The sequence below is a fragment of the Solanum stenotomum genome, chromosome 7 (genome assembly GCF_019186545.1).
Source record: "Solanum stenotomum isolate F172 chromosome 7, ASM1918654v1, whole genome shotgun sequence".
NCBI lineage: Eukaryota > Viridiplantae > Streptophyta > Magnoliopsida > Solanales > Solanaceae > Solanum > Solanum stenotomum.
The window spans coordinates 45,967,909-46,039,997 of record NC_064288.1 but is presented as its reverse complement, the minus strand read 5'-3'; the positions used below and the strand labels follow the sequence as shown (position 1 = coordinate 46,039,997).

Genomic DNA, 72,089 nt, shown 5'->3' with positions numbered 1-72,089 from the left:
CATCATTCCATTTATTCTATTCACCCTGGTTCGACGAAGATGTACCATGATATTAAGGAGATCTATTGGTGGCAGGGGATGAAGAAGGACGTTGCTGAGTTTGTGGCGCAGTGTATAAACTGCCAACAGGTGAAGGTTGAGCACCAAAAGCCCGCTGGGCTAGTTCAGGAGATAGCCATTCCTTTGTGGAAGTGGGAAGCAATTAATATGGATTTTATTACAGGATTACCTCGATCTCATCGCAAGTTTGACTCTATTTGGGTAATTGTTGATAGACTAACAAAATTAGCCCATTTCTTACCAGGCAAGGCTACTTTTTCGGTCGAAAACTATGGAGGGCTCTATATTAGAGAGATTGTTAGGCTACACGGTGTCCCAGTATCTATTATCTTTGATAGAGGAGCACAATTTACCGCCAATTTCTGGAAGTCCTTCTAGAAAGGATTAGGGACACAAGTTAATCTTAGTACCGCCTTTCACCCTCAAACAGATGGCCAGGCTGAACGAACAATTTTGACACTTGAAGATATGTTACGGGCGTGCGCGCTAGACTTCAAGGGAAATTGGGATGACCACTTGCCTCTTATTGAGTTTGCATATAATAATAGTTATCATTCTAACATCAGGATGGCACCTTATGAGGCTTTGTATGGGAGAAAATGTAGATCCCCCATTGGATGGTTTGAGGTAGGTGACTCAGGGTTGATTGGACCCGGTCTAGTCCAGCAGACAGTGGAGAAAGTTAAGCTCATTCGTGAGAGGTTGCTAATAGCTCAAAGCCGACAAAAGTCATACTCAGATGTACGACAAAGGGACTTAGAGTTTTGTGCCGATGATTGGGTATTCCTAAAAGTCTCGCCTATGAAGGGTGTTATGCGATTTGGCAAAAAGGGTAAGCTTAGTCCAAGATTCATTGGGCCATACCAGATCCTTCGGAGGGTAGGACGTGTGGCTTATGAGTTAGAATTGCCTTCAGGGCTAAAATCTGTTCATCCAGTTTTTCATGTATCAATGTTACGGAAGTGTGTAGGAGACCCTTCTCGGGTTGTCCCAATTGAGGATGTTTAGATCACAGAGGAGTTATCCTACGAGGAGACTCCAGTTGCTATATTAGATTGGCAGGTCCGTAAATTGAGGACCAAAGAGGTGGCTTTGGTTAAACTATTGTGGAGGAATAAAAATAGAGAAGAGGTGACCTGGGAGGCTGAGGATGGCATGAGGTCCAAATATCCTCACTTATTTCATACCCCAGGGTGATGTCATATCAGTTTATATTAGGGCAGTAAGGTAAGATACCTATATATATATATATATATATACTATTGCTTATTATTATTGTGGTTGTCGTTGTATGTCTGCTCGCACTGTTGTGGTGGAGCTATAACGCTTAGCTATTTATGTTGTCATGTGAGACGCCTAGGTTAGAAATTTTGCATTTCAGGTTCCTGGATAGTGACATTTACAAAGGATAAACTGCCTAAATTCTGGCAAGTCCTAAGGACTGAACAGTGTGCCTCAGATTTTTCATTCAAGGACGAATGTTTCTAAGGGGGGAGGAATGTAACACCCCGACTTTTCAAAATGTCTAAATTAACTCATATCTTCGTGGAAAGACAAGGAGGGTGACTAATAAATTAAGAATGATGTGGTATGTCCTATTTTAAGTGTTCAAGTGTTGCATCTCAAGTTTTGAAGTTAGGTAAGTGGCAAAATAAAAGTTGGCGGAAGTTATCGTAAGTTCCTTCTTAAAGATTTCTCTAAAATTTGGGTCAAATGTCTTGGAGGTTTTCTCCCAACTTCCTTGATCGATCTTGATGAATTTTCCCTTTTCTCCTTCTTCGTTTCTCTTCTCCTTTCTCCTTAGCCCTAGCGTGAAATCCCAAATTCTAAAACTAACTAAAATATGATTTGACCCATATTAAACTCCTAAAAACGGATTAAATTAATAGGGCAACGAAAAGACTAAAATACCCCTTAAAATTCCGTATTGGACATTTCCTCAATCCAACAACCCAACTTTCAAAGGGCATAACTCACTCATACTAACTTGGAATCACGTAAACTTGGCGGCGTTGGATAGATCATTCCAATATCTTTCCAACCATATCTGGCACTACACCTAACTCATCCTGATCTTGGAGTTATGATCGTTTGAAGTTGACCAAAAACTCACTTTTCCTAACTTAAACAATTTTCCAGATTTTTCATTCTTTCCAAAAATGACTATTTCCAATTATTGGCTTCTTTCTAGTTATTTCAATTTGCGAGATGTTACAATATCTCCCCCTTGGGAACATTAGTCCTTGAATGAGATTTCTCTCACTAAGCTAAGGGTGTAACATCAAGTTCAAACACCCAACAACAAATGCAAACAAAGAACATGCTCACTCATAATTTAAAGAGTACTAATAAGAGAATTAGTACCTTGGTCTGCATTTTCCCCGAACTCAAAGAGATGTGGATATCTCCTCTTCAGCTTCCCAAGTAGCTTCTTCAACAAATTGCTTCCTCCAAAGGACCTTGACTGATGCTACCTCTTTAGTTCTCAACTTCCAAACTTGGCGATCTAGAATCTGGACAAGAATCTCCTCAAAAGATAAGCCATCCTTGATCTCAATATTTTCAGTTGGTATGATCAATGAAGGATCGCCCATACACTTCTTCAACATGAAGATGTGAAACATCGGATGAACCATTGCTAGCTCATGTGGCAGCTCCAACTCATAAGCTACATTGCCAATCCTCTTGGTTATGCGATAAGGTCCAATATACCAGGGACTAAGATTCCCTTCTTACCAAACCTCATAACACTCTTCATGGGTGAAACTTTCAAATATATCCAATCATCTACTACGAACTCTAATGCCCTTCTCCTAACATCAGTGTAGGATTTCTGACGACTCTGTGCTGTTTTCAACCTCTCTTGAATAACTTTCACCTTCTCCATAACTTGATGGACTAAATCTGGTCCTATCAACCCTGCTTCACCAACTTCAAACCATCCAATAGGAGATATGCATCTTCTCCCATAAAGAGCTTCATATGGAGCCATCTGGATGCTAAAGTGGTAACTATTATTGTACGCAAATTCAATAAGGGGTAGGTGATCATCCCAATTACTTTTCAAATAGATCACACAAGCCCTCAATATATCTTCTAATGTCTGAATAGTGCGCTCTGCTTGCCCATATGTCTGAGGATGAAAAATAGTGCTTAGTTTCACCTTTGAACCCAAACTTTTCTGAAAAGATTTTCAGAACTGTGCAGTAAATTGTGCCCCTCTGTCCGAAATTATGGATACTGGCACTCCATGAAGTCTTACCACCTCCTGAATATATAACCTAGTATAATCTTCTGCTGAATGGGTAGTCTTTACCGGCAGAAAATGGGCTGCTTTTGTCATTTTGTCGACAATCACTCAAATAGAATCATGCTGCCTGCGAGACCTTGGTAAACCTGTGATGAAATCCATATTAATCATCTCTCACTTCCATTTTGGAAGTTCTATATTCTGTGCCAAACCACCGGGCCTTTGGTGCTCAACTTTCACTTGCTGGTAATTTGGACACTTAACAACAAATTATGCATTTCCCTTCTTCATGCTATTCCACCAATACACTTCTTTCAAATCACGATACATCTTGGTGGAACTCGGATGAATGGAATATCTGGAGCTATGAGCTTCCTCCATAATCCTCTCTTGGAGTCCATCCACCATAGGTACACACAATCTACCTTGATATCTCAATACACCATCTGCTTCTTGTTCAAAAGCTAATACTTTTGCTTATGAACATTTGCCTTCAATTCAAACAAAATGGGATCTTGGTCTTGCTTTTCTTTTACTTCTGACACTAACGATGACTCAACCCCATTCATCACCACTATTCCTCCTTCTGTAGAATCCATTAGTCTGACTCCCAGGCGTGCAAGTCTATGCACATCTTTCGCTAACTCTCTCTCTTTTCTTCCTCAACATGGGCGGTACTACTCATAGACAACCTTCTTAAGGCATCAACAACAACATTAGCCTTACCTGGGTGATAAAGAATACTCATGTCATAATCCTTTAGTAATTCCATCCATCTCCTTTGTCTGAGATTAAGCTTTTTCTGAGTGAACACATATTGAAGGCTCTTGTGATTAGTGAACACATCAACATGAACACCATACAAATAATGATGCCATATCTTCACAGCGAATACCACAACAGCCAACTCTAAGTCATGGGTTGGGTAGTTCTTCTCATGAAATTTCAACTGTCTGGAGGCATAAGTATAACCTTGACATTCTGCATTATTACACAACCCAAACCAACTCTAGATGCAACACAATACACCACAAAACCTTGAGTACCTTCTAGTAAGGTTAAAACTGGGGCAGTAGTCAACCTCTTCTTCAATTCCCGAAAGCTTTTCTCGAAAGCTTCAGACCATTGAAATTTCACTGTTCTCTGAGTCAACTTCTTCAAAGGAGACGAAAGGGATGAAAAACCCTCTACAATCCTTCTATAATAGCCAGCCAAACTCAAGAAACTCCTAATATCAGTTGGAGATGTGGGTCTAGGCCAATTCTGCACTGCCTCAATTTTTGAGTATCAACTTTAATTCCCTCTCCAGACACAATACGACCTAAGAATGCCACAGACTCAAGCCAAAATTCACACTTAGAGAATTTATCATATAACTCCTTATCTCTCGAAGTCTGAAGAACTATTCTGAGATGACTAACATGATCTTCTTCATTCCTTGAATAGATTAGGATGTCACCAATGAAGATGATAACAAACATATCTAAATAAGGTTTGAAAACTCTATTAATAAGATCCATGAATGCTGCTGGTGTATTAGTCAAACTAAAGGACATGACCAAAACCTCATAATGACCATATCGGGTTCTGAACACTATCTTTGGGATATCACATTACCTTACTCTTAACTGATGATAGCCTGATCTGAGGTCAATTTTCGAGAAACAGGAAGCACCCTGAAGCTGATCGAAAAGATCATCAATTCTCAGAAGAGGATACTTATTCTTGATGGTAATCTTGTGCCACTGACGCTAATCTATACATATCCTAAGGGAACCATATTTCTTTCTCACAAATAAGACCGGAGCACCCCAAGGTGAGACACCTCGTCGAATAAAGCCCTTATCTAAAAGATCCTTTAACTACTCTTTCAACTCTGCTGGTGCCATTCTGTATGGCGGAATAGATATAGGACGAGTATCTGGAAGAAGATCTATACCGAAGTCTATCTCTCTCAGGAGGGACTCCAAGAAGATCATCAAGAAAGACTTCTGGGAACTCTTTTACTACTAGAACTGACTGAATAGGAGGCATCTCAACACTTGAGTCATTAACTTAGACTAAGTGATAGACACACCCCTTAGAAACTAACTTCATTGCCTTAAGGTACGAAATGAAACGACCCTTATGCACCGCTGAACTGCTTTTCTTCTCTAAGACTGGCTCATTTGGAAACTGAAACTTGACTACTCGATTTCTATAATCAACTGAGGCATAAAAAGCGTGAAACCAGTCCATACCAAGATTAACATCAAAGTCTACCATGTCTAATTCGATTAAATTAGTCATGGTACTCTTGTGATTGACGAAAATGGGACAATCACGATAGACTCTCTCTGCTAGAATAGACTCACCAACAAGCGTAAAGACACTGAATGGTTCACTAAGTTGCTCAGGATTAACATCAAAGTTCATAGCAACATAAGGAGTTACAAAAGATAAACTTGTTCCTGGATCTAGCAAGGCATAAACAGTAAAGTCAAAGACTTGAATCATACCAGCGACAACATCTGGTGAATCCTCTTGCTTTTGGCAACTGTTGTTAGCATACAAGCGGTTTGTTCCTCCGCCAGTACCAGAAGTAGCCCCTCTAGGTGCAGCTCTGTCTGGTGGAGCAACTGATGAAGAATGGGACCTATTACCCCCATTACTATTTCCCAGCTTGTTCTTTGGACACTCTCGCATGAAATGCCCAGTCTAACCACACTTGAAACAACTAGTGGAGCCCTCACGACAAATACCTGAGTGGTTCCTACCACATTTGGTGCATGCAGGAGGGTTACTACCCCCTTGCGCCACACTACCTTGAGAATAGGCAGGCTTAGCTTTGGAATTCTAATCATTGTACTCACCTTTGTTCCTAGGTGCAGGTGCACTAGCAGATGATGGAGTAAGTCCCTTCTGTTTTTGTTGGAAGGATGACTGATTGACATTACTCTTCTGCTGCCCGGACTCATTCCCTATCTTAACCCTATTGTTCTTGAATTCCTCTCTATCCCCCAGCTTCTTTTCCTCTACTTGTTGTGCATAGACCATCAACCTCGAAATGTCCATGTCCCCAATAAGCATTGCTGCCCAACCCTCTTTTCTTTATAGACGGAACAACCCAGCAATAAACAGACTCATCTTACTTCTCATGTCCGCAACCTTTTTCGGAGCATATCGGGATAGTTGGGTGAACTTCAACCCATATTCATGAACGCTGAGAGAAACCTGCTTAAGTTTGTGGAACTCACGTACCTTAGCCTCCTTGAGTTCTCGGGGAAAGAAACACCCCAAGAAAGCCTCTTCAAAACATGCCCAACTCACAGGTGGTGCGTCTTTAGTTCAACCCCCTATCCACTGATCAAACCAAGTCCTAACAATTTTTTTCATCTGTTATGTAGCTAGCTCAACTCTCACAGAATCAGTAACATGCATCACAGCAAACACCTTTTTCAGTTCCTCAATGAAGTTCTCTAGATCCTTTGCATTGCTCGAACCAGTAAAACTTGGGGGATTTATCCTCAAGAACTCACGAATCCTTGAAGTGTCAGCCTCTTCTTGTTGAGCTCCTCTCTGCTGCCCAGCTTGCTTAGTCACAACTTGACTGAGCATCCTTATAGCCTCTCTGAACTCAGCATTAGTAACTTCTCCTTGCGGTTGCACTTCAAGCGCATTGGGTAACTCTTGTTCCTCGACATTCCTCTTAGCTGGACGACCTCTAACTGCTCTTCGTGGAGGCATGATTATCTGAAACACGCGCATGCACGAATTAGAGGGAAACTTTTTAAAGGTAAACTCTAACGTAAGAAATGAGTGTGAAAGAAGTGATGGAATTCCTAAATATTGCAGCCTCCTAATTATAGATATGGCGCGCTTCACACTGATAACCCTTGGTCTGGCTTACATAACTCAGCGGAAGACAATATTCATACTTATAATGATCAATAACACTTAACTTAACTGAATAATAAGATAACTAAGAATGTTAAAGGTTAAACATTCAACTTGGCCAAAAGTGGCAACCCAAGTCTTAACAATAAGAAATGATAATGAAAAGACTCAAAGGACTAACATCTAACTGTCTATAAAGCCTCGAAAACAACTAAGATGGATGTTGGGACAAACCCTACAACATCCTAATGAACTAACTAGAAAGCAATGAAAATAGATCCTTCGGGATGTAAGGAGGCTCACCGATTGAATCTGAATTGCTCACTGGATCAACGGTGTACTGGAATTCCAATCCTAGTTACCTGCATCTGCATCATAAGACGATGCAGGCCAACTAGCATCAGTATATTGAATGTACGAGTATGCAAGTTGGAATGCTACAAACAACATAGGCTTGAAAGGGAATCTGAAAGAAACACTTACCTTGGCTCTTCTCAACTCATAAACACTTAAATGAACTCATTTCAATATAAAAACAGTTTAAAACAAGTGCAATACAAAGAAAAGTTATTTAAAACATGATGTCAACTTTGTGTATATACAAGGATACAACATAACTCTGAAATGTATGTAAAAATACAATAAACTGATGTATATAAAAATACAATAACTTCTGTGGGACTTTCTTTAACCGACAACCATCACATAAGAGTTATAGTGATGATACAACAATCTACCTCACGCTGCCAGCGCATCCTATACCCGGCCAAAGGTATAGGACTTGAACTACTAAGTGGATCCACTAGTCTATTGTGAAAAGGATTCATCTAAAAAGTATGACCCATTTCTACACATGGTGGCTACATAGTTTTATGGAGACGTGAGTTATCTAAAATCATGCTCGCCCCCAATTTGGTGCTCAATACTACTCTCAAAATATACTAGCTCTTATGTTTTTAAAAACATACTTCTTCTGTGATTTGAGATTAGTGCTCAAAACTTAGCTCAAAGGCTATCTTGGAAATCTTAGTTTCCCTTCTTGCTTCATTTAAAAAGTTATTACTCTTTTCTGAAAACTAGCCCGAAGTATCTTTGGAATTTTCAGTTTTCGTACTTATTAGAATGTGAAAACATTTTAAAATATCTTTGGGAATACATAGTCCCCATATACTTCTTTGAAGAGAAGATCTTCAACTTTACATCTTTACTGAACTCAAACTTATGTCTTAAAACAAAGTTAAAACATTTGTGAAAGACTTTTGAAAACTTTAAGAACTTATATTAACTTGACTCTTGACTTCTCTTGACTTTGACCTTAACTGCTCTTGACTTGACTCTTAACTTATCCTTGAATTGAATTATGGATTCAAGGATTTTGATTTGTGATTGGAAATATCTCATATTGTTTAGGAATGATTTTAGATAGCTAAGCATGAGAAAAGACCGAAAATCAAAATACGAAGGTGGGTCCGCGACGTGGAGGTATAATTAAATTTTGGTTTTGAAAATGACTTTTGAGGAAGAACACCTCATGTCAACTCCGCGACGCGGAGCAGAATTTTTCAAAACTGGGCACTAGGCGCGTGACGCACGACCACCCTCTAATTTCATCTGACGAAATTTCTTCTTCGCTTTCCAACCCCAATTCACCCAAACTCGATTCTTTTTCTCAAATTACTTTTAGATACAGACCCAACAAATGTACCTAAGAACTTAACTCGAAACTACTCTATGATGCGATGTAATGAACTCAGAAACTTCCCAACTCAATCAAATTCAAGAACATTATATGAATCCAAGAATTGATATCAAGATCATCAATACTCAAATGCTTTTAGGACGAATCCAAACTAAAATTAATATGCTTGGTACGTGGGAGAACGATCCCAACGTTATGAGAGCCTCACATACCTGATAGAAGTAAATCCTTGGTGAAACACCAATTTCCTTGATCGATCTTCATAAATTTGCACTTTTCTCCTTCTTCTTTTCTCTTCTCCTTTCTCCTTAGCCCTTGCGTGAAATCCCAAATTCTAAAACTGACTAAAATATGATTTGACCCATATTAAACTCCTAAAAATGGGTTAAATTGATAGGGCAATGAAAAGACTAAAATACCCCTTAAAATTCTGGATTGGACATTTCCTTAATCCAACAACCAACTTCCAAAGGGCATAACTCACTCATACAAACTCGGAATTGCGCAAACTTTGCGGTGTTGGAAAGATCTTTCCAAACATATCTAAACCTACACCTAACTCATCTTGATCTAGGAGTTATGATCATTTGAAGTTGACCAAAAACTCATTTTTCTTAACTTGAACAATTTTTTCCAGATTTTTCATTCTTTCCAAAAATGATTATTTCCAATTATTGGCTTCTTTCTAGTTATTTGAATTTGCGAGATGTTACAACAATATTAGTATACAACCACAGTGTACTGGTAGGATCACACGGCTATCCCAATAAGTGAAACACATGCAAGTCACCACAACATTATAAAACAGGCATATACCGAACATATACAATATTAATCATCTTTTCAGGATCAAAGTAGCATTCCACGTTCTCAATAATACACATTGGTTATCATTTTTAGAGAAACAAATGGCCTTTCAACCTCAATCACCATTAAATATGAACGTAATAATCACAAGTAGATACACAACACAATTCAATGGCTCTCTCACGGAACCAAATTCAATGGTCCTTGATGATTCCATAATTTGGACTCATTCAGGGCTATATTTTTAAAAAAATTATGTCCTCAAATGCTTATTTTATCTCAATATCTGATGAAAACCCTTAAGTTTCAGGTATTTGAAGTTTTAAGGAAAGCATGGACACTACGTCGCAAAAAGGAACGAAAAGGCTAAAAAGAACGAAGAAATGAAGGCCTGAGGATCGTCAAGTCCATTTGGCGAGTCGCCAAAGGGTTTTACTTCGCCTTTTGTTCCAGTGTGCTGAGCTATGAAGGAAAGGATCAAGTCGGCAGAAAAAAGGGAGCAGAGAAGCAGTACCATGTCACCCAATGACCCAGAGCACGACGATGTTGAGGGTTGGTGTAGGATGGCGAAGAACTACACCAAAGGGCGAATTGCCGAGTTGATCGGCAATTTCGACTAACGACGCCGAATGATCCGCTGCAACACAAATCTGTGAAAACTATAAATACTAGTTAGAGTTGTAGTTTTAGGTGTGGAACAATTATTATAATTTTCACTTAGAGTGGAACAATCATTATAATTTTCATATAGAATATTAGATTTTCATATTTTTGCTCTGAGTTTGAGAGGGTTTTAAAGACTTGAAGAAGAAAAGGGTTTCATCTCCAAGGTCTCTTGGATTCTTCATATTTGGCCTGTAACAAGACATAAATTTTCATCCCTATTTGAATGCAAGCTCATTTAGGTATAAATTTTTATCTTTTGATGTGTGGGTAAAAACTGCAATTCTTGGGGTGTGATTTAGCGAATATGGTTTAAGATAATTGTTGGATCTTGCTTGTTGATATATTAAATGTAGTTTAATGGTGATTTCGTCTAGTAGTTGTGGTTCAATCTAATGGATTTGTAGTTGCATATACAACTTCACTCACGTGTTTTCGGCTTGCTCGAGAGAGAAGTCGCGAAAGACCACTAGATTGATGGCCTAAGAAGTGGGTGGAAATGAGGCTCAGCCCGAGTTAGAATTCTCATTACCTATCAAATCAAAGGTATACGAGTCTAGTTTCCAATGCACTAAACTGCTCGTCCATACAATATTAGAGTAGACAGTTATGCACATTTTGGTGAGATGCAAAGCAGGCAGCTCTAAGTGGGCCCCCTAACTCTAAGTCGATGGTCTTTTTAAAAGAACACCTCCTTCGTCATTTTTTTAAAAAAAAAACTGTGGAAAACCTAGATAAAATGATAAAAACCTTCTTCCAATACTCCTTCGATGCTTGGATTCTTAACTCGGATGTTTAACAGAAGTTGTTCTCGTGTTGTGGTATAATTTTCTTGTCCATTTAGGCTTCATTCGTTGTTGTTGCAAGGAGGCAGAATTTTCATAGTATTATTTCAAAATTTTGGTTGAGGTAATTTTATTTTTACTCTCCTCATTTGTAATTCCATATCCTAGTATCATTTTTATAGATTTTTTAGCTTCGTGGTGGTATTTTTGATGGTGTGGTTGTGGATAGCCTCTTTTTCTTGTTCAATTGGTTGTTATTATTGTTTAGTGATGGTGTTAAAGTTCTTAAGGTAATTAGTGGATTAGTGTGATTTTTATTAGAGTCGCATACAATGGTTGTTGGATTGAACAGCATGAAATACACCTAGTTATGTTGCCTCGGGTGCTTGTCGCTCCTTTGAGATGTGGTTGGAATGCCTTCAATGAAGTTATCTTTTGATTGTTGTTGTTATCTGCCTCACTTTGTGGGTTGGACTTGGCTGATCACGAGTGTGGCAATAGCATCTTATTGATTAGTCATGGCTTGTTCTTGTAGCCTCACTAATTTCCGCATTGTTGCATTACTTTTGTTGGGAAAGCTTCATCGAGACACTTCTTGGGCTTTGGTTTGAAGGTATGTTAAGGCTATTATTTCTCTTATGGCATGATCCGAATGGCCTATGTCGTGACCCGAACCTACACCCTGGATGTGGCCGACACTCAAGAACCATTGATGGTCCCCAAGCGAACCCTCATCTTGGCTGACTACAAGCGGAAGACTAACTTAAGCATGCAAAAGCTTAAAAACTGAATATAATTCATGAAACTTACAAATATTTAACTCAAATGAATAAATCTGAATAAAAAATAAAATATTCAACTAGCCAACAATAGGCAACTCAAGTCTTTCATACATTTAATAAGATAAATGAAACAGACTTCTCAAACTCTACTATCTATCTATGAAGCCTCTAACTGACAAAGATGGAAGTCAAGACAAGACCCACGACATCCTAACAACTGATATAACTGAAAAGTAAATGAAATCCTACGAAAGCAAGGTGGCTCACCATAGCTAACTAGAACTCCATGCGGTATCAACGAAGCTCCTGTTGATGATCCCCCAATACCTGAATCTGCATCATGAAAGGATACAGGCCAAATGGCTCAGTACATGGAATGCACGAGCATGTAAGGGAAATTCTAGAGCATAACATAAGCTTGAATCTTGATAAAAAGGGGAACATACTTACCTCTTCTCAAACTTACTCAACTCAAGGAATACTCAAAACTATTCAAACTTACTCAACTAATAAGTACTCAAGGATAAGATACTCAACTTAGTAATAAGGTTCTCAACTAAGTGAAACTCAACAATAAGGTACTCTACACAATGAATCATAGATCAACTCAAGATACTCAACTCGAAAGACTCAACTCATGATACTCAAGGATAAACCAATAGTAAAAGATGCAATATCTATGAAAAGTTGTAAAATTGTAGATAGCAACTCAATGTATTGAAGAATACAATAACAACTCAATTTCATATAAAGTAATGTAATACTGTGGGAGTTTCTCTAACCGACAACCACCACTATGAGCCTCATTGATGATACATCGTCTTGCCCACGCTGCCAGAACTGTCCTATACTTTGCCGTCATATAGAACGCATTAACTAAGTGGATCCACTATTGTATGGTAAAAAGCACTTAAGGAGTGATCTAAAAAGTATGATCCTTTACTACCCATGATGGCTACATGGTTTATGGAGACTTGAGTTGCTATGAACTAGCATCCTCATATCGGTGCTCAATACTACTCCCAAAAATATACTTAGCTCATATGTTTTAAAACAAAACTTCTTTCTTGGTTTGAGATAATTACTCAAAACTTAGCTTTAAAAGCTTTCTTGAAAATCGGTGTTTCTTTTCTTGCTCAAATGTGAAAACATTTTAACTCTTGGGAATACTTAGTTCCCGTATAATCTTTGAATAAATGAACTTTACTCTTACTCTTTACTCAACTCAAAGCTTAAGTCTAAAAAAAATTTAAAACGTTTGTAAAAGACTTCTTAAAATATGGTTCATGCCGAAGTATGGACGTAAACGACTCAATGCAAGGTTTTCAATAACCATAGATAGAACTCAATACTTGTAAATCAAGAGCTTTAATGATACTACTCATTTCAAAAATGCTCAACTCAGATCGTTCATGCGGAATTATGAGCATGAACTACTCAACTCAAGGACTCAACGATAATTCTCATCTCAAAACTGTTCGACTATAGGGTTCATGCAAAATTATGGGCATGAACAACTCAACTCATGGACTTCATAGATAATAGTCCCATGATTAGGATTATAATCTTGGAAGGTTAGGAACTCGATACTCAAGACTTAGAACTTGAAGATACTACTCCTCTCAAAGATACTCAACTGATGGAGTTCATGCGGAACTTATGGGCATGAATGACTCAACTCAAGGGTCAAAATATCAATAAGGAACTCATGTATATGACTCTTATCATTCTTATACTTACTTACTCAAAACTTAACTCAAATCGATGGTGGATCTCAAAGGATTCACAATTAAACTCAAAGACTTTCTTGAACTCTACTTTTAACTCTCTCTTGAAAGTGAATTATGAATTCAAGAGTTATGGTTCAAGATATGAAGGATATCGGTGATAGTGTAGACTCGTGAATACATTCTCCTCACTCTCATGCACACTTACTTGAGTTTTGAAATCAGTTATTAGAAAATGTAGAAGACCCCTCAAAAGGACTCAAAGGGACTCTCTCAAAATGTTCGGAAGAACTCTCAAGACTTAACTCTTAACTTTACCTTGAATTTGATTTATTAATTCAAGGTTATGATTCATGTTATGAATGATTTCTAAGTGTTTATACATAGTTTAGAGTGATTAAAATCAAAGGGAGTGAAGGTACACTTAAAAGGGACTCAAATGGGACAACCGACGAAAAAAAAGTGGGAGCAGGCGACCCTGGCGCGTTTTGGGCATGGGGTGCCATCTCCAAACTTCAGAAGCTGCATATGGGTGCACTGCAGGCCCCCTTAGCCCCTTGGGCGCATCTGGGGCACGCCCCCAGCCTCTCCCCAGGCCAAGTTCGACGAATTTCACCTCTCATTTTTTTATCCTAAATCGCTTTTAATCGATTTCTTTTCTCAAATTTTCCTTAGATTCAATTACCCAACCTAAGTACACACTAATCCACTCAAAACAATCACTTTCTTCTCAAGAGATCATCGAAACCCCAACTAAACAAGATTTAGAATGAACTTCAAGAACACCTATCAAGAACTTAAATCCTTCAACTTTTGAGAGTGAAATTACGCTGAAAATAACATGTTTGACAGGTGGGCGAACAAACTCAACACTATGGAAGATCACATACCTCTTAGGGATTGAACCCATGGCAAAAATCTGCAACAAAACGTAAAACTCTCGACGAACGCTTGATCCTCTCCTCTTTTCTCCTCTTTTCTCCTCTTTTCTCTTCTTAAACACTCAACTAAAACCCTAGGCATAAATTAGGATTATAAAACTGAACCTAATAGGATTATACCCTTAAAATCTTACTAAAAATGAATTAAATCTGATTGGATAAGGAAATACCAAAATACTTCTTACTATTTTTGGGTAACTTTCCTTATCTAGACAACCCAACTTCGAATGGACATATCTCCCTCATACGAACTCGAAACTAGGAAAACTCGGTGGTGTTGAAAAGATAATTCAAAGATATTTTCTACGGTATCTTGTAGCACACCTAACTCATCATGTGCTAGGAGTTATGGTCACTTGAAGCTGACCCAAAACTCATACTTAAGCATAACTTGCAAAATTTCAGAGTTTTGCTATTTCAAATTTAATTCTTTTTGGAAATCAAGGTGATACATCTAGTGACCTGACCTTAATACTTAAGAAATTTTAAATTCTTTGGTAAAATCCTACTCACAACAAAGGATGGTTCGAGTCTTAGTTCAAAAATTTTCTGGAGTTTTATAGCCTAAGCTTGTTATGGCCGTTGTATTATCATTATCCGACTTGTAGCCTTGTCCTAGTGAATTGGCTATGACTATTTAAGATAATGTATATCGCCGACACTCTACTCCTTGCTTAGTGGCTTGAAAAAGCATGTTATGATTGTGTTTGATAAATTATGATTAGTTGTTATTATTATGATGTTTTATTGTCGTGTTGCCGCCTATGGGCTTGTTCTGGCCTCAACAAACACTAATATTAGGGTTCTTTAGCACACAGATTGATTGTTATACCGAGCCTACGGGCCGGATAGACCAAGCCAACGGGCCGGGTACAAATCCATTTTCACCATTTGAAGAGTCTGCCCTCCTTCTACACAACTAACCAATATCCCAGTGCCACTCTAAGAGACACCATTTATGTTTTTGCATGTAAAAGTGAAAGCAAGCTACAGTGTACACAGAGAACATTAATAAGAAAATATGACAGCTTAGTTGGTTTTAAGAATTTGTTGGAGCTCTTCATAAGTTTTCTCAAGATTACAAAGTTTGTTTTCAACTCTTTATATCTAATGCAAAAAAGTTTTTTTGGGTCTGGCTAATATTTGTGTTGTTCTTTTGAAAAGATTGAATCTTTAGAAGGTTTTTTATTTTACAATGTGGTTTGCTTGGCTAATCTTTACCTTTTTCAATCTATTTATTTATTTATTTCAGATAGTTATTTTTTCTTGTTCAACTGTGTGATATAGGGTGTGGAGAGGTATGAGTTGAACTTAGTTGTGTTTTTGTTCATTATGGACAAATATATGATGTAGAGTTGAAACTAAGAAAAATAAGCAGTTTTGTTTGGAAGCAATGGGGTTACCGGGAAGGTTGGGGGTTTGGTTGCAATGTGTAGACATAGTAGATACATATCTTTTATTTTTGTTTCTTGAAAAGGGAAAAAACTCCATATGTCTCGCAAAAAAGGACTTCCATATATGTAAAATTGTTAGCAGGTACTCCATGGATGAAGAACTATATTATTGTAGTATTCGAATTTTGTGTTAGCTAGTCTGGATAAATCATGATGTGATTGGTATTTGCGCTTATGTCCCAATTTATTTCTGTGTGATGTTTTATCATGAATACAAATTTATCAAGTATTCTGCTTATACTATTGGTTGTGAGTGGTCTATTGGCAACTGCGATTAATTGCTACCCATTTATCTAAAAATGTTGTGGATTTCTCAAAGTTTAAAAGTATTAAATATATTAATTTGCAAAGTTTATGATATTGATGGATATATGCAACTGTTTTGTATATTTTCATACTACACTTTTTGACATAATTTCATTTTAGGTGAGAACAGTTATTTTTAACTTTCTTTTTTAACTAATTATCTCTAATGTTTTGTAGATTGCTTAGAGGTTGTTTAATGGAATAAATATTTCCTACAAGTGTATTGTTGGCACATATAATTGATTTATATGGACTACTTAAGGTCAGTATGTAGTTACTATTTTTAGCAACAACAATTAGTACTAACACAATGAAATACATTCTTAAAACAGAATTGGATAGTTTAATATTCTAAAATAAACTAACTTAAATAATTAAAGCGTATCTCCCATTCTGAAAAACTTATGTCTTCTTCTCCTTCTTTATAACTTTGCGTAACTTATTTTCGGATAGTTTGACATTTAATCTCTCATCATTTTCATGTGTTGGTCGAACTACAATATGTTTGACACTATTGGGATATAACTTTCCAATCAAATCAATCACATCTTCTATTTGTGAAGAATCACAATCTGAAATGCTATTCTTGATAGGTGTCACCGCGTGCCGGCCGAGGGATGGACTGGGAATGGTTCCTTCGGGGGCCTTCCCCGAGCGTTGAACAGCCAACTCAGAACTGGTACAGACAAGGGGAATCCGAATGTTTAATTAAAACAAAGCATTGTAAATAATTTAAATACATACATAATCAAAAATTTATATGTGTTGCATAATTAAACACATAATGTAAAATAATGTGCTATGTTTTAAAATATGAAAAGGTAAAAAAAAACGAAATATCTATTGAATTAAATTATATACCTCAATTAGTTTATCTTCATCATAACTTTGTTCACAATCAAGAAATGCCTCTTGTTTCAAAAATTATAGTTAATTTATTTATATGAAAATTAGAGTTAAATTTTAATTATTTAGATACTTCCATTCAAATTGTGTATAAGTGAAAGATGACATTATTCCTTTAGTAATGCTTCATTATCAGTGAACTTAACTACTTTATAAACATTATCATTCTTGTTAATGTTTGAATCCTTAATCTGGACTTTAAACATGAGTTTTTTCTCAATCAATACATCAAGTTCTATTGGATAACCAATGTCAGCATCTCCTATTAATTCTTCCTTCAACTCCTTGGCAGTCTTTCCAATTAGTTGTAGAACCTCTTTATTCCACAACAATAATGATATAAATTCAGTTACATCAGTAACATGAATTTGAAGTCGATACCTAAAAGCCATAAAATAGAGTGGTATATAAATTTTAATTAAATCTAAAATATTTGTATTGTTTGCTCCAACCTGTGAATAACATATATAACTTCAGCATTGCATTTTAAGAAATAATATTTGTCTCCCAATGGATCCACCTTTGTGATACACTTCTTTCAAGCCAAGTATGACCATTTGTGACCAAGTTCCAAACAAACAATCTTTACAGCAATCCAATAGCTAGACTCCTGTGAGTTAATAATAATGTTTAGACAATTATATGTACTATAAAAAATATATTATAATTAGTAATAATAATATACAACTCATTTCAGTACATTGAAGGAAATCTTTGATAAATTTAAAAGAGACTATTCATGTAGACAACTCCTCAGAAATTGAAATATGTTATTGTGAACTTGTTTGTGAAACCTTCTCATATTTACCTGATGCAATTACCCTGTAAATTTATCATAAAATTGTAGTTATATAATTTGTTAATTTTAATTTATTGGAATTACTTAATAATATAGACAAGTTGTCAAACATGCTTTTAAAATCAAAAGATTGTGGTAGATCTTCATTAATCCATAGTTTGGTCTGGTACCAACAACTACGAATAGAATAGGTTGCTGTAAAATAATTTATAAGATTTATTAAGTTGGATAAATATATTTATAATAATGATAAACAACTGTTTAACAAAATAATAATTTTAAAATTCATACCTCTAAATTTGTGTGTCTTCATTAATTGAAGAACAACAATTAGTGGTTCATCTGTTGATCCAGATAAATGTGATTGCATTTGAAAGGCAATATCATCCCATAAAGTGGCAGGAACCTTGTTTCTCCTGCGTGTATATTGTGAAAATGATAAATCTAATTATTATTATTATATATCTAATATAATAATATATACCCTATTTAAATGTAAATTATTTAAGAATACTTACTTTTCATCTTCTACAACAATATTCATGAAAGAACTATTGTTATCTCCTTGCTTTGACAATTGAATTGGTTCATAAGAGACAACATGTCCAACAACATCTTAAAAAATAATTGAATTTTTTGGTTATAATATTTACAATATAATGAAAAGAAGTATATAATATTACTATTTACCAATTAGTTGATTCTCGTCGATGTTGTGTTGAATTGCCACTTCTTCAAAAGTGCGTAGCTTGAAAACATCCATATGAAAAGAGGAATCTTCAATTTTAGTCAAAATAGTATTCTAAGTGGATGTAAGCTTGTGTTTATGAGAATTAGATTTAAATTTCGACTGATAAGAGGCTATCACAAAATATTTCATCCGATATAAACCATGATCATAATTCTTGTCTCTGAAATACTTTATTGTGTACTTTTCAATAGATGCCTATATTCGACCACCCTATATGCAAACAAAATTTTGTATAATCATTAATCATTAATATGTGTAATAATAGAATTAGAGAATAACATTAAAAACACAAAATTTATTTAAATCATACCTTTTCATCTTGCAAAATCAGCTCCATAGAAAATGGAATAGCTAGCTTGTATTTATCGGGCAATGTCCAGAAATGAACAACGCGAACTTTTAAATTCCAGTTCATTGAGTTATTGGTAATTTCAGATATTGTGTTATATTGTAAAGCCATATTTTATATTTTGAAACTCGATATATACATGTTTAGTCTGTCACAAAAAGGTATCTATATATATGTACATAGTACGTAATTTGAGAAGCAGTTTCTCCGGAAGTTTATGAATCGTGGATGGGTAGTGGAGAGTTACAGAACATTTTTACTAAAAATTGCTCTTAATTTAAAACTGTTCTTAATTGGAAATATATATATATATATATATATATATATATATATATATAATTTGTGGTATTTGTGTAGTGATAGAAATGTCTTTTTATTATGTGTTACGGAACTGTAAAATTTGTGATATTTTTCTACTTTTAGGAATGTATTTTTATTATGTGTTATGGAACTGCAGTATAAGGTGCTTTTGATTTTTTTTTTTTTATTACAAAATCAGAGGTTAATTCAGATGCTGACAGACATTGCTATTTGGAACTTGAGAAGCTAACATGTCATTCTATATTATGCAATGTAGTTGTATTAAATTGTAATATATATATATATATAAAGATTTTTGAAAATTGAGAAGTTGACACGCAAGCTTCTCAATTAATTGTTAAAAACTGTTTTAATTAATTGTTATTTTAAATGTTAAAATTAATAATTATTAATTGATATTTTAAAAGTAAAAAAGTGTGAGATTAATTGTGGCACTGACATGTAGGCGTTATCACCTCTCCTATTATATATATATATAGATTATTCAAGAATGTCAAGAAACTAATATCAGGGAACGAATCAACTAAACTTATCAAATAATATCAAAGTTATTTTGGATGAGTAAAATTGATTTAATAATTAAATAAATTAAAAACTATTTACATCAATACATATGTTTATCAAATATAAGTGGAAATATTTTAGCTATAACATTGCTAAAAAAAATCATTAGAAATATCAATTAAACACATGCATGCATGGGACTAGTCGGGTTTGAAGACTCAACTATATGTTTTCATATTTGATAATTGATACTTTGATATATAAAATTTTCCATAATTAATTATTTTGTTATGGATCGCGTATCGCGTGAGTACGAAAATACTTTTATAGTTAATGGAAAAGCAAATGGAGATTTCTTTGTTATGATAAGGCTAATGTGAAAAAGGGTCATGGTAATTGGAGAAAATATCAAGTTCTAGGAGTTTGTTGAAGATTAAAAAATCAAACAATTTTGAATAGTACATGTGATATATGGATCTTTGGCGTTAATTTTATCTCTTAGTTTTCAATCGATAGATGAAAACTACAAGTAATCATCGAGTTAAACATGTTATATCCATCGACAAGATTTGAATTCTAACAAGCAAAGCTGAAATATTGTAAAAACAAAACAATCAACTTTGAAAAGATCATAAAATTGATATTTTTATGGATGAAATATGGAGGAAGATTATAAAATTGATCAAAGAGTGCCGATTTTTACATCGTGAATCGAATTCGAAAAGAAAGATATGTTGAAGTATAATTGATAATATGATGACTAGTAAAATAGAGATAGAATTGGTTACAGAACGCATTTTTTTTAAACTTTATATATAAACCATCTTAATGTTACGCGAGAATACTAGCTTCTTCTTTTTTGTAACCACTGTAAACTATTACCATAATCATCAAGAAATAATTACAAATAGAGAGTCCTTTTTTCTGGTAACAAAAGTTGGGCCTCCAACCAAACAAGAAAAACTAATTACAAAGTAAGTGTTGAATGAAACATCTACATTTCTGAGATTCTTTGAATTACTAAGGAATCTTATTCTCTCTATTAGCTCCTTTTTTTATATGTATGACTGCCTCATTTGTATGTACATTCTTTCCTTTGAACTTTTTCCAATTTCTAGCATGCCAAGTGTGATATAGTACCGCTCCACTAATAGCCGCAATGACCTCTTTTTGAAACTGCTTCCAATGTTTCACCTTTATTCTGTCCAGAATTTGTTTGATCCCATTAATTATTAAAGTTATGTAGAGTCATCTCTTGCCATACAATTTTAGTCCAGTTGCATTCCTCAAATAGATACCTCGTGGTCTCCATTACCTTCTTATCACATATGCAACATTCATTGTCATCAACCTGAATGTGCAGTCTCAGCTTCTTCTCGTATGTGAGAAATTGACCTTGAACAACTAATCATACCATGAATATGTGCTTTGGTAGGGCCATAATAGTCCAAACTAAGTCGGTAGTTCTCAGTTGTGGTCTATGTGTCCTATAATTGCCAAGTAGCTTCTTGTAATGGAATAGTTACCATTTTGTTTCAACGTGTATTTGTTTTGGCTATACCAGCCATGCATTTCTTCCTTTATTGTTGTAACACCTCAGACTTCAAAAGAGCTAAATAGAGATTCGTACAAGTCACCCATTAGTTGATATTTTTTGGGTCAACTTCAAACAACCATATTTTTAACACATAAATAATTAGGTGGCCCATGAGCTATCAAATCGAAAGTCTTTGAGTCCTCTTTCCAATGCCACAAAGGTTGCTTAATTTCGAGTTCGGAGTAAAAAGTTATGCCCATTTCAGTAAAGCCCCTCTATTTAATGAATCTCATTCATTTGGAGAAGGGTATTTTGGTCTTTTTCTTTTCCTACTAAGACTAGCCATGTTTTTTCTCACCCAATTAAGGGTCTAATCAGATGCTAAACCATTATTTCACGTTCCTAAACACTTAGCAAAATAAGAGAAGAGTTCAAGAGGAGAAAGAGCTATGTTTTGAGCGTTCGTCAAGATCCCGTCGATTTTTGCCAAAAACATTATTCTTTCCCGGTATGTAAAGATTCTCACACTGTTGGACTTGTTCGTCCTCACTATATACATCTAGCTATCCATGAAATCATTGTATCTAAAGGATTCTTGAGTAGTTCTTGCTATTTGTTTAATTCCTTAACGATGGAGATTGTGAATTCTTGTTTGTTGTGGATCTTTAGTAAAAGTTGTGTTTTCCAAAGGGATTGTGTTGAATTCCTCATGTATTCGTATTCGGTTTGAGAATCAAGAAAAGTTTAGGAGTATTTCCCCCATTCTAAATGAGTTAAGACCCTAGATTGAGTATAAAAATTTGTTAGATTTCTGGGTACGGGGGTGGGGCAGCGCGCCACCAATGCACCAGGATTATTGCCCAGTAGTTTGGGGCCTGGATCCCCACGCTATCAATGCACCCCAAAATTTGGTCAGTAGTTTGGGGACTGGCACTCCCCGCCACCAGTGTGTCAGGGTCACCTATTTTTTTCTTTTTTGTGATTCATTTTGGACATGTTCCTTTGAATCGTGACTACGTTCACTTCTTCGTATTAACTCCTAAAGTCTATATTCATCCTTAATAGATTCTACATGTCCTAATCACATGTCTTAAATTACATTCCAAACTAAAGTGATTTTAAGAGGAAAGTTCAAGAGGTCTTTTGAGTCATTTTGAGGATTCTTTTGTAATCAACAATAGTTTTCAACTAAGTCTTGAGAAAGTAAATATGAGTAATGAGAAGAGTTGTATTCATGATTGAAAAATAGTATAAGGGAACTAAGTATTCCCAAATGTAACACTTTTACATTTAATGAGAAAAATGTTGATTTCTAAATGAGTATAGAGATATTTCAGAGTATTACCTCTTTTAAGAGGATCTTTTGAATAATTATTTCGAATTGAGAAAGAGTATGTTTTATACATTTGAGCACTAGTTTATATATTATTGAGAGTAGTATTGAGCAACGATATGGGGATGAGTTCACACAACTCACTTTCCTCATAAACCGTGTAGCCAACACGGGTAAATAGTCGTACTTTTTAGACGATTCCTTATTGCTTTTAAGCATAGCTTAGTGGATCCACTTAGTTGAAGTGTTCTATACCCCAGAAAGGTATAAGATAGTGTTGGCAGCATAGGCGAGACGTGTATCACATTACTCATAATTATGGTTGCCGGTTAGAGAATCTCCCAAATAAGAGTAAAAAATAACTTATTATACTTTTATGCATCTTAAATTAATATTTATGTATTATAAAGCTTTAAATAATGCATCTCTTATTATTGATTTTGTATTGGAGTTCAGTTGAGGTGAGTATGTCTTCCAATATTATCATTTCAGTTGTATATACTTTCAGTTTCCCCTTGCATGCTCGTACATTCAATGTACTTATGTCATTCAACCTGCATCTTCTTTATGATGCATATACAGATATTCAGGGTCATCAACGGCCACTTCATTGATACCATTTTCACTCTGGCTAGCTTTGGTGATCCTTCTTACTTCCGGGAGGGCTTCACAGTTATTTCCAATTTTGTTAAGTTGTCGAGGGTCCTGTTCCAAAATCTATCTTAGTATTTAGAGGCTTCAGAGATAGTTAGAGTTGAGGAGTCTCTCACTACTTTCCCTTTTGTTGAAATGTTTTGAGACTACTTTACAGTGTATTACTATTTCTGAACTTAAGTATTTTTAGAAAGTTGAATTGAGAAATTGTTGAGCTTAAACATTTATAATTCTATTTCTAATCTTCTTTTGCTTCAGTAAGTCTTCTGCTAAGTAGTCAGTCATATCAATGGTTTGCTTGGGACCATCGATGGTTCTCAAGTGCCGGTCACGTCTAGGGTGTAGGCTCGGGGCATAACAAACTTGGTATTAGAGCACAGAGCTCAACATTCCTAGTGTGTCTATGAAGCCGTGTTTGTAGAGTCATTTTTATTGGTGTGAAGTGTGTCACATTTATAATTAGGAGGTTACGACATTTAGGAAACATTTAACTTTCTTCTTACTCCTTTTCGTGCGATAGAGCTCAACTCTATGAAAGTTTCTTCTAACTTGTGATTACACGTACCTTTTCAAATCATGCCTCCACGAAGAGCTATTCAAGGACGTCCTTCTAGGAGGAATATGAATTTTCAAGGTCAAGAAATTCCTAATGCACCAGAAGTGCAACCCCCTCAGGGAGATGTCACCAATGTTGAGTTCAGGAATGTTATTCAGATGTTGACTTTGGTTGTGGCAAATCAGGCTGGTCAACAAAGCGTGGTTCGTTAGGATGTGGCTGATACATCCAGAATCTGTGAGTTCATGAGAATGAATCCCAAGAACTCATAGGGTTGAATATCACTGAGGATCCATAGAACTTTGTGGAAGAACTTTAGAAAATGTTTAAATTTTTGTGTGTTCCCGATGGAGAGTATGTGGAGTTAGTTTTGTATCAGCTCAAAGGTGTTGCTAGAATATGCATGAACAATGGAAGAAGAACGGGACGGAGGGGGCACCACTTTTGAGTTTGGCGATGTTTGAAGATACCTTTTTGGGACGTTTCTTTCCTCGCGAGCTAAGGGAAGCATAGGTAAGAGAGTTTCTAAATCTGAAGAAGGAGTCTATGAGTGCACAAGAGTACAGCCGTAAGTTTACTTAGTTATCCGGCTATGCTCAAGAGAGGTGGCGGATATGAGAAGCAGGATGAGTTTATTTGTGTATGGGTTATCCCATTTATTGAGTAAGGAAGGTAAAAATACTATGTTGATAGGAGATATGGACATAGCCAGGCTCATGATTCACGTGCATCAAGTTGAGGAAGATAAGTTGAGATACAGGGAAGAGTTCACAATAAGAAGGATAAGACAATAAATCATGAGTACAGCTAGCAAAAGACTGGGAATGTAAATCAGTTATTGTTTCAGCCAAGGTCATTCGGACCTGCTCCATCGTCAGCTAGTGCACCTGCACCAAAGAACATGTTTGACTTCAGGAACTAGAATACCCAAAATTTCAAAGCTCGGCCTAATGTCTCAGGGTAGTATGGCACAAGGGGCTACTTGGACCCTCACTGTGCTAAGTGTGGTAGGAACCACCCAGTAGCCTGTCGTGATGGCTCCAATGGATGCTTCAAGTGTGGTCTGACGGGTCACTTTATGAGAGAGTGCCCAAAGAACATGCAGGGTAATGAGGGCAACAGAGCCCAATCTTATTCAGCGGCTCTAGTAGATAGAGCTGCTCCGAGGGGAGCTACTTCAAGGACATGTGGAGGAGCAAACCACCTGTATGATATAACCATTCGACAAGATCAGGAGAACTCACCAGATGTTGTTACTGGTATGCTTAAAGTATTTACTTTTGATGTTTATGCATTACTTGATCCATGTGTGAGTCCTTATTTTGTGACTCCTTATGTAGCCATGAGGTTCGTTATTTTCCCTAAACAACTTCTTGATCCCTTCAGTGTTTCCACACATGTTGGTGAGTCTATTCTAGTAGAAAGAGTTTATCATGATTGTATTATCTCCGTCAATCACAAGGACACCATGGCAGACTTAATCGAGGAAGACATGATGGACTTTGATGTTATTCTAGGTATGGATTGGTTTTATGCTTGTTATGCCTTAGCTAATTGTAAAACTCGAGTAGTCAAGTTTCAATTCCCTAATGAGCCAGTTTTAGAGTGGAGGAGTAGTTCAGAAGTGCCTAAGGTTCATTTCATTTAATACCTTAAGGACATAAAGTTAGTCTCCAAGGGGTGTATCTATCACTTAGTCCGAGTTAATGACTCTAATGTTGAGACACTGCCTATTCAGTCAGTTCCAGTTGTGAGTGAGTTTCCAGATGATCTTCCCAAAGTCCTTCCTGGGAGAGAAATATACTTCATAATAGACATTTTTCCTAACACTTAACGTATCTATATTCCGCCATATAAAATGTTTCCAGCTGAGTTAAAATAGTTAAAAGAGTAGATGAGAGATCTTCTTGATAAGGGTTTCATCGGACATAGTGTCTCACCTTGGGGTGCTCCGATCTTATTTGTGAGGAAAAATATGGTTTTCTTAGGACGTGTATCGATTACCGCCAGTTGAACAAGGTCACCATAAAGAATAAGTATCCCCTTCCGAGAATTAATGATCTTTTCGACCCCTTCAGGGTGCCACTTGTTTCTCTAAGGTAGACCTCAGATCGGGATATCATCAGTTGAAAGTGAGAAAAAGTGACATCCTGAAGACAACATTTAGGACCCATTATGATCATTATAAGTTCCTTGTAATGTCTTTTGGCTTGACCAATGCTCCTGCAGTATTCATGGATCTTATGAACAAAGTGTTTAAGTCGTTTCTTGACATATTTGTTGTTGTATTTATTGATGACATATTGATTTATTCAAGGAATGAGGAGAATCATGATAGTCATCTCATAATAGTCCTCCAAACTCTCAAGGATTTAGAATTGTATTCCAAATTTCCTAAGTGTGAGTTTTGGCTTGAATCTGTGGCATTCTTAGGCCATATTGTATCCAATGAAGGGATTCGAGTTGACACTCAGAAGATTTAAGTAGTACAAAACTACCCCAGACCCACATCTCCAACCGATATAAAGAGTTTCTTGGGGTTGGTTTGTTACTACAGATGGTTCGCCGAGAGGTTTTTGTCTATTTTGTCCCCATTGACACTCAGAAGATTGGTTTGTTTATTGTGATGCATCCAGAGTTGGACTTGGTTGTGTATTAATGCAAAATGGTAAGGTTATAGCCTATGCCTCTAGACAACTTAAGATTCACGAGAAGACTTACCCGAATCATGATCTCGAGTTGGCAAAAGTAGTGTTTGCTCTCAAAATATGGCATCACTATCTCTATAGTGGTCATGTGGATGTGTTCACCGACCACAAGTCTCGAGTATATTTTCAGTCAGAAGGAGCTTAATCTAATACAGATGAGGTGGTTGGAGTTACTCAAGGATTATGACATGAGTATCCTCTATCACCTAGGCAAGGCTAATGTTGTTGTTAATACTTTGAGTTGTCCATGGGAAGTATTGCTCATGTTGAGAAAGGAAAGAAAGAGTTGGCTAAGGAAGTTCATAGACTTGCCCATTTGGGAGTTCATATGTTAGATTCCAGTGAAAGTGGAGTTGTAGTGATGAATGAGTTTAAATCATCACTAGTGTCTGAAGTGAAGGAAAACAAGACAAAGACCCTCTTTTACTTGAACTAAAGGAAAATGTGCATAAGAAAAAGGTAATGGCTTTTTAACAATGGGGAAATGGAGTGTTGAGATATCAAGGTAGATTGTGTATACCAAAGGTGGATGAACTTCAAGAAATGATCATGGCAGAAGCTCATAGTTTCAAATATTTGATATATCCCAGTTCCACAAAAATGTACCATGACTTGAGAGAAGTATATTGGTAGAGTAGCATCAAAAGGTGCATTGCAAACTTCGTTGCTAAGTGCCCAAATTGCCAACAAGTCAAGGTAGAACACCAAAGGCCCGGTGGTGTGGCTCAAAACATAGCTCTTCCAGATTGGAAGAGGGATAACATTAATATGGATTTCATTACAGGCTTGCTGATGAGTCCTAGATTTAGACTCATTTGGGGATTTGTTTATATAGATTTAGTGTCCCCAAATGCCTAATTGGTGCCATAAACTGATGTTAAATCCTTGATTTTCAGGTATATGGAATGAGGAACAAAGCAATGACACTAACAAGTAAAAAAGAACAACGCAAGCTGAAAAGAGGGAGAAAAGCAAGCCTGGCAATCACCAAGAGAACTCGGCAAATCGCAGAGTTACCCCTTGACCGCCTAATTTTACAAAACACTGAGCCTGAAACGGGAAAAACTTAGGCAAACTGTGTTTTCTATTGGAGAGTCGCCAACTGCATTGGCGAAGGAAGATTGTACCGTCGAACGCACTAATCAAGACCAAGATGAGATTGAATTAACGAGCTAAAGAACTAAGAGGCGCATCGCGGAAGTGATCAGTGATCTCGATCTAGATCGCCTAAAGTTACAGAGTCAAAATGACCAAACTGTGAAAAAGAAAGGGGCGATTGATAAGAACGATCTGCGAGTCGCCGATTGGTCGGCGAAGCCCAACTTTCCTCACTGATCAACCTCAAAAAAGCCATATTTCAAATCAGTATAAATTGACTTTTGAAAGAGAAAGAAAGCATTCAATCAGTGTGGAACAAAAATAAAGTGAACAAAAACACTATTCTTATTGATTTTAAGCAATTTGAGTAAGAGATTTCAATTGGGTATTGTAATAGAAAGGATATTATTCATCTTAGAACTTCGATTTTTGATACCCAGCTATGGAGCATGTAGTAGGTACTGAATTTCTTTCTTTTATGATGATTAGCTAAAACCCCAGTCTTGGGGGTTTGACAATGTGATTAATTGCTGAATTTGGTTTGATGGGTGTTAGTTATTATCAATTTTAGTGCTAATTCAAAGTGGGTCTTACTTATCGTTGTGGTTTAACTACTCTATTTCACATTTATTTCAATATAATTTAGTATTTTATGCTTGCTTGAGAAAGAAGTGTAAACCTAAAGTGATAAGGTGGCACTCATAGTTAGTGGGTCTTACTTATCGTTGTGGTTTAACTACTCCATTTCACATTTATTTCAATATAATTTAGTTTTTTACGCTTGCTTGAGAAAGAAGTGTAAACCTAAAGTGATAAAGTGGCACTCATAGTTAGTGGGTTACGATGGATTCAGCTCGAGAGAGTGAACCCTAAGACTCATGTTATGTATTCATCTCAAGAGAGTAGATGTTGTGAGGTTATGGACTGGTGTTTATTTTTAAATCATTGAGGTTTGAGAGAACTCAAATGAAACGAGGTAGTTGTTCCAGAGAAAAGTGCCTCACCTAAAGTTCATCTTACCCATGAAGAGTTAAAACTTTTGGTTAGCAATTTGCACCAATTGAGTTGAATTTAGCAATTGGTTGGTCAATCCCCCAAGTATTTTTCTCCTATGTGGTTGTTCCCATTTACTTGTTGAGGTTGTTTTCTGATCTAAAAAACCCTTCACCTTGACATTATTGTCACCCTTCAGATTTCATTAATAGTTTCCGAAAATCACTAGTCCTTTAGCTTCAAAAATCACTATTGTAACTTCATATTTGAATTCAAAATGTAACTACTCTTTGTGGGATCAACCCCAACTCTTCTGTTGGGTTTATACTGCTTAACGATCGTCTACACCTAGTATCGGATAAGGTGTAGTTGATACGTTAATCAAAATGGCACCGCTGTCGGGGAGTGGTGTTGTTTAGAATTCTCTTATCGAAGTTTTATTTGTGATTTTGTTGGCTGAAGTGGAACGATTTGATTTGTTTTGTGTTTGTGTAGGTTGTGTTGAACAGAAGAGAAATGAGTAAGGCAGAGATTAATGGTAGCCAAGTGGGCCACCAAGGTGATATTGACGATCTCAATAGTGTGTAAAACCGAATCCAATTGAGTGGAATTGGTGCAATCTGTCTTCCATCAACCAACGAGAATGTTATATTCCATGTCACTAGCACAACTCTCCAACTCCTGCAAATGAAGGGACTTTACGGAGGGTTGACTCACGAAGAGTCACATGAGCATATGTGGAATTTTATAGAGGTTTGTGGTCCGTTCTCATTCAGGAATGTATCACAAGAATCAGTTTGTCTCAGATTATTCCCATTATCTCTGATGGGGTAAGCTAGCATATGGCTGGCTGAGTTACCAAAGAATTCCATCACATATTAGGATGAGCTTACCACGGTATTCAGTGTGAGGCTCTTTCCCCCATCGAGGATGATGAAACTCAGAGACAACATTCAAGGTTTCAGGTGATTGGAAAGTGAACCTATCCATGAAATGTGGCTGAGGTTCAAGAAGCTACTACTTCAATGCCCAACTCACGGACTTCCAAACAATGTGTTGCTCCAATACTTCTACCAAAGTCTTGATTCAGTAAATGAAAGAGTAGCTGATTAATTGGTTCGAGGTGGAATAATGTTGTCAAGCATGGTACACTCAAGAAGATCAAGTTTCGCCTTTTTTCTTTAGAATGACTCAAGAGCAACTTGATAAAGAAAGAAAAAGGGATGAGAACATCAACAAGATGTTATCCCAAATGGAGCGGCTACAAGCACAAGTGTTAGAAAATGTGGAAAAACCCAAAGGAGCAAGAGAAGTGTTCAGAGTTGAGGAGGGTTCTTCTTCGGGCTGTTTAAAGTCGGGGAAGAACCAAGGTTAGAACTCTCACATATATGAGAAGGGTTTCCACCCACGCTACTTGCACCGGGGTGGGAATCAAGGTTGGAACTCTCACAGAGAAGAAGAGCGGAGAAGATACTATCAAGAATGGGCTAAGCAAAGTGATCCTTGGAAAAGAGAGGATGATCATGAAGAGGATCACACTCAATCGAGTGATAGCCCAAAGTCAAAGGAGAGTGCAACTAGTCTCCGAGTGGATGATTTCTTTTCTCGCATCCTTGACAAAGTTGAGGGCTCGGATGACTTACTAAAGGGGATGAAAACCATTTTCTCGTTATTAAACAATAAAGTGAACTCTCACGTTGATGCAATCAAGCTACTTGAAGATCATTTGAGTCAACTTTCGGCACAATTGGAACCAAAAATAATGGGGGACGGCGAAACCATACACACAACAACTTTGGTGGAGGATGGTGATAGAGATCTATCTATGGTTACTCGTAGTGGAAATGTAGCGGTAGGTGCTATGAAGAGTGATGATGAAGCACAAGCTCATGAAGAAGACAAAGGTATTGAGGAAGAAGAGATACCCATCCAATAAAGTGCTGCCAAAGAATTACAAAAAATGCAGGAAAAAACACTTCAATCTCAAAATTGGTGCAACCTCTCCCCAAAATACCTCATCTGTTTCCCCAATGTCTGAAGAAGAAAAATGAGGATGAAAAGGTCAAGAAGTTCTCATCAGTGTTTAAGACATTATCGATTAGTCTCCTTCTAGTGGAGGCATTATTGGAGATGTCGGGTTATGCCAAGTTTATGAAGGAGTTAGTCACAAAGAAAAGAAGCTTGGACTTCAAAACAATTGAAGTCTCTCATAGTTGTAGTGCAATTATGACTAATAAGATGGTTAAAAAGAAAAAAGATCTCAGGGCCTTTACCATTCCTTGCACTATCGGTATGCTCCAATTTGCCAAGGCCCTATGTGATTTAGGAGCAAGTATAAATCTAATACCATACGCAATATATAAACAACTTGGGTTGGGTGAACCGAAATCCACAACAATAGGCTTTTGATGGTAGACCGATCGATCAAGCACCCCGTGGGGATACTTTATGATATATTGGTAAAGGTTGACTGTTTCATCTTTCCAGCTGATTTTGTCATCCTTGATTGCGAGATTGATGCTGAAATCCCCATTATCTTGGCAAGACCATTCTTAGCAACCAGGAGAGCGTTGGTGGATGTTGAAAGTGGAGAATTAAAGTTCTGGGTGAACGAAGATAAAGTCACCTTTAATGTGTGTAAGTCAATGAATCACCCAAGCGATATTCATGTGGTTTCGACTATTGATGTAATTTATGAAGCAGTGGCCAATGTGAACCATTTGATGTGCATGAGTGAACCCCTTGAGGCTGTGCTTGCAAACTATGATGAGTACGAAATCCAAAGTTATGATGAGGTAGTAGCTTCCCTTTCGGGTTTGGGAAAATATTCAAAGACTCCATTAAAGCTGGATATTGATCTAAACAATCGAGAAAATACTCCCGCAAAGCCATCAATGAAGGAACCACCAAAGCTTGAGTTGAAAGTGCTCCCCTCCCATCTTCGATATGCATTCTTGGGAGAAAATAACACCTTACCTATAATCATTGTAGCTGACTTGCTTGAATGGAAAGTAAAGTTTCTCCTTGAATTGTTGAGAAGATACATCAAAGTTATTGGATGGACTATCGTTGACATTATGGGAATTCCACCCGGCATTTGCACTCACAAAATTCAGCTTGATAGCGAGTGTAAACCGAGTGTTGAGCATCGAAGGAGATTGAACCCACCGATGCAAGAGGTGGTGAAAAAGGAGATAATGGTTGGATGCAGGGGTGATCTACCCTATTGCGGATAGCAAATGGGTTAGTCCGGCACAATGTGTACCAAAAAAGGGGAGGCATCATGGTAGTCCCAAATGAAAAAGGAGAGCTTGTTTATATGAGACTGGTAACCGGATAGTGAGTATGCATGGATTACCGGAAGTTAAACTCGTGGACCAAAAAAAATCACTTTCCCATGCCTTTTATGGATCAAATGCCTGATCGGCTTTCAGAAAGAGGATGGTATTTCTTTTTGGATGGGTACTCTGGATATAATAAAATCTTTATAGCTTCGAAAGATCAGCAGAAAAGCACTTTCAGTTGTCCATATGGGACGTTTACTTTCAAAAAAATGTCGATTGGGTTCTGTAATGCTCCAGCAACATTTCAACGTTGCATGCTATCTATTTTTGCTGATATGGTAGAAGATTTGATGGAAGTCTTCATGGATGAATTCTCAATTGTGGGTGATACTTTTGAAGCATGTGTTGGCACACTTGGGATAGGTCCTTCAAAGATATGTGGTGAAAAACTTGGTCCTAAATTGGGAGAAATGCCACCTCATGGTTAGAAAAGGTATAGTTCTTGGTCACAAAGTGTCACAAAAAGGGCTGGAAGTTGATAAAGCAAAGATCGAAGTAATTGAGAAGCTACCACCACCAATCTCGGTAAAAGGTATTCGTAGTTTTTTGGGGCGTGCCGGCTTTAACCGGAGGTTCATCAAAGACTTTTCAAAAATTTCACACCTTTTGTGCAAGCTTTTGGAGAAGAAAGTAAAATTCAACTTTGATGACACATGTATGGCAGCCTTTAAGTGTTTGAAAGAGAAATTAATTTTCACTCCAGTTATGATTAGTCTTGATTGGTCAGCACCCTTCGAAGTGATGTGTGATGTAAGTGGTACGACATTAGGTGTCGTGTTGGGTAAAAATGTAAAAAGCTATTCCATCTCATTTACTACGCAAGCAAAACTCTGAATGGTGTCGAGCGTAACTATACAGTTACGGAGAAAGAATTACTTGCAGTGATATATGCATTTGAGAAATTTCGAGCATGCTGCTCTACATTTTTTTATGGCAAATAAAGATGCCAAGCCAAAACTGATAAGGTGGGTGCTATTGTTGCAAGAATTTGACTTTGAAGTCAAAGACAGAAGAGGTTGTGAAAATCAGATGGCTGACCACCTATCAAGATTAGAAGGAAAGGAAAATGATGAGATGGAGGTGAACATAAATGATGCCTTTCCCGATTAATAGGTATTCACGGTAATGTACAACAAACTCTTTAGTATGTTGATTTTGCTAACTATGTAGTATGTGGATTGATACCGGAAGAACTGAATTTCTATCAACAAAAGAGGTTATTGTTCGATGTCAAGAAATACTTTTGGGATGAACCATACTTATTCAGAGAGTGCGCTGACCATATCATTAGGAGATCTGTGCCGGAAGAGGAATTCAATGAAATTATCCATGCCTGTCATGCTTCACTGATCGGTAGTCAACATGGTAAAGTGCGTACAACTGCTAAAATCCTTCAAAGTGGTTACTACTAGCCATCTCTTTACAAAGATTCTCATGAATTTGTTAAGAAATGTGCACAATGTCAAAAACAAGGTGGAGTGTCCAGAAGACATGAGCTGCATCTCAAACCTATTCTGGAAGTTGAGTTATTTGATATTTAGGGAATAGAATTCATGGGTCTATTTGTGAGTTCGTTTGGTAATAAGTACATTTTGGTGGCAGTTGATTATGTTTCTAAATGGGTAGAAGCTGTAGCACTACCAAACAATGAAGGGAAAAGTGTTGTTCAGTTCCTAAAACATTACATCTTTGCTAGGTTCGGCACTCCTCGGGCTATTATTAGTGATGGTGGATCCCATTTTTGCAATAGGCTTTTTCCATCTGTATTGAGCAAATACGGGGTGAGAAATAAAGTAGCAATGCCGTATCATCCTCAAACGAGTGGCCAAGTGGAAGTTTCGAATCGAGAAATCAAGAGCATCTTGGCTAAGACTGTAATTGCAAACAGGATTGATTGGTCTCGAAAGCTAGATGATGATATATGGGTATATCGCACATCCTACAAGACACAAATTGGTATGTCTCCATATCAACTAGTTTTTGGGAAATCGTATCATTTATCGGTTGAACTGGAACATAAAACATTATGGGCGTTAAAGGCTCTAAATCTAGACTGAGCCAAGACTTCAAAAGAAAGAGTAGATCAACTAAATGAATTGGATGAATTCAGGTTTAGGGCATATGAAATTTCAACCCTAAATAAATAAGTGGCATGATTCTAAAATACTTTAGAGAGAGTTCTGAATTGAAGATTGGGTGTTGCTATATAATTCTCGACTGAGACTCTTTTCGGGAAAGCTCAAATCCAAATGGTCAGGCCCATTTAGAGTAATGCGGGTGTTCACAAATGGAGTAATTGAAGTAGAAGGTAAAGAAGTCCCTGACTTCAAAGTAAATGGGAAACGCTTAAAGTTATATTTTGGAGAATGCCAAGAAATTTCTGTGATTGAATTGGTGTACCTAGAAAATGCTTGAAAGCATTTCCACGTCGTGCCACGACATTAAATAATGTGTGTTGAATGTGCAGGTTTAGGTGATTTTGCGAGACTAAGATTCCTTCGGCGGTTCGCTGAGTAAGTTCGGCGATCACGAAGTTGATTTCCCTCATGGCGTCAACAGTTGACTGAGATTTTGGAACATTCGGTTGAATACATGCACCACTCGGTGATTCGCTGAGGTGATTGGGCGACCCGACTTTCACCGTCTTTTTGTACTAGCCCTGATAGCCTGGAGTCTTGGATCTTTCAGTGAGGTTTCACATTCATTAGGTGATGCACTGATGTTATTCAGCGGACTCACTCTTGTCCGTCTTCCTGCCCCAAAATGGAATGGTTGCATACTGGAAAATTCTGCGAACTCCATCCAATTTGGTGAATCACTGAATGGTTCGGCGATTGCAGTAAGCTTTCGCCAAATGGGGGCCTAGTGAAGATTCCTTGTCTCCCTACTTTGTTTGTTTGAGTGCCAGTATTTTATCTTTATTTTTGTTAATGTTTGTTCTCTACTCACATTGGGGATAATGTTGGAAGCTTTTGGTGGGGGTGGTAGGAGTCTGGTTGTTAAGTCTTCTATTCACTCAAAAGTTATTCGAGTATCAGCTATGATCAATACCGATAACTTGAATAGTTCTCTTAATTGAACAAAACGAATGTGCGGCTACGATGAGGCCAAAAGAATTTGCATAGACAATGTGTGGATTTTTTGCATCTCGTTGTGATTAGCCGATTATCGAATGAGACTCTTGTGATGAACATTGCACACTAGCTAGAAACTGTGGAGTCTTGTTTGATTTTGGTGTCAATGTCGTGTGTGATGAGACTACTTTGAACATTGCGTGTGAGGACACATAGAATTTGTCCCGTTGGTCCGGTTGACTAAGTGATGCAAGCTCTTGAAATGATCTTAGGCAACAATTTTGGAGAGTGCAACAAATTGACATTATACATCCTTTGTGGCCAACCTTGTGAGATGTGTGAACCTTGCTTGAACCCCCTTGAGCCTTACCCTTTTATTGGAAGAAACTTGAACCATTATAACCCCTCTTTATCCTTTCACCCCTAACTCTCATGAAGGGTGGTTGGTTTGAATAGCCAACTTACGCCAAAATCCTAAGTTGGGGTGTGGTGATAAGAGAAGGAAAATCAAGAAATGTGAGAAATTCCCCTTTGAGCAATGATTTTGATAAAAGATGGAACCCCTCCATGTAAAAAAAATAGAGAAAAGATGAAAAGAAAAAGAAAAAGAATGAAAAAGTTGTGAAATAAGGTAGTTGAAGTTGCAAAAGAAATGGGGTATCCGGTAGTCCATTTGAAAGTAAATAATGGGGTGAATTATAAGCATGATCAAAATGATGAAGAAAGTGATGTTCACCACACTTCATGAGGGTAGCAACCACTAAAGCTAAATGACCATACCCTTACACTCAACCCCATTACAAGCCTTGAAAAAACCTTTGTGATCTTGAGTGAGCTGAAGCGAATGTTGATTGAAAAATAAGGGCAAACATATGGGTGAAGTCATGCATGTGTTCATCCTTGTGAGGATGAGAGTCGTATATGATTCCGGAACTATAAATTGTTGAAGAACTTGGTGTGAATAGGGGATCATCTTTGTTATGAGGACATTTGAGTACCTTTGTTGAGCTTGAACTTGCATTTGAACTTAAGCATCTTTGATAATGGTGAGTCACAAGTTGAATGTTTGAGTGCACAATTGATCATTGCATGAGTAAGTTGAATCTTATTGTGTTCATTCATGTCGAGTCTTATGCAGCACTGTTTGAGACATCCTTTTTGAACTACTGAACTTGAGTTTTACTTGAGGACAAGCAAAAGATTAAGTTAGGGGTGTTGATGAGTCCGAGATTTTAACTCATTTGGGGATTTGTTTATATAGATTTAATGTCCTCAAATGCCTAATTGGTTCCACAAACTGATGTTAAATCCTTCATTTTCAGGTATATTGATTGAGGAACAAAGCAATGACACTAATAAACAAAAAAGAACATCACAAGCTGAAAAGGGGGAGAAAAGCAAGCCTGACGATCGCCAAGAGAACTCGGCGAATCACCGAGTTACCCCTAGACCGCCTAATTTTACAGAACACTGAGCCTGAAATGGGAAAAACTTAGGCGAATTGTATTCTCTATCGACGAGTCACTGACTGCATCGGCAAAGGAAGATTGTACCGTCGAATGCACTGATCAAGACCAAGATGAGATTGAATTGGCGAGTTAAAGGACGAAAGGGTGCATCACGGAAGTGATTAGCAATCCTAATCTAGATCGCCTAAAGTTACAGTGTCTGAATAAGGAAAATGTGAAGAATAAAGGGGCGTTGGACAAGAACGATCGGCAGGTCGCCGACTAGTCGGCGAAGCCCAACTTTCTTCGCCGATCAATCCCAAAAATCCATATCTCATATCAATATAAATTGACTTTTGGAAGAGAAAGAAAGCATTCAGTCAGTATGGAACGAAATAGAGAGAACAAAAACATTATTCTTGTTGATTTTAAGCAATTTGAGCAAGAGATTTCAATTAGGTATTGTAATAGAAAATATATTATTCATCTTAGAACTTTGATTTCCAATACCCCTCTATGGAGCATGTAGTAGGTATTGAATTTCTTTCTTTTATGATGATTAGCTAAAACCCCAATCTTGGGGGTTTGACAATGTGATTAATTGCTGAATTTGGCTTGATAGGTGTTGGTTATTATCAATTTTAGTGCTAATTCAAAGTGGGTCCTACTTATCGTTGTGGTTTAACTACTCTATTTAACATTTATTTCAATATAATTTAGTGTTTTATGCTTGCTTGAGAAAGAAGTGTAAACCTAAAGTGATAAGTTGGCACTCATAGTTAGTGGGTTACGATGGATTCAGCTTGAGAGAGTGAATACTAAGACTCATGCTATGTATTCCGCTCGAGAGAGTGGATGTGTTGAGGTTGTGGACTAGTCTTTATGTTTAAAGCATTGAGATTCGAGAGAACTTAATTGAAACGAGGTAGTTGTTCGAGAGAAAAGTGCCTCACCTAAAGCTCATCCTACCCATGAAGAATTAGAACTTTTGGTTAGAAATGTGCACCCATTGAGTTGAATTTAGCAATTGGTTAGTCAATCCTCCAAGTACCTTTCTTGTATTTGGTTGTTCCCAGTTACTTGTTGAGGCTATTTTCTGATCTAAAAAAACCCTTCACCGTGACATTGTTGTCACCCTTCAGATTTCATTAATAGTTTCCGAAAATCGCTAGTCCTCTAGCTACAAAATCACTATTGTAACTTCATATTTGATTTCAAAATATAACTACTCTCTGTGGGATCGACCCCAACTCTTCTGTTGAGTTTATACTTCTTAACGATCATTTACACCAGAGTATTGGATGAGGTGTAGTTGATACGTTAATCACTTCCCACGATCTCGCATGCAGCATGATTCGATTTGGGTGATTATAGATTGGATGACTAAATCAGCCCATTTCTTACCGGTAAAGACTACAAATTCAGCAGAAGATTATGACAGATTATACATTAAAGAGATAGTCCGACTTCATGGAGTTCTTCTGTTTGTCATTTCAGATAGGGGTGCACAATTCACCGCTCATTTTAGGAAGTCTTTCCAAAAAGGTTTGGGTTCGAAGGTAAATTTGAGTACTGCTTTTCATCCTCAGACGGTTGGACAAGCAGAGCGCACAATTCATACCCTAGAGGATATGTCGAGGGCATGTGTCAAAGATTTAAAGGGTAATTGGGATGACCACTTGCCTCTCATAGAGTTTGCTTACAATTACAGTTATCACTCCAGTATTCAAATAGCTCCCTATAAAGCTCTTTATGGGCAAAGATGTAGATAAGCTATTGGTTAGTTTGAGGTTGGTGAAGCTGATTTATTAGGGACAGACTTGGTTTATCAAGCCATGGAAAAAGCGAAGACTATAAAGGAAAGGCTGAAAACAGCGCAAAGTCGTCAGAAATCCTATAAAGACATTAGGAAAAGAGACTTGAAATTTGAGGTTGATGATTGGGTCTATTTGAAGATTTCACATATGAAGGGTGTTATGAGATTTGGTAAGAAGGAAAAACTCAGTCCCTAATACGTTGGTCCTTACAAAATATCCAAGAGGGTTGACAACGTAGCTTATGAGTTGAAACTACCGTTAGAGTTAGCAGGAGTTCATTTGGTATTTCATATCTCTATGCCAAAGAAATATTTGGGAGATCCTTAACTTATTGTACCTACCGAAAACATTGGTATCAAGGACAACCTATCTGATGAGAAGATGCCCATTCAGATTCTTGATCGCCAGGTTTGCAAATTGAGAACCAAAGAGGTTGATCAGTTAAGGTCTGGAAGAATCAATTTGTTGAGGAAGCTACTTGGGAGGCCAAAGAGGATATGAAGGAGATACCCTCATCTCTTTACCTTTGAACCAGTTCCAAACCAAGGTACTAGATTTTTGTAAAGTACTCTTTAAGTTTATATGTCGAGTTTATATTAAATGTGTGTTGTGTGCTTCAGTTGAGTTGTTAGACACTTCGCACTCCTGTTCTACTTACTTTTATCTTATTTGAGGACAAATGTTCCCGGGGGGAGATATTGTAACACCTCGGACTTTGAAAGAGCTAAATAGAGGTTCGTACAAGTCACACATCAGTTTTTAGTTTTTTGTCAACTTCAAACAACCATATCTTTTAATACAAAGAATTAGGTAGCCCATGAATTATCAAATCGAAGGTCTTTGAGTCCTCATTCCAACGCCACCAAGTTTTCTTCATTGCGAGCTCGAAGTAAAAGGTTATGCGTGTTTGAGTGAAGCCTCTCTATTTAATGCATCTCATTCATTTTTAGATGGGTATTTTGGAATTTTCTTTTTCCTAATAAGCCTAGCCACGTTTTTCCTCACCTAATTAAGGTCCTAATCATATTCTAAACAACTCTTTCACATTCCTAAACACTCAGAATAATAAGAGAAGAGTTCAAGAGGAGAAAGAGCTAGGTTTTGCGCGTTCATCAAGATTCCATCGATTTTCACCCAGAACATTGTTCTTTCCAGGTATGTAAGGCTTCTCACAGTGTTGGACCTATGTGTCCTCAGGTCATACATCTAGTTATCCATGAAATCATTGTATCTAAAGGCTTTTTGAGTAGTTCTTGATATTTGTTTAATTCCTTAACAATTGAGATTGTGAATTCTTGTGTGTTGTGGATATTTAGTAAAAGTTGTGTTTCCCAAGGAATTGTGTTGAATTCCTCATTTATTCATATTGGGTTTGAGAATCGAGAAGTGGTTAGGAGAATTTCCCTTATTCTAAACGAGTTAAGACCCTAAATTGAGTATAAAGGTTCGTCGCATTTCTGGGTATGGGGATGGGGTGGTGCTTCACCAAGGCATCATGATTATTGCCCAGTAGTATGGGGACTGGTGCCCCACGCAAGCAGTGCGCCCCAAACTTTGGTCAGTAGTTTAAGGCCTGGCGCCCCACGCTAGCAGCATGCTAGGGTCGCCTAGTTTTTTTCTTTCTGTGCTTCATTCCGAACGTGTTCCTTTGAATCGTGACTACGTTCCCTTCTTCATATTAGCTCCTAAAGGTTCTATTCATCCTTGAGAGATCCTACATGTCCTAATCACATTTCTTAATTTACATTCCAAACTAAAGTGAGTTTAAGAGGAGAAGTTCAAGAGGTCTTTTAAGTCATTCTGAGGATTTTTTTGTAATTAACAATGATTTTGAACCAAGTTTTGAGAAAGTAAATATGAGTAATGCGAAGAGTTGTATTCATTATTGAAAAAAAAAAGTATAAGGGAACTAAGTATTCCCAAATGTAACACTTTTTTTCATTTAAAGAGAGAAATGTTGATTTCTAAATCAATTTATGAGTTTAGAGATATTTCAGAGTATTACCTCTTTCAAGAGGATCTTTTGAGTAATCATCTCAAATTGAGAAATAGTATGTTTTATACATTTGAGCACAAGTTTATATATTATTGGGAGCAGTATTGAGCACTGATATGGGGATGAGTTCAAACAACTCACATTCCTCATAAACCATGTAGCCAACATGGGTAAAAGGTCGTACTTTTTAGACGATTATTTATCATTTTTAAGCATAGCTTAGTGGATCCACTTTGTTGAGGTGTTCTATACCCAACAAGGTATAGGACAGTTCTGGAAGCGTGGGTAAGACGATGTATCATCACATAGCTCATAGTGATGATTGTTGGTTAGAGAATCTCCCAAATAAGGGTAAAAAATAACTTATTGTATTTTTATGAATCTTGAGTTAATATTTCTGTTTTATAAAGCTTTAAATAATGCATCTCTTATTATTGCTTTTGTATTGGAGTTGAGTTGAGGTGAGGTGAGTATGTCTTCCAGTCTTATCAGCTCAGTTGTTTATGTTTTCAGTTTCCCCTTGCATGCTTGTGATGTCATTCGACCTACATCTTATTTACGATGCAGATACAAGTGCTTAGGGTCATCAAAAGGTGCTTTGTTGATACCATTTGCACTCTAGCTAACTTTGGTGAGCCTCTTTGCTTTCCGGAGGGCGCTTCACAGATATTTCCTCTTTTGTTAAGTTGTCGAGGGTCCTGTCCTGACATCTTTCTTAGCATTTAGAGGCTTCATAGATAGTTAGAATTGAGGAGTCTCTCCGTACTTTCCCTTTTGTTAGATGTTTTGAGATTGTTTTACAGAGTATTACTATTTCTGAGCTTAAGTATTTTCAGACAGTTGAATTGAGAACTTGTTGAGCTTAAACGTTTATAATTCTATTTTTAAGCTTGTTTTGCTTGAGTAGGTCTTCCGCTAAGTAGCCAGCCAGACCAATAGTTCTCTTGGAGAGCAGCGGTGGTTCTTAAGTGTCGGTCAAGTCCAGGGTGTAGGCTCAAAGCGTGACAATTGCATTGAGTTTTCTCGAATACCAACTACAATCTATGGTTACCTTATGGTTCTATATAGAAACTTCATCCTTTAAATATATTTCATGTACCCATTTAACCCACAAAGACTCCTTATGCACTATGATCTACCATAACAATTGTCTAACTGAAGCTAGATTCCAGGTCCTATTGTCCTTGATGTTCAGTTCACCTTGTTGTTTAGGATAGCAAACATTATCCCAAAAGACCAAAGCAGCCTTTTTCTTTTCATCAAAGTTCCCCCACAAATACACACTGCAAATCTTATATATTTCCTTTAGTATGATTTGGGGGAGAATAAATACTGCCTCCCAGAAGCTATGAATGGAAAATAGTACAACATTTATCACTTGCAATCTGTCAGCATGTGAGAGAGTTTTGGAATATGTCACTTCAATCCTCTGAGTATTCTTGGCAATCAAGGACCAACAATCTATTTTCTTTCATTTCTTTGGTGATAGGGGAAGTCCAAGATACCTTATAGGGATCACTAAGTGAAAAATCAGTTCTTGCAAGAATCTGAGTCTTTATTTCCTCATCCACCCCAGCTAGGAATACACTGGATTTTTTCATATTTGCCTCCAATCTTGTGGCAACACTAAAGTCTGTTTATGCCTCTATTCACAGAGGCCATATTACCTTTGCAGAATATCATCAGATCAATAGCAAATATCAGGTGACTAAGCTTCACCTACTTGCACATTGGATGGTAATCTGGAAGCATGCTCTTATTTTGGAGTGTTCTTGACAAGTATTTCATTACTAATACAAATAGCAAAGGAAAGAGAATCTCCTTGCCTAAGCCCTCTCCTCCCAGCAAAAAAACCATGGTTCTCCCCATTAACTTTCGCTGAAAACATGGTTGTAGATACACACATCATGATCCATTTAATAAACATTTTAGGGAATCCAAAACTAGTTAGTACTTCTTCTAGAAAATCCCAACTTATCATATCATAAGCTTTTTTAGGTCTATTTTCATTAGGCACCTAGGAGATACATTCTTCTTATTGTAGTGTCCCAAGAGGTCATGACATATCAAAACATTATGCATCATTGATCTCCCCCTGCACAAAGGCAGATTGATTCTGCTACAATGCAACTAATTGCCTTTCAGTCTACTACAAATAATTTAGATATGCACTTATAAAGGACATTACAATACATTTAATTTTATAACTTTTAATTAAATAAAAAAATTTCAAATATGTAATGCATTATCAATTTTTAATTAAAAAATAATAATATGGTATCCACTCATGCTGAGACACTAGTTCACAAGAAAAAAGTAATTGGTTAAATGAGCAACCGAATATTTTGTAAAATTTTACACGAACTTGACACAATCCTTTATTCTCGTATAATAAGCATTTAATTAGCCACAAAATAAAATTCCCAAATTTGAGTTTCTTCTACTCATCTAATATCTCCAAACTCAACATGGCAGGAACAAGTGAAGCTATGGCTACAGAGCGTTTAGAAGTGATAGGTCCACAATTTTGTGCTCCATACGCGGTTGATCTGAGTATTGTTAAGCAGGTCATGACCTTAAAAGATGGTTCTTTTCAAGTCCTTGATGTCAATGAAAATGTCATTTTTTCTATCAAAGGAAAGGTCTTTAGCCTACGTGAACGTCGAGTTTTGGTAGATGGTGCTGGAAATCCTCTTGTCACGTTTCAACAAAAGGTCATCTTTAATTTATTTGTTATTTAAAATTGTATTTATTGATAGTGTTATGATTTTAGGATAAGGTAAATATAAATAGGGGAAGGATATGAAATTGGAATCATAACTAGAGATTTAAGATAGCAAACACTCAAATTCTCAAGTTATAATTCTCAATGGATTGTCGTAATCATGCATTTGAATAATAATTTTAATGTTTTTATGTTAGATTTTGATTTCTTTAAATTTTTGATAATGTATCTTTTTTTAGCCTTTTATCTTTTATCGAGCAAATAATATGAAATGATTAAATCTTTTTATAGCTTTCTTATTTTGAAATACGTTTTTTCCTTATTTTTTCTTTTTTAATGTTAAAGGCAATTACAATAATATATTTAACTTGATTTTTATTTAGACAATCTTATTACAACAATTCATTTGTTCAAAAGTGACTTCGCTTGCAAAATATTTCGCATATGTTACTTGTTGAATTAATATATGATTTTTACAACCTACCTCCAATTTGTTTATGATTGAGTTAGAGTTAATTAATTGATTTTTATTTCGCATCATACTTGACCAATATCTTCGACAAACTTTAGAGTTAATTTCTCAAATAGTCACCCATTAATAATTATTTTCTTAGAAAGTCAAATTTTTTATTCAAGAAAACATTAAAATCAAGAGGAAAACAAAACTGACTTTCTGATATAATAACTATTAGTTAAGTGACCATGTGAGAACATGCGAACTTGGATATATATGCTCATGTGTTGCCTTGTTTTATTTGAAAGCACAGCTATTGACTGCTCATAATAGATGGCAAGCATTCAGAGGAGAGAGTACAGACCCTAAACAATTGCTTTTTAGTGTTAAGAAGTCTGGACTTCTTCAATTCTTGAAGACCAAGTTAGATGTCTTCTTGGCTACTAACACTAAAGAAGAAGTTAGTGACTTCAAAATTGAAGGCAGTTGGATGGAAAAATCGTGTGTCATTTATGCTTCTAATTCTACAGAAGTTGCCAAGGTAAATAGAAAAACGTTTCATTTTTCTTTCTTCCAAATTACAAGTGTTTATATTAAGTATAATTTACATAAATCTCCGGATAAAAGGCAAATTAAAAACAATGAAATAAACAGTCTAGCTGGATTCGAACCAAAGTCTTGTGGGTGTATCCACTAGCTTGTACCAATAGCACAATGAGACTTTTATGCTCTTGATGGGTACATTGTTAATTATATCATAATTTCTGTTAGTTTCTCAAAATATATATATATATATATATATATGATTTTTTCTGAAATTAACGGGTGCAAGTGCATCCCCACCTAGAGGGGTAGGTCCGCCTCTATCAGCAGACCTCTAGATACATAGTGGAGGGATGTATCCGAAAGGGGATATGACATCCGGATACATAGGAGAGATGTATCAAAGAGGGGAGAAATGTATCCAAGAGGGAAGGGATGTATCAGAGAGGGGAGAGATGTATCCGAGAGAGAGATATGGATGTATAAGCAAGAGTGGAGTAGTGTATCTGAGAGGAAATTTTTGAAATATTTTTAAATGATAGGAAATTTTAGAGATTATGGTAATATAAAATGTGTATTTAGGTAATTTTTCCTTATATTAATGTATACTTGTAATTGCAGATGCACAAGAAGCGCACCGCTGAAAGTCTTCTTCTTGGCAAAGATAATTTTGGTGTAACTGTGAGTGCAAACGTTGATTTTGCTTTCATAGTTGCTCTTATTGTGATCCTTGATGAGATTAACGAAGACGAATGAGAATTGAGATTATAAAACATTTTACAAAGTCACTTATTTGTGTCAAATATTTTTTTTATTTTTGTATTTGATAGTCACATTCAAATATTTCGTCTAGTATACTCATCTAAATTTGTAATTTACGTTTTATTAGTTTTTGGGAATAAAGGTCAAATGATGATAGGTACTTTCTATATATTGCTACATGATTTGATCTAATGCTCAAACTTGCCATGCCCAATGGCAAAGATTTTTTAATTTTATAGCAAGAGCTAAATTTAGGATTTTTAGTCAATGATTGATATTGTAGATGATGTATTTTATAGGGAATATGTATGTTTCTGAAAATGTAATCTTATTTCCAGGTCTTTATAAAGTAATGCATATTTGCTCATTCTTCAACTAAATTAAAGTATAACTCATTTGCAAAATGTAGAAATGTGTTTCTTACTGTTAAAGCTTCGTTCCTGAAAAATAATAATCAAGAAAAAAAAAAGTGTAGCTGATGATATTTATATTCAATAATTTTTGGGGTAACAATTTTATAATTATTTATATAAAAAAAAAGATGTAATCTGACGACTGTCAGTTTGAATATGTTGTTAGGCATTGAAAGCTTTATCATAGTATTCTTTCCTTAAGGGCATTACTCTAATTATTTCTCTTATATTTTCTATAATGTATTCTATGTATTGTATATCTTGGGTTCTTTGATATATTTCTATATTTTCTTTTATTAGATCTCCTAGTAAAGTTATTTCTTCAGTAGTTTCTTGCCAATATTGGAAGTATTTGTAATTTATCATTAGTCTGAGTATTCTAATTTTAAATCATTAATATTAATTCATTCTAGATCATATATTTCATCTATTTCGTCTATTTTATACCAGGTTTGAGTTACTAGTTCTAATTCTTCTAAGTCAAATATTTTTTCCCATATCATTCTTCTTAATTCAATTATTTTTATATTTTTTAGAATATATAAAATCAGTGTTTCATAAGCTAATATCATTTCATCATGTAGATAAGTAGTCATATTAATGTTCTGCTGTTTAATCAATAATTCCCTCATATCATATGCATAATAAATATTATTCATATTAGATTATTATAAACTAGATTATTTTCAACCATGTTCTCCTGTCACTATTAACATCGTACTTTCAGAGGTACTCCCTTCCTAACAGCACCTCAACTCTGTTTACTCCCCTCACGGCTTCCTTGCCTATGGTTTCAACTTTAGGATGGCATACTCTGGAAGTTTTTTCTTTTTTTCCCATGTTAACAAACTAGAAAACATGCTTCAAATAATTCTAGTATTTAATAACTAGTATGAACTTATTTAATCATGCTATGATATTCAGTAATTAATAGATTTAGCTATGCATAATCATAAATAGATATACCTGTTTTTCTATGAGATCTGGTATAGTTTGCTCCATAGCTTAGATTAAAATTTGATATTTATTTATTTGAGAGTATTTTACAAAGAGGCTTGCTTTCCGTCGAGAAAGTCTTCGCTTAGATGTGCCTAATGGCTCTCTATTTATACAAGTAGAGATGCTTCTACTTACTTTACATCTGTCTTATACTATTTTTAATTTACATCTGTCCTACTACTTTAATAATGCATACTACTTTACACATGTCTATCCACTACTTTAATAATGCATACTACTTTACACATGTCTATCCACTAATTTACATACTTTAATTATTCCTACTCCACTAACCTACTTTTACAATAAGACGAACAACTTTAAAATTTTTCTTTTTATCTTGTTTTTTCATTTTGTCAATCTTGCTTTTTATCTTGTCTGGTGGCTCTTTATTCTAGCTGGACAGCTGGAATTACATTATCTTCCCCATAGCACTTCGAGCATTGATGATTTGGGTATTTGTGTCCAACAGTTTTGCAATAGTTTGTCATTATCTCTGGTGAAATAAAATTCCTTTGTATTGCTCTTGTAGTTGGTTGTTGTTCTGGTTTTAATAAGCTTAATATCCATTGTCGTATTTCTTCCATATCTGCTTCTCTGATTTCTCTGAAATTTGAATATATCATAGTTTGTTCTCTTGCATAGTAGCTCCATACTAAATTTTCATTTAAATAATTGGTTGTTAACTCGTTCAAAATAGTAGCTATTTCAATAATCCATTTTCTTGCATAAAATTCCGCTACTTCTATCTTTTGTATCTCGTCTTGTTGTTCTATTTTTTCTAGTATTATCATTTCTCTGGTTAATCCGATTTTTATGACTTGGATGATAGGTTTAATTTCATCATACAATATTTCTGTTGGTGCTGAATATAACTTTATATAAAAAAGTGTTCCTTTAGTTATCCTTTTGTAGTGCATAAATGTTTTATGTAACTCTGGTATCGTAGATATTTCGTCTCCTGTTTGGGTATATACGGTACTTAACAATCCATAGTTGTAGCAAGTTCCTACTAGATTTGTACTTGTTGCTGGTTGTGCAATCAGCTTATTATATCCCTGTAGGTTTTGTGTAATGTAATCTTCATGGAGTTTTTTGTATTTTTGGATCTTGAATTTTGATTTAGAAAGGTCTGTATTTTGCGGATGTTCTCTATGTAAGCTCTGGTTATATGGTTATAAGTCTTTTTGTTTTGTCCTAGGGTTTCTTTATATGTGTTTAGCTGAGGTGGTATGAATAACGGATCTTTTTGGTTCTTTGGCATAACTGGTTTTTCAAATATTTTATTCATATTAGTGTTAACATATCTGGTTTTATTTTCTTCTTTCGCTATAGATGTGCTCCCTGTAGCTGCATGTAACAAATCATTATGGGTTTTTAGGTATTTTCCAACGTCACCTTGTAGGTCTGGAATTTTTAAGTCTTCTGATCGACTTAGCTCCGCATTTTTATAGTCATGCTGCTGACTTTTTATTTGTTGTAGCTCTTTGTCAATATTTTCTACTTTTGTGCAAAGTAGAGTCATAGCTTTAAGTATTTCTTCTATAGTATTTTCTTTTGCTGTGTAGCTTTGTTTTGAGATGTAATCTGCATTAACATTTTTGTTAGTGCATATCACTTCTATTGTACATGTAAAATTTAATATATTTAATACTAGTCTTTGTATCTCTTTGGTCGTTACTGAATCTTGTACCTTTCTTGTTAACCACCATTTTACCTGCGTATTATCTGTTCGTACAATAAATTTGTTATATACGATGTATGGTTCAAAGGCTAATAAACATTTATATATTGAATATAATTCTTTTCTATTTATTTTCCATTTTATTTTGGGGTTTGTAAATGTTCCTGAATAATATTTGCAATGATGTTTCACTTTTTCTTTATTATATTTATATTTTAATACTCCTCTGTAGCTTATTTCACTTGCATCTGATTCTACTATATATGTAAATTCTTTATTTTCATCTAAAAAACATAATTTAGGTAAATTTTTACATAATAATTTTATTTTTCGTATTTGTTCTTGGTCTTTATTGTCAAAATGATACTCTACATCTTTCTTTAATTTCTTATGCAAAGGTTTTAAGTTTTCTGCTAAATTAGGTATATATTCTCTCACTTGATTTACTAATCCTAGAAACGATTGTAATTTCTTTTTCGTATCTATTTGTTCTTCAGAATTTATTATCTTTTGTACTATGTGTGTTTGCATTTTTATACCATTTTTATCTATTTGTATTCCTAGAAATTCTATTTGTGTTTTCATTATTTTTGTCTTTTTCTTACTTAGACTTATTCCTGAGTATGTTATGATATGTATAAATTTTTCTAGCAATTTTATATGTTCATCCTGAGTTCTTGAATATAATAATATATCATCTATGTATATTATGCAATTTTCTAATTGGTTAAAGTAATTATCCATAAAATGTTGGTATCTTTCTGGTGCATTTTTATATCCAAAAGGTAATACATTCCATTCATAAAATTCTTGTGGTACTGTGAAAGCTGTTAACTTTTTAGATTCTTCTTCTAATTTTAGATGGTAAAATCCTGACTTACAATCAAACTTGCTGAAGTAATTGTATCCTTGGATTTGTCTTATTTTTAATAATTTGTTTGGTATTGGATAATTATATGTTTTTGTTTTTGCATTTAGATTTCTATAGTCAATAACCATCCTACTTTTTCCTCTTTTTTGTTCACTATGTTTATTTACTATAAATGTTGGACTTGTATGTTTACTATTACTTTCTTGTATATAATTATTTTCTAGTAACTCTTTTATGTGCATTTTGAATTCTGTTAAATCATTAAAATTATATTTTAATGGTTTTTGGGTTATTATGGCATTATCATCAATCAATTCGATTTTTATTTTTGTTTTATATTTTTCCGATCCTTTCAAGGGATTTTCACTATATAGTGATTCTAGTTTTTCTTGAATTAGTTTTAGTTTATCTATAGAAAATACAATTAGTTCGATATTATGGTTAATTTCTTTGATATTTTCTAATTTTTTGGGTAATCTTCTCACTTCCTTTGATCCATGGTGTGGTTTTTCTATTTTTGTTGTTTACTCTTTTTGCTCCTACCTTTTGTTTACATGGTGTAGTAAACCACCAATGTGTTTTTGTTATCACATGGGGATATAATTTTTCTAATAACGGCATTCCTAAAAGCATATCCTTATTTATGAATTCGTAATTATATATGTCTTCTATAGTTAATATTTTATCCCATATTTGTAAGTTTATATTCTTTACTTTATATGTTATCATACTTCCTCATTGAATCATGTTACTACTATGGGTGTTTTTAGCTTTTCCCATTTTTCTTCTGGTAAGCAATTGTGTTTGCACATATTAGCTTCTGCTCCTGTATCTAACATAGGGGTATAATATCTATTGTAGTAATTTTCTATTATTATTTGTGCAAGTATGTATATTTTCATATTGTTCTTTTTATTATGACTTTCTTGTTTTTATATGTTATGGTTAATTGTGTATTTTCTAAATTATATGGTTTCATTTCTTCTAATCATTTTATTCCTAATATTATGTTATCTCCTTGATAAATTTTGAATTTTATTAATATTACTATTCCTCCAATAATTATTTCTTTTTCTGCTGTTTCCTCATAATTTATTAACTCTTTAGGTAATTCTGGGCACGTTCATTCCTTAGAGGTTATTTCATCTTCTGTTACTAACTCTCTTGTTATGTAATTTTTTTCTTGACCAGTGTTTATTATTATAATATGCTTTCTTTGTTCCATTATTCCAGTTATATAGTAATGGTATGGTTCTATATCTTTTATCATTTGATATTCTATTGATTTTCTTGAAGGTTGAGGTGTTTCATTATTGTAGTTTATTCCTTTTATTCTTTTTGATGTGCTTATTATGTCACTTACTATTTCTAAATCTTCTTCTATATCTATTTCTTTGTAACTGTAATCATTATTATCTATTACTGTAACTATTTGTTCAAAAGGATTTTTCCATTTTTATTCTATTTATCTTATTTTTTGCTGTTATTTTATGTTTTATTGTTAGTACATATAAATTTTTACATCTTGCTGTAAATATCTTACTTCCTGGAGTTAACTCTATTCCTAACATCTTCCAATACAATACTAAGAATTTATCTATGTTTCTATCGTTTACTGCTACTGAATAATTGGCGCTTATTATAAATTTAAATTTTTGGTGTATTAGATTTTCTTTTACTGCACTTATTATATTTTTTCTATAGGTTCTACTATTTTGTCATCTGCTAGATATATTTCTAGTGGTGTATCTATTCCTTCTCTGAAACATGCTTTTATTAATATTTTTGTTCCTCCTAGGTGTACATATTTTATTGGGTCTTTAGCTTTGATTTCTTATATTTCTTTGTTTATTATTCTTTTATTTATTATTGGTATTTTTGCTTTTCCTTTGGTATATTTACAATCTATTATGTGTTCTTTTTGGCTTACCACGTAATATTCTTCCTTTTGTCTTTTAAATAAATTTTTTATTATTGGTACTCTAAATATTTTTTCTACACTTAGGCCTAGTTCTTTTCCTTTTATTTGTTCAAATATATTAATATCAAATATTACTTTTTGTTCCGTAGATTCTTCAGTTATATGATCCTCTTGGGTTATTATCTGTACGTCTTTTTCAGTCATCTATATTATTATATAAATTATCTTCTTCTTCGTTTTCTTCATTTTCAGATAGTTCAAATATACTATTATCACTTTCTAACTCATAATCTATATATTCTATTTGTGTATATTCTTCTTCATTATCTATTATTACTTCGAATATTTGTTTTTTCTTAGGATTTTGGGGTAATTTACAATCTTTAGCTATATGTCCTAGTTTTTCACAATTATAACAGGTACATTCAGTTATTTTTTTCTTTTGTCTATATGGTCTTTTGTTATTATGATTTTTTATGTAGTATCTTCTTCGAGGTCTTTTGTACTTATACTGGGTTTTATATTTTCTATATTTACCCGGTTTTCTATATTTCTTTTTATAATAATTATCATTACATCCAAATTGGGATGCTATCTTATCTTTACAACATGCTAAGTTTTTAATTATATTTTTCATTTTCATTTCTTCTCTATATTTTTCACATATTTCTGAATACCATTTTTGTAAGTATCTTATTCTTGCTCCTAAAGTATCTTGTAGTCCTGCTTCATTCCAATCTTTTATTTTTTTGAGCTAAAGGATTCTGGTAATTTTGTAAAGTATAACCTTCGTATTTCTTTTCCTTCTTCTGTACTATATGTTCCTTTATAATAATATTCTCTAAATACACACGTATATTCTTCTATATAACACATATTGCTAATTCTAACATTAAATTTCTGTTTAGCTGTTTTTCCTTATTTTGTTCTTCTATTTCTGTAGTCGTACTACTAAATTCATTCTGTATAGCTATTTCATATTTATTTAATATGTCAATTGGGGTTGTTGCTATTTCACCATCTATCCTTTTATTATTTTTTAATGTTTTTATACTTTCGTCTGTTAGATTTTGTAACCATAGTTTTACTGTTCCTATAAGTGTCCTTTCTATATATTCTGGTACTTCTGTCATTTCTATTTTACTATCTATTAGTTGTTTTGATATATAACCTACCCATAATTGAATTGTTTTATTTATATCTGTTACGCAGTTTAGATCTAAAAAATTATTTTGTGTAGTAACTGGAGTTGGTGTCCATTTTCTGTTTAATCTTTTTATTCTGTATACTATCGTACCTATCAGATTGTTCATAATTAACCGTATAATAATTGGGATTTACTTCTCTGGGATTTTTAACTCCTGATGTACTTGCTTTTGTATCCTTAATATCTCCTGTATTTATTTCTGTAGATTTTTTATCTTCTAGATTTGCTAACATCTCTCTATATGTTTCGCTTACATCTGAACCTTGGTCTTCATTTATATGATTTATATCATCTATTCTTATATCTGATTCTTCCTTTTCTTCTATTTCTAATTTTTCATTGACTTTTTCTATTTCATTTTTTAACTTTGTTTCAAGTTCTCTTTCTTTCTGTTTAGTTGCATATAGTTCTTTTAGTGTGGCTAATTCTTTTTCTAGAGCAATTATTTTATCATTTTTTATTTCTTCTATTTGTTGTATTTCTAGTTTTGCTTGTTGTTTAATAATTTCTATCTCCTTTTTCCTGTCTATTTCTTTATTTTCTTTAGTTATTCGTACCATGGTTGTTAGACTATCTTCTAGTTTCACTGTTTCTTTCTCTATCATTAGATATAAATTTTCACCTATTTTTTTATATCTCCTTCTTAAGCTTGAAAATATTATTTTTATTTTTAATCCATCTTGGTTTTCATAATTTTTTTTCATCTATAGTAAATTCTTTTTTATTCATTATAGATTGTTCTTTAGTTTATATTCTATTTGTTGTATTTGTAGTTGTATTTCAAATATTGTTCTTCTTTGAGCTAGTAGAGATTTTTGGCATACTCTTGCGTATATATTATATTTAAGTCTTTCTTGTTTATGTTTTAACTCATACCGTTTCTCTATAATCATCCTGATTTATTCATATTTGTGTTGTTCTTTACTATCCATACTATCCATACTACTCATATCCATAGCTCTGATATCAATTTTGTGAGTATGTTGTTAGGCATTGAAAGCTTTATCATAATATTATTTCCTTAAGGGTATTAGTCTAATTATTTCTCTTATATTTTCTATAATGTATTCTATGTATTGTATATCTTGGGTTCTTTGATATATTTCTATATGTTTTTTTATTAGATCTCCTACTAAAGTTATTTCTTCAGTAGTTTCTTGTCAATATTGGAAGGATTCGTAAGTTATCATTAGTCTGAGTATTCTAATTCTAAATCATTAATATTAATTCATTCTAGATCATATATTTCATCTATTTCGTCTATTTCATACCAGGTTTGAGTTACTAGTTCTAATTCTTCTAAGTCAAATATTTTTCCATATCATTCTTCTTGATTCAATTATTTTTATATTTTTTAGAATATATAAAAATCAGTATTTCATAAGCTAATATCATTTCATCATGTAGATAAATAGTCATATTAATGTTCTGCTGTTTAATCAATAATTCCCTTATATCATATGCATAATAAATACTATTCATATTAGATTACTATAAATTAGATTATTTTCAACCATGTTCTCCTGTCATTATTAACATCGTACTTTCAAAGGTACTCCCTTCCTAACAGCGCCTCAACTCTGTTTACTCCCCTTACGGCTTCCTTGCCTATGGTTTCAACTTTAGGATGGCATAGTCTTGAAGTTTTTCCTTTTTTCCCCATGTTAACAAACTAGAAAACCTGCTTCAAATAATTCTAGTATTTAATAACTAGTATGAACTTATTTAATCATGCTATGATATTCAGGAATTAATAGATTTAGCTATGCATAATCATAAATAGATATACCTATTTTTCTATGAGATCTGGTATATTTTGCTCCATAGCTTAGATTAAAATTTGATATTTATTTATTTGAGAGTATTTTACAAAGAGGCTTGCTTTCCGTCGAGAAAGTCTACGCTTAGAAGTGCCTAATGGTTCTCTATTTACACGAGTAGAGATGTTTCTACTTACTTTACATCTGTCATATAATATTTTTAATTTACATCTGTCCTACTACTTTAATAATGCATCTTATTTTACACATGTATATCCACTACTTTAATAATGCATACTACTTTACACATGTCTATCCACTAATTTACATACTTTAATAATTTCTACTCTACTAACCTACTTTTACAATAAAACGAACAACTTTAATTTTGCTTTTTATCTTCTTATTAAGCTTTCAATGCCTAACAACATACTCACAAAATTTGTATCAGAGCTATGGATATGAGTAGTACGGATAGTAAAGAACAACACAAATATGAATTAATCAGGATGATTATAGAGAAACGGTATGAGTTAAAACATAAACAAGAAAGACTTAAATATAATATATATGCAGGAGTATGCCAAAAATCTCTACTAGCTCAAAGAAGAACAATATTTGAAATACAACTACAAATACAACAAATAGAATATAAACTAAAGAACAATCTATAATGAATAAAGAAGAATTTACTATAGATGAAAAAAAATTATGAAAACCAAGACGGATTAAAAATAAAAATAATATTTTCAAGCTTAGGAAGGAGATATAAAAAAAATAGGTGAAAATTTATATCTAATGATAGAGAAAGAAACAGTGAAACTAGAAGATAGTCTAACAACCATGGTACGAATAACTAAAGAAAATAAAGAAATAGACAGGAAAAAGGAGATAGAAATTATTAAACAACAAGCAAAACTAGAAATACAACAAATAGAAGAAACAAAAAATGATAAAATAATTGCTCTAGAAAAAGAATTAGCCACACTAAAAGAACTATATGCAACTAAATAGAAAGAAAGAGAACTTGGAACAAAGTTAAAAAATGAAATAAAAAAATTCAATGAAAAATTACAAATAGAAGAAAAGGAAGAACCAGATATAAGAATACATGATATAAATCATATAAATGAAGACCAAGGTTCAGATATAAGCGAAACATATAGAGAGATGTTAGCAAATCTAGAAGATAAAAAATCTACAGAAATAAATACAGGAGATATTAAGGATACAAAAGCAAGTACATCAGGAGTTAAAAACCCCAGAGAGGTAAATCCCAATTATTATACGGTTAATTATGAACAATCTGATAGGTATGATAGCATACGGAATAAAAGATTAAACAGAAAATGGACAACAACTCCAATTACTACACAAAATAATTTTTTAGATCTAGACTGCGTAACAAATATAAATAAAACAATTCAATTATGGGTAGGATATATATCAAAATAACTAATAGATAATAAAATAGAAATGACAGAAATATCAAGATATATAGAAAGGACACTTATAGGAACAGTAAAACTATGGTTACAAAATCTAACAGACGAAATTATAAAAACATTAAAAAATAATAAAAGGATAGATGGTGAAATAGCAACAACCCCAATTGAGATATTAAATAAATATGAAATAGCTATACAGAATGAATTTAGTAGTACGACTACATAAATAGATGAACAAAATAAGAAAAAACAGCTAAACAGAAATTTAATGTTAAAATTAGCAATATGTGTTATATAGAAGAATATACATGTGTATTTAGAGAATATTATTATAAAGGAACATATGGAACAGAAGAAGGAAAAGAAATACGAAGGTTATACATTACAAAATTACCAGAACCCTTTAGCTCAAAAATAATAAAAGATTGGAATGAAGCCGGACTACAAGATACTTTAGGAGCAAGAATAAGATACTAACAAAAATGGTATTCAGAAATATGTGAAAAATATAGAGAAGAAATGAAAATGAAAAAAACCATAATAAAAAACTTAGCATGTTGTAAAGATAAGATAGCACCCCAATTTGGATGTAATGATAATTATTATAAAAAGAAATATAGAAAACCGGATAAATATAGAAAATATAAAACCCAGTATAAGTACAAAAGACCTCAAAGAAGATACTACATAAAAAATCATAATAACAAAAGACCATTTAGACAAAAGAAAAAAATAACTGAATGTACCTGTTATAATTATGGAAAACTAGGACATATAGTTAAAGATTGTAAATTACCCCAAAATCCTAAGCATAAACAAATATCCGAAGAAATAATAGATAATGAAGAAGAATATACACAAATAGAATATATAGATTATGAGTTAGAAAGTGATGATAGTATATATGAACTATCAAAAAATGAAGAAAACGAAGAAGAAGAAGAAGATAATTTATATAATAATACAGATGATTGAAAAAGACGTACAGATAATAACCCAAGAGGATCATATAACTGAAGAATCTACGGAACAAAAAGTAATATTTGATATTAATATATTTGAACAAATAAAAGGAAAAGAACTAGACCTAAGTGTAGAAAAAATATTTAGAGTACCAATAATAAAAAATTTATTTAAAAGACAAAAGGAAGAATATTACGTGGTAAGCCAAAAAGAACACATAATAGATTGTAAATATACCAAAGGAAAAACAGAAATACCAATAATAAATAAAAGAATAATAAACAAAAAAATACAATAAATCAAAGCTAGAGACCCAATAAAATATGTACACCTAGGAGGAACGAAAATATTAATAAAAACATGTTTCAGAGAAGGAATAAATACACCACTAGAAATATATCTAACAGATGACAAAATAGTAGAACCTATAGAAAAAAGTATAATAAGTGTAGTAAAAGAAAATCTAATATACCAAAAATTCAAATTTATAATAAGCGTCAATTATTCAGTAGCAGTAAACGATAGAAATAAATCCTTATTATTATATTGGAAGATGTCAGGTATAGAGTTAGCTCCAGAAAGTAAGATATTTACAGCAAAATGTAAAAATTTATATGTATTAACAATAAAACATAAAATAACAGCAAAAAATAAGATAAATAGAATAAAAATGGAAAATCCTTTTGAACAAATATTTACAGTAATAGATATTAATGATTACAGTTACAAAGAAATAGATATAGAAGAAGATTTAGAAATAGTAAGTGACATAATAAGCACATCAAAAAGAATAAAAGGAATAAACTACAATACTGAAACACCTCAACCTTCAAGAAAATCAATAGAATATCAAATGATAAAAGATATAGAACCATACCATTACTATATAACTGGAATAATGGAACAAAGAAAGTATATTATAATAATAAACACTAGTCAAGAAGAAAATTACATAACAAGAGAATTAGTAACAGAAGATGAAAAAACCTCTAAGGAACGAACGTTCCCAGAATTACCAAAAGAGTTAATAAATTCTGAGGAAACAGCAAAAAATGAAATAATTATTGGAGAAATAGTAATATTAATAAAATTCAAAATTTATCAAGGAGATAACATAATATTAGGAATAAAATGGTTAGAAGAAATGAAACCATATAATTTAGAAAATACACAATTAACCATAACATATAAAAACAAGAAAGTCATAATAAAAAGAACAATATGAAAATATGCATACTTACAAAAATAATAATAGAAAATTACTACAATAGATATTATAACCCTATGTTAGATACATGAGCAGAAGCTAATATGTGCAAACACAACTGCCTACCAGAAGAAAAATGGAAAAAGCTAAAAACACCCATAGTAGTAACATGATTCATTAATGAAGGAAGTATGATAACATATAAAGCAAAGAATATAAAATTATAAATATGGGATAAAATATTAACTATAGAAGACATATATAGTTACGAATTCATAAATAAGGATATGCTTTTAGGAATGTCATTCTAAGAAAAACTGTATCCCATGTGATAACAAAAACACACTGGTAGTTTACTACACCATGTAAACAAAAGGTAGGAGCAAAAAGAGTAAACAACAAAAATAGAAAAAACCACACCATGGATCAAAGGAAGTGAGAAGATTACCCAAAAACTAGAAAATATCAAAGAAATTAACTATAATATAGAACTAATTGTATTTTCTATAGATAAACTAAAACTAATTCAAGAAAAATTAGAATCACTATCACAAGGATTTTATGAATGGAATGTATTACCTTTTGGATATAAAAATGCACCAGGAAGATACCAACATTTTATGGATAATTACTTTAACCAATTAGAAAATTGCATAATACACATAGATGATATATTATTATATTCAAGAACTCAAGATGAACATATAAAATTGCTAGAAAAATTTATACATATCATAACATACTCAGGAATAAGTCTAAGTAAGAAAAAGGCAGAAATAATGAAAACATAAATAGAATTTCTAGGAATACAAATAGATAAAAATGGTATAAAAATGCAAACACACATAGTACAAAAGATAATAAATTTTGAAGAACAAATAGATACGAAAAAGAAATTGCAATCGTTTCTTGGATTAGTAAATCAAGTGAGAGAATATATACCTAATTTAGCAGAAAACTTAAAATCTTTGCATAAGAAATTAAAGAAAGATGTAGAGTATCATTTTGACAATAAAGACCAAGAACAAATACGAAAAATAAAATTATTATGTAAAAATTTACTAAATTATATTTTCCAGATGAAAATAAAGAATTTACATATATAGTAGAATCAGATACAAGTGAAATAAGCTACGGAGGAGTATTAAAATATAAATATAATAAAGAAAAAGTGAAACATCATTGAAAATATTATTCAGGAACATTTACAAACCCCGAAATAAAATGGGAAATAAATAGAAAAAAATTATATTCAATATATAAATGTTTATTAGCCTTTGAACCATACATCGTATATAACAAATTTATTGTAAGAACAGATAATACGCAGGTAAAATGGTGGATAACAAGAAAGGTACAAGATTCAGTAACGACCAAAGAGATACGAAGACTAGTATTAAATATATTAAATTTTACATTTACAATAGAACTGATATGTACTAACAAAAATGTTATTGCAGATTCCATATCAAGACAAAGCTACACAGACTGAAAAAGAAAATACTATAGAAGAAATACTTAAAGCTATGACTCTACTTTGCACAAAAGTAGAAAATATTGACAAAGAGCTATAACAAATAAAAAGTCAGCAGCATGACTATAAATATGCAGAGCTAAGTCGATCAGAAGACTTAAAAATTCCAGAGCTACAAGGAAACGTTGGGAAACACCTAAAAACTCATAATGATTTGTTACATGCAGCTACAGGGAGCACATCTGCAACAAAAGAAGAAAATAAAACCAGATAGGTTAACACTAATATGAATAAAATATTTGAAAAACCATTTATGCCAAAGAACCAAAAAGATCCGTTATCCATACCACCTCAGCTAAACACATATAAAGAAAGCCTAGGACAAAACAAAAAGACTTATAACCATATAACCAGAGCCTACATAGAGAACATCCACAAAATACAGACTTTTCTGAGCCTACATAGAGAACATCCACAAAATACAGACTTTTCTAAACCAAAATCCAAGATCCAAAAATACAAAAAAAACCCGTGAAGATTACATTACACAAAACCTACAGGGATATAATAAGCTGATTGCACAACCAGCAACAAGTACAAATCTAGTAGAACTTGCTACAACTATGGATTGTTAAGTACCGTATATACCCAAACAGGAGACGAAATATCTACGATACCAGAGTTACATAAAGCATTTATCCACTACAAAAGGATAACTAAGGGAACATTTTTTTATATAAAATTCTATTCAGCACCAGCAGAAATATCGTATGATGAAATTAAACCTATCATCCAAGTCATAAAAATCGGATTAACTAGAGAAATGATAATACCAGAAAAAATAAAACAACAAGACGAGATACAAAAGATAGAAATAGATACTATTTTGAACGAGTTAACAACCAATTATTTAAATGGAAATTCAGTATGGAGCTACTATGCAAGAGAACAAACTATGATATATTCAAATTCCAGAGAAATCAGAGAAGCAAATATGGAAGAAATACGACAATGGATATTAAGCTTAATAAAACCAGAACAACAACCAACTACAAGAGCAATACGAAGGAATTTTATTTCACCAGAGATAATGACAAACTATTGCAGAACTATTGGACATAGATACCCAGATCATCAATGCTCGAAGTGCTATGGGGAAGATAATGTAATTCCAGTTGTCCAGCTAGAATAAAGAGCCACCAGACAAGATAAAAAGCACTTGAATTGATGAAATACTTGCTGAAATTTCAGCACGAATGTGAAGCAAAGCATTAATCATAATTGTGAAGGTATGAAAACTTGGGGCTCACCACTTAGACAGTTTTGTATGCAGAATAGTTGCGGATCACCACAAAAGACTAAAGCTTATCTATTTATTTCCTCCTTTTGACCTTCTAAAAGACCCATATATATAGGTGTGAGCTAGAAATTGGGGGTATTTGTTCTCCAAGTAATTATGGTGGACCTTAAGCTTGAAGAATATTGGTTGGGCCCGCCTTGTTATTTAATAGACTAGTCCAAATGTAATTGGACTCCATTTAAGTCCAAATGTATATGAGACATCCTATGACCTTTCTAAACCTTGTGCTCTGAATACCAAGTTTGTCACGACCCAAAGTACCCCTAGACGTGACATGGGGTATAGGACCTCCGAGAGGGCCTACACAAGCCACTTAGCATGCATAAACAAGATAATAGAAATTAAAAGTTTAAAAGAGACATTTTCAATCATAAAGATTTTGACAAAAATGAAGCGGAATTCTACATAGTCTCAAGGCCATCTATTACATTAATAGTGATTGGGACGTAACCCATGCATCACATACAATATGTGGAAAGTAATGACGGAAAGCAATAAAAGGTTAGGTCCTCGGAACATGAGGAGTCACCACTACCCAAGACTACCAAAGTGATCTCTAGCCACGGGGATGCGGAATCAGAGCGTCGGACCATACATTTTTAGAAGAATGTAGGCAAGAGTATGTGTTAGTACAACAATGTACCAAGTATGATATAGCAATGTATAAAGGTTATCAAATCATGATAAAATGAGATTTTTATGACATGCAAAGACCAAGTTAAAACATAAGATAAAAGATTAGAAGTATAATCAAGATCATGGTTAATGCAAGTAAAATCATCTTTGAACACATGTGAGATACTTTTAAAAGTAACCTTAATTCATCATTATTGTTCTGGAAAATTTTCTTTAACCGACATAGAGACCATGTGAGATATAACATGAAATTTGATGTCTACCCCACACCGAAAAGAGGTGTCCTTACTTGCCAATGTAAGGACCATAACTTCTAGTTTAAGTGGATCCACTAGCTAATGCCTATCTAAGACAACCTAGGTGGCACATAATTTATGGGACACGGGTAATTGCCACTTCTCCACTCGGTACTAAACATAATTTCCACGAAATAGTCGTCAATCATATTCATCTTATCTTTAAGGGAAATGGGTAATCACCTTTTGTCTTATCGTTATGGGGACATGGGTAATCACCTCTTATCTTACCATTAGAATAGCTCCTAAAACTTGATTCATAGTTTAGTTCAGAAAACCTTTCAACTCTAAGAATCATTTATGTGAGAAAACCTTTCATATTCATGTATTGAGCATTATGTGAGAAATCATTTCACAACAATCAACAACAACAACAACATTTGTGCTTTACTCTCAAAGCAACTTATATCATTTTCAGCAATTTCGTAAGAACAGACATGTATTCATAAATTTGTCTTTCATAGTTCAAAACCCACCTTCAATCATCATAGTCTAGAAAATATGGGTTAAGAATGGGTTCATGGGATTCATCTTTAAAACATGAAAATATCTCAATTCATGCATAATAGTTCATAAAACAATCAATTAGATCAACATTGAAAAGAACCCATGACATGGAAGAAAATCCTAACTTCAATTGAAGATTTCCAACTTGTAAATTGGAGAATTCGGGAACCCTGTGGAAGAAAGAGCTCCATAGGTGAAAAATATCATACCTTGATGCCAAATGCTTGAAATCAATGGAGGATTAGGAGGCTTGATCTTGAAACCCTAGCTTCGTTTTTCTTCCTTAGAGAGAGAAATATTTGAGAGGAAGACTTGTTCAACTTTGGGGAATTTAGGAGAATGAATTGAATTGAGTCTTTTGAGGGTTAAAAATCATTATATAGGGCTTTGGGTAAAGGGTAAACCAACATAGTATTAGGTTGCAGTAATTAGGAAAATACCCAAAAGCCCCTTTTAAAATAATTGTCGGACCCCGTCGACGGCTGATCCATGGTCCATATGTTCAACCACGGACCGTCCTGGTCAACCATCGATGGGTTCAGAAACTTGTTTTCTGGGCCTTCGAAATGGCGGGACCCATGTACGATCCGTTGGTCAACCTATGGTCCGTACATGGCCACCGTAAGACCCACTTTTGGCCCTCAAAATTCCACCAAGTATATGACTCACCTACGAGACCTACCTATGGCCCATGCATTGACAACGGACCGTCTTGGTGAACCGTATAAAATTAAAATACAGAAACCTTGACATTTTGGAAAATTTAGACTAGCCAACCATGGTCCCACTTGCAGTCCGTGGTCCAACCTACGGACCGTTGGTTGCTTCGTCAGTGCTGGCACCAGAGTCTTTTGAAAAACTAAAATTTTCATCTTGTTTAATTTGAGGTGTTACAATATCTCCACCTTGGGAACATACGTCATCGAATGAGAATCAAGACATCATGTGAAGGGTAGGAACTTAAACCTAACAGCCAAATCATGAATGCAATCATATAAATGCACATATTCGAGAAGGAAAACTTAACTCCAAGCTAAAGCATGCTCAAAATATCATTTCATAAGGTCTATATGCAACTCATACTCAAATGCACATAAACATGAAGAAATAAATCAAGTTAACTCATTTTCTCAATCATGGGAATATCCAAGACACGTGACACCAATAGAATATCCCATGAGGAACTGAATACCTCAAGCTAGAGTAGGGACGAAGGGAAAGAGACGATGGTAACGCGATATCATATCAGTCTCGATCTCCCAAGTAACACCCTCAATTAATTGATTTTTTCAAAGAATCTTCACCGAAGCAATTTCTTTATTTCTCAACTTTTAAACTTGCCAGTCTAAAATCTCAACCAGAAATTCTTCATAAGAAAGGTTATCATTTATGCCAAGACTCTCCAATAGCACTATAGATGTAGGATCACTAAAACATTTTTTCAACAAGAAAATGTCACAACCCGAGAGCACCCCTAGTCGTAACACAGCGTACTCGACCCCGAAAGGGTCTAATACAAGCCTCGTAGCATTCTTGAACATAAGAACATAGGAAAATAGAGAAGAATTAAAAACTTTCCTTTACAATCGAAAAGACTTTCATTAAAAAGAAAACCGAAGACTTTCTAGACTTTATACACTATGTCTCAAACCATCTAATACTTTGAATACAACATTGGGACTTAGCCCATACAAAAGCTTTAATAAAACTAAAGACATAAAAAGAAACACCATGGGTTTTGTCCTCAAAACTATGAGGACTCACCAAGTCTTCATCTTCAACCACTTTAAAAACCCATCCTTCATGCATAGAACACCAACATCTCCAAAGCCTACACTTTGGTAAAAAGGGAAAAGAATGGGGTTAGCACATTAGATGTACTAAGTATGATGACCATTCAAAAACATTCTTGAAAAGGACATTTGAGTTGAAAGTCATGCTTTTATGTCATTTTTGTAAAACTTCATGATCATTGATACAAGAGGCATAATATAAGTTACAACCAAAATACAAAGTCACATAATTCACATTAGAGCAAAATCACATATAACTCTTTACCTTTCACCTTTAGCCTCCACCTCAAGAAACCCTCAAGCTATACCTTGTGCAATGTATGGGTAGCGTCTCATACCACCACCCACACTAAGGCACCACCTTAAGGTCACCAAAAGTGAACTTACCATTCATCTTTTGCACCTTTACACAATAAAACATTTAAGAGACATAAACATTACATGAATCACATTATCACAATAAGACCATCATCTAAGACAACTCTAAGTCATACTTGTGCAATGTGCAAGTAGCATTCCATACTACTACTCATACTAAGTACTTCTTTGAAGTCACCATAGACAAGGCAGATTCACATACAATAAACATGACAAAAATGTAACTCATAATACAATCCAAGTATAGCATGTATCTTTACATTTAAGCATTTAAGCCAAATTCAATATTAACTTCATTTAGGACACCTTCATGCACAGAGAGGACTTTCATTCATTAGACATTAGACCAACATTCTCCTTAACTTCTTCCTAGGAGGACAATCAAACAATAGTCATTAAGACTTAGAAAACTCACTATGATCCTCTCAAAGCCTACTTGTGCAATGCATGGATAGCATCACATACTACTACCCACACTTTGTAGAACTCCTCAAGAAACCACAATGCACATCTCACATGATGGGAATAAGCGTTTAACCAACATAGACCACGTAAGCTAGACATAGAACCCGGTGTCAAGTAACCCCACACCGTAAGAGGTGTTCCACTTGCCTAAGGTAGAACGATAGCATTAGCTCAGATGGAATCCGCTGGCTAATATCCTATTTGGCCACATAGTTATGGGATATGAAAATGTTCATTGGAACTCTAGCCTAACATTGGGAAAGTTTCCATATTACCATATCCACTCGGTGCTTAGCCTACACTCCCATAGTTTATTTCATTCACATTACATTAATGTATCATGGGAGGAATGCCATAGGCCTATCGACACATGATACATTATTACACAAGGAAGGAATGCTATAAGCCTATCGATCCAAGGTACATTTAAGGATAGCTCTAGAGTCCCATGAAAGGAATGCCATAAGCCTATCGATTCATGGTCCCTCATTACATTCTTATACTCATGAAAGGAATGTCACTAGCCTATCGATTCATGGTACATTTACTCGTTAAGAAAGGAATGCCACTAGCCTATAGATTCTGGAGTCTTCATTACATTAGATCATTTATGAAAAGAATGCATAAGTCCTATCAATCCATAACCATCAAGTCAAGACACATTCATCACTCATATATGAAAGAAATGCCATCGCCTATCGATTCATATTCTTCAAGTCAAAGACACATTCATTATTCTAGAAAATGATGCATAAGCCTACCAATTCTGGATTCAACATTCACATTGTAGAAACCCAGAAATATCTTTTAACATCAAACAAGAACCATTTTTGCTGATAGAAGTTCAGGTCTTCCGATATTAGCCCACATACCACATAGTTAGCAAAATCAACATACCAAGGAGTCTGCATAAGAGTGGCTATGAATACCTACTCATCTGGGAATGAGTGATTTATGTCTAACTCAAGCTCATCTTTCTCTTTGCCCTCTAACCTAGATAGGTGATCGGCTACCGGGTTTTCGCAACCTCTTCTATCCTTGACTTCAAAGTTGATTTTTTGCAGTAACAGCACCCATCTTATCAACCTTGGTTTAGCATCTTTCTTTGCCATTAAGTACCGCAGGGCTGCATGATCAGTGTGAACTACCACTTTGGTGCCTAGTAAGTATGCCCGAAATTTCTCAAATGCATATACCACCGCAAGTAATTCTTGCTCTGTAACAGTGTAGTTATGTTGAGCACCATACAATGTTTTGCTTGCGTCGTAGATTGGATGGAATAGTTTGTTGCACTTTTTCCCTAACACAACACCTAACGATGTACCACTTGTATCACACATCACTTCAAAAGGTGCAGACCAATCAAGGCTAATAATCACCAGGGTAGAGATCAACTTTTCTTTCAAACACTTGTAGGCTGCCATACATGTGTCATCAAAGTTAAATTTCACCTCCTTCTCCAAAAGCTTGCACAATGGGCGTGCGATTTTTAAGAGGTCTTTGATGAACCGCCGGTAGAAATGGGCATGCCCCAATAAACTACGAATTCCTTTTACCGAGAGTGGTGGTGGTAGCTTCTCAATTACCTAAATCTTTGCCTTGTCAACCTCCAGCCCCTTTTGAGATACTTTGTGACCCAAAACTATACCTTCTCTAACCATAAAGTGGCATTTCTCCCAATTTAGGACTAGATTGGTTTCCACACATCTTTGAAGGGCCTGCCCAAGGTGTGCTAAGAATGCTTCGAAAGTATCACCCACAATGGAGAAGTCATCCATGAAGACTTCCTTTGAATCTGCCACCATGTCAGTAAAAATAGACAGCATGCAATGTTGATATGTCGTCGGGGCATTACAAAACCCGAAAGGTATCCTTTTGAAAGCAAAAGTACCATAGGGACAAGTGAAAGTTGTTTTCTCTTGATCTTCTGGTGCAATAGAGATTTGGTTATACCCAGAATAACCATCCAAGAAACATTATCATCCATGCTCCGAAAGTCGATCAAGCATTTGATCCATAAAAGGCATGGAAAAGTGATCTTTTTTAGTCCAAGAATTTAACTTTCGATAGTCCATACATACCCTTCATCTGGTTACCGGTCTCAAAGACACAAGTTCCCTCTTTTCATTTGGGATTACAGTGATGCCATCTTTTTTGGGTACACATTACACCGGACTAACCCATTTACTATTCGCAGTAGGGTAAATCATACCCATATCCAACCACTTGATTATCTCCTTTTTTACCACCTTTAACATTGGTGGGTGCAATCACTTTTGATGTTCTACACTCGATTTGCACTCACTATCAAGTTGAATCTTGTGAGTGCAAATGTCGAGTGGAATACCCACAATGTCAGCGATAGTCCACCCTATAGCCTTGATGTACCTTCTCAACACCTCAAGAAGCAATTTTACTTGCCACTTAAGCAAGTCAGCTGCAATGATCATGGGCAAGGTGTTATTTGCCCCCAAAAATGCATATCGAAGATGAGCGGGGAGAACTTTCAATTCGAGCTTTGGTGGTTCCTCCGTGGATGGTTTGGTGGGAGGATTTTCTTGATTCTTTAGATCAATGTCTATATTCAATGGGTTCCTTGAATATTCACCCAACCCCGATAGAGAAGCTACCACTTCATCATACCCTTGAACTTCGGTCTCATCATAATTCAAAAAAATAGCCTCAAGAGGTTCACTCATACACATCAATTCGCTTACACTGGCCGGCCACCACTTCATCTATTACATTAATCGTGGAAACCACATGAATATCACTCGGGTGTTTCATTGATTTGCACAAATTAAAAGTGACCTCATTTTCGTTCACTTGGAACTTCAACTCCCCGCTTTTAACATCCACTAGTGCTCTCTTGGTTGCTAAAAATGGTCTTCCTAAAATAATGGGAATTTCAGCATTAATCTCACAATCAAGAATAACAAAATCAGCCGAAAAGATAAATCGATCAACATTCACCAATATGTCATAGAATATTCCAACGGGGTGTTTGATAGACCGTTCCACCATAAGAAACCTCATTGTTGTGGATTTTGGTTAACCCAGCCCAAGTTGCTTAAAGATTGCATAGGGAATCAAATTTATACTTGCTCCCAAATCACACAAAGCTTTCACAAATTGAAGCATACCAATGGTGCATGGTATAGTAAATGCCCCCGGATCCTCCTTTTTGTAATCATCTCACTAGTCATAATGGCACTACAATTGTGAGAAACTTCGATTGTTTCGAAGTCCATGTTCCTCTTCTTAGTGACCAGCTCATTCATGAATTTTGCATATCCCGGCATCTCTAATAACGCTTCCACTAAAGGAAGATTTATAGAAAGTGTCTTAAACACGGATAGGAACTTCTTGAATTTTTCATCCTGATTTTTCTTTTTGAGACTTTTAGGAAATAGATGAGCTATTTTGGAAAGAGGTTGCACTATCTTTGGAGTTGAGGTAGCTTTTTCTTTAGAGTTTTGCAACTCTACGGTGGGGCTTTGCTTAGGACTTTCCTCCTTTTCTTTGAGCATATCATTTTTCGGTGCTTGCATGGGCTTCTCTTCCTTATCGACATCTTGCCCTTCTTTATGAGTGTTCATCCTGTCAGTACCCTTTACAACACCAACCGTTATTTTCCCACTTCGAGTCACCACTGCCAAGTCTTTGTCATAGTCGGCCCTCAAATTTGTTGCACAGTCGGTTCACCCCTTTCAAATACCTTGGGTTCCAATTGCTCCGAAAGTAAGCTCAATTGACCCTTAAGTTGTTTGATTGCATCCGCGTGAGAATTAACTCTATTATTCAATAAGGAGAAATCAGTCTTCATCTCCTTAAGCATGTCATCGTATCTTTCAACCTTATCTAGGATACGCGACAACAATTCATCCACTCCTAAGTTACCTGAACTACTCTTTGATCTTGGATTGTCACTTGATTGCGTGTGGTATTCTTCGTGACTCTCTTTTGTTCAACCCAATCTTGATAGTGTTGTCTCCGCTCCTCTTATTTATGTGCGTTCCAACTTTGATTCCCACCCTCGTTGAAGTAACTCGGGTGAGAACCCCTCTCAATTCTAAATACCCTTTTAACCTCTTTGGGTTCACCAACCTTTTCTAGGACTTGTTTTTGTAGCAACTCCATTTGGGACATCATTTTGCTAATATTCTCGTCCCTCTCTTTCTCCTTGTCAAGTTGCTCTTTTGCCATCTTGAAGGTTAAGGGAGAAACTTGGTCCTCTTGAGTGTACCACACCTGATTGATCTTAGTCATCTTATCAAGGAGGGACGAGGCCACCTTAAATGGATGTAACATTATCCCTCCTCGTGCCAGCTGGTCTGCTACTCTTTTGGTCACTAAGTCTAGACTCCAATAACAATATTGAAGTATCACATCACCCGGAAGCCCATAAGTAGGACATAGTAATAACAACTTTTGAAATCTCCGCTAAGTTTCACGAATTGGCTCCCCTTCTACCCGCTTGAAATTTTGGATGTTGTCCCGCAATTTTACCATCTTTGAAGGTGGAAAGAACCTCATGTAAAATTCCTCGGTCAGCTCCTCCCATGATCAAATAAAGTCTCGTGTTAGCCCGGCTAACCACTTGGTTGCCTCCCCCATTAAAGAAAAAGGGAACAACCTAAGCCGCACTAATTCTTCTGAAATACCCTTGAGTGAGTAAGGACTACAAATCTCCACAAAGTTCTGAATGTGTTCATGGGGATTTTCATGATCTAGTCCCCCGAATATGCCTCAAGCTTGCAAGAATTGTAGCATTTTATTGGTCACATGGAAGGCAAACTGATTTTCACCTAGAGGTAGGCGAATAGCACCTACGCCCCCCAATAGAGCTTCATTGGTGTGAAAGAAATCATCACCATAATTTTGGTGATCAAGTTGGTTCATAGTGCTTTCATTTGCACTCATCCTGTCACCTAATCACAACAGCTCACAAAACAAAGTCAAGTCAATTCAAACATCAATAGAAGAATTCTAAACACCACTCCCCGACAGCGGCGCCATTTTGATTAACGCTCAACCACACCTCATCTAATACTAGGTGTGGGCGATCATAATCTAGTATAAAACCCAACAAGTGAGTTGGGATCGAACCTACAAGGAGCAGTACAAGTTTGAATTCAATTATGAAGTTATAAATGCAAATCAATCGGTTGTAAGAATGAAAATTATCGAAAGCACTTAAATAAATTAATAGGGTGACATAAATGTTAGATGGGGGATTTGGTTGGCAATTAGCAACTAAAGCAATCACAAACAACAAAGGAGAAACAAGTAATTAAGAGATACTCAGGGGTATGACCGACTAACTACCAATTTCACTAAATGGGTGCTCGGTAATTACTAACAATTTCTAAATTGTAGCGGGTAAGCTGGACCTTATACGCAATAGCTTTCTCTCGAACAACTATTACGCTTCAGGTGAATTCTCTCGAGCCTCAACAAGCTTCTTACAATAAACAGCCCAAAACCTCACTTCACCTACTCTCTCAAGCTAGATAGGTAGCATTGAGCTCTCGATCTTAACCCACAACAACCCAAAGACTACAAATGCTAATTTATAACCTTAGCTTTACACCTCTCTCTCAAGCAAGCATATAACACTAACAATATCGAAATACAAATTCCAATATATCAATTAAGCAACAGCTATAAATCAAACCCACTTCAAAATAACATTACGATTAATATTCCCTAACGCTCATCAGATCAGACAATTAGTCACATAGTGACACCCCCAAGTATGGGTGTATTAGCTACTCATCATAAAGAGTAAGAATTCTATACCTATTGCATTTTCCATGGATGGGTATTGATTTTCCAGCTCTGAAAATGATTCAATGGAGCTTTAATTACAAAACCCAATTTGAAATTTACTCGAAAGTTTCAAAAACTCAATAAGAATAGTATTTTTCATTATGGGTAGGTGTTTCTCAATGTTTTGATCCTTTCTCTCTCTTCAAAATATCAATTTATACTGATCCAAAATTTGACCTTTTAGGGCCAATCGGCGAGGAAAGTCGGACTTCGCGGATCGATTGGTGACTAGCCAATCGCCCATGTCCATCGCCTTCTTGGTTCGTATTTTCATCTAAAAGGGGATTGTAACTTTAGGCGGTCTATATCGGGATCGCCAACGGATTCCGCGATACGCCATTTGTTCCTTTGGATCACCGATTTGCTTGTATCTTCACTGCTCATTTTGTAACTTTCGACAGTCTAGCCTTCCTTCGCCAATAGAGTTTATGCCTCACCTAATTTCTCTCATCCCTAGGGTTGGCATGCTAGAACTTTGGGTAGAGTGACGAACCACTCGATGAACCGCTAAATGGTCTTGGCGATCACCAGGATCGCTTTTGTTCACTTCTTCAGCTTGTTAGCTGTTTTTTGCCCATTAGGGTCCTTACATTGCTCCTTAATCTTCATAGCTGCAAATCAACACTTTAACATTAGTTTAGAGCATAGATTAGGCATTTGAGGACACTTAAACTATCAAAACAAAGCCCTAAATGAGTAAAAATCTTAGACTCATCACACATCGGCTTACGAATGAAAGGCCGCAATAAGCTTAACATGAGTACCAAGCCCTTTTTGGAAAGACTTCCAAAACTCAGAAGTGAATTGTGTTCCACGATCGGAGATAATGGATAAGGACACTCCGTGCAACCTAACTATTTCCCTCAAATACAACTTAGCATAATCCTCTACCACATAAGAAACATTGACAGAAATGAAATGAGCCAATTTCGTCATTCGATCCACTATAACCCAAATCGAGTCATGTTGCCGCCGGGTGCGAGGTAACCCAACAATGATTTCATATTCAAATCTTCCCACTTCCAAGTAGGAATACCGATATCTTGAGACAAACCTCCCAGCTTCTAATGTTCCACTTTCACTTGTTGACAATTAGGGCACTTAGCCACAAATTCCGCAATATCCTTTTTCACTTCATTCCACCAATAGATCTTATGCAAGTCATGGTACATCTTGGAGGCTTCTGTAATAATGGAATATCAAGAACTATGGGCTTTTGATAAGATCTGCTCTCTCAAATCATCTACATTGGGAACACACAAACGACCATGATAGTGAAGCACATCATCAATCCCTTGGGAGAAAGCCTCAACGGACTTTGTAAGCACCGCTTCCTTCAATTCCACCAAAGTCGGAACAAGAATTTAATTTGCTTTAACTTCTAACACAAAGGATGATTTTGAACCATTATGGACCATAACACCACATTTACTAGAGTCAACCAACCGAACACCCATTTGGGCCAATCTATGAACATATGTATCCAACTCCTTTTTACTATCCTCTATATGAGAAAGATTAACCACTGTCAACCGACAAAGAGCATTTGCAACCATATTTCCTTATCGGGGTGATAGAGAACACTCATATCATAATCCTTTAGTAACTCAAGCCACCTTCTTTGGAGAAGATTTAGATCTTTCTGGTTAAGAACATATTGCAAACTTTTGTGGTCGGTAAAGACATCGACATGAACACCATATAATTAATGCCTCCAAATTTTCAAAGCAAACACAACTGCTGCTAGTTCCAAATCATGGATAGGATAGTTCTTTCATGCACCTTAAGTTACCTTGAGGCATAGATAATGACTTTTCTATTCTGCATAAGGACACATCTTAACCCAATTCTTG

At 34.9% G+C, this 72,089-nt stretch overlaps 1 protein-coding gene across 1 annotated transcript; it reads left to right on the top strand.

Annotated features, from left to right (window-relative positions):
- The first annotated feature begins 43,019 nt into the window (after positions 1-43,019).
- LOC125871707 (protein LURP-one-related 15-like) lies at positions 43,020-45,079 on the top strand. Its single transcript, XM_049552354.1, has 3 exons — positions 43,020-43,252; positions 44,031-44,258; positions 44,882-45,079. The coding sequence occupies exons 1-3, from the start codon at positions 43,028-43,030 to the stop codon at positions 45,014-45,016; spliced, it is 588 nt and encodes a 195-aa protein (XP_049408311.1). The 5' UTR covers positions 43,020-43,027; the 3' UTR covers positions 45,017-45,079.
- The last annotated feature ends 27,010 nt before the right edge of the window (positions 45,080-72,089 follow it).

Coding starts and splice junctions, on each gene's coding strand:
- LOC125871707 (XM_049552354.1), top strand. CDS start 43,028: ATGGCTACAGAGCGTTTAGAAGTGATAGGTCCACAATTTTGTGCTCCA. Junction 43,253..44,030: donor TTGTCACGTTTCAACAAAAG/GTCATCTTTAAT, acceptor TTGAAAGCACAG/CTATTGACTGCTCATAATAG. Junction 44,259..44,881: donor ATTCTACAGAAGTTGCCAAG/GTAAATAGAAAA, acceptor TTGTAATTGCAG/ATGCACAAGAAGCGCACCGC.